Raw genomic sequence first — 70,806 nt, 5'->3', positions numbered from 1 at the left:
TATACCCGATTTATTTGGAGGTGAGTCCAATGGATTTCCATCCAAATAAAGTTTCTTGAGAGATAAAAGATGATTGAGAGAAGAAAATATATTGCGATCCAAGTTGTTATAGCTCAAACCAAGCACTTTCAAATCGTGAAGTTTTGACAGCTTATCAAAACCTGTTAACATATCATTAAATATCAATGAAATAACAATTTAACAGAATAGCTATAGATGAGTCTAATTAAGTATTTCCATTATTATGAAAGACTTACCTCCATTTTCAATTGCACCAGCCAAGTTATTTTCAGACAAGTATAAAGAGTTGAGGTGTTTGAAAGGAAGAAATACAGTGGCATTGATATACCAATTCCCAACTCTTTCATCCCTTACAGAATAGAGATCTAGCTCAACCACTCTTTTCATGATATTACTACATGTTACCCTTGACCATTTACAACAATCGCTTCTTTTATCATCAACCCATGAAACTAGAGAATTTCCATATGTGTTATTTGTTATGTGGGATTTTAGATGTAATAGTGCAATCCTCTCTTCCTCTAAACATCCTAAGGAACCCCAAGTATTCATTACCATCACCGAAACCACAACCCATAATATAAATTTCCCCATTAGATGAGTTAAAAGAAGTATACCTATAGAATCAATATTAGTACAGTGCCTGTGTTTTGAGTGAGCTACACGGGTTCTTCTATATATATAACCTTAGCTTTCTTAAATAAGCAGCAATTTAGTGCATATGAGATCTACTTTATGTTGTTATTAGTTAGATAAAGATACGATGCAATAATGCAAACGTCCATAATTACGAAAATGATATATTACTGCTCTAGTTTAGATTGTTCCACACGCTTATTGAGATCTACTTTATGTTGTTATTATTAGTTAGATAAAGATAAGATGCAATAATGCAAACGTCCATAATTACGAAAATGATATATTACTACTCTAGTTTAGATTGTTCCACACGTTTATTGATGGAAAAGTAATTAAAAAGGCAAAAAATTGTGTGAGACCGTCTCACAGGTCTTAATCCATGGGACGGTCGAATATTTAATTAATGAGGTTTAAGATCTAACTTATTAATCAATTATCTAACTAGTCTCACGAATTAGAATTTGCGAGACGGTCTCACACAGGTGTTACATATATATATATATATATATATAATGGGTACGTGGAAAATGAAGGTTGACTTGGAACAGAAAGTCCTTGCAATTGGTTAGAAGCCGTTATCCGGCCTGACCGCGTACGCGTTTATTGATGGAAGTATGGCCCGCAGCTCTTTCCGGGACTCCAAAGCGCAGCCATTTCAGACAAATTAAGAGGAAAGGAAATTTCCGAACCTCTCTTTAGAAAACGAATTGAATGCAGTGAGAAAACAAAGACCTCTGGTTCAAAAAGTCGAAAAAAAATAAATTGTTACTTATAATAAATATTGTACGGAGTAACGACCTTACTTGAACAGGACATGTTCTATAGGCTCGTACCTCTGTATCCTTGAGTTCTAAGGTGTCACGCCCCACTTCTAGGACATGACCCGGCCGTATCGTTACGTGAAAACCTGTAACAATACGAAGCCTAACCATACATACCTCTCGAAACCTTCATAACAACACTCGAATACATAATAATTCCACAATAAAGAACTAGCTCTTCCCAAACTCATCAATTCATCACTACTAAATATTTACAATCAAGAGTAATATGTCCAAAATGCATCACAAGCACCAAAACCAAGCACAATAGTTTACCATCAATACAAAGGGTCGAAGGGAATATCCAAATAACCAAAAGCTCGTGATATGCTCCAATACTAGGACTAAGTTTTCTCCTAGTTTCAAAAGTCACCTTCGAGATCCCACCACTTGTGCCTCGTACTATTCACATATCCTTAATTAACTACTCTGAAACATGAGGAAAATACAAATAATGAGCTAATGCCCAGTAAGTGATACTCTTCTCAACCCCGGATCAAGTAACCTTAAAAAAAGACAATAAGCTTTATAGTAATTAATAATAGGTGCAAATCACGATCTTCAAACTGTATCGAAGTCATATAATTCCATCATACCATACACAGGTTCTCCAAAATAGAAACTTTAACTTTAGCTACATGGGCATCAACATTATTTCATAACACAATACTTTCAAAGCTCAAATCATTCTTTAACCCATGACTCATTGGCAACCTACACCCACCATTATACCTTGTGGCATAGGCCATTATCGGTATAATGATCTAATAAGACTCGACGATTCGGAATGAGTCAGGCTCGACGATTCGGAATGAGCCGGATGGAACGTTCCAACAAATAATTCAAAAGTAAAGACTCGACGATTCGGAATGAGTCAAGCTCGACGATTCGGAATGAGCATTTAGGAACGTTCCAAGCCAAACAAAACAAATTGTAGGTTGCCTCATGAGTTTGGTCAAACATTCCAAATAATTCTTATAATCAAATAGCCCATTGTAGCAAAAATCGTTTCCTTAACATACACCACATAACAAAGTGCATATCCAAAAGTAATATGAAATCCGTATAGCTCATAACTTGGCAAAACAAATCTGACTTCATAAACTAATAATTACCAAATAACTTACTTGATCCTCTCTTATAGCAAAACCCCTTAGTACAAATCACACTTACAATTAAAGTCCAAAAGGTCATGTTCACCTATTCACAAAATACATACTTAGGCATGCCCAAAGATATCTATAATCAAGTTTAATAGTCCAAAAACATATCATAGCACTTCTTCAAACATATACTTGAAAATTAATAATAATAACTCATAAATCGCATAATAGTGAACTCGCACTTTAACAATCATAAATAGCTTGAGTCATACTATATCAAAAGCCCAACATATTGTTAACTCAAACTAACCCTAAAATGGGTATTCCAAGTAGTAGAGATTCCAAAATAGCTAGGCTATGGGTTTTGCAAAATAAGGAGAGAAGAGTTAACCACTTACCTAAAACATCCAAATCTTAGCTATTTAGCTCACCCAAATACTCCTTGTCAAAATCCCTAATATTTTCAAAACATCAATCTTAGGGCTCCAATGATAAATCCAACTCAAAAAGAGTGAAATATGGAGATCAAACTTACCTAGAATACTCCAACAACTTGAGACCTAAGTTGGAGATGATGGAGAGCAAAGCTTCAAGAATTTTCCTCCCCTTATCTCTCTAGTCAATCTCCTTATCTTTTTTTCATTCAAATGAGATATTATCCAAGATGAAGTGATTCCTTAGCCTTTAAGACTAAGGAAGGGTAATTTGGTAATTTTATCCTAGGTCAAATTTTAGAAGCTAGCTTTGACTTGTTGACTTCATTTAATAACTATAAGTATAATTATTTTTCTAAAAAATATGGGTATTACATAAGGAGACAGGAAATCAAGCCTGGTGGATGAACTATGGCCAAGAGGCTAGAGCGTGACTAACAGCAACCGTACCTTCGCCGGACGGCGCCGTAGATGATCGTTCCTTTAAAAAAAAAATATTGTACGGAGTAATATTTATATTTAAATTGGTGATACTATTTAGGGTTAAAATAATTGTTACTAATGATAATATTATATTCTGTAATATTTATAATTGAAATTTTGATACTTGCAAAGTGTAAATTTAATGTAAATATTATAATACTTATATGTTGAATGTTATTTATGAAAGAAATTGTAATACTTAGGAATCGTTTGGAAATCTGAAAAATGTTTTTTGAAAAACAATTTCTAGAAAATTACTTATACGCACAAATGTGATACTTATAAGTAAGTGAAAATGTGATACTTATACGCACAAATGTGATACTTATAGAAAATTACTTATACGCACAAATGTGATACTTATAAGTAAGTGAAAATGTGATACTTACGCACAAATGTCATACTTATATGCTCAAATATAATACTTAGTGGTTTTATGACTTTTGTGGGTGATCAAAGGCAGACCAACACTACCTGATAGAATAACGTGAATATAGGGAAAATATATGAAGAGAATATATGTATTGTATTGCTCAGAATTGTTTGTCCTTCTTCCAACCCATGGAGGGTCTATTTATACATATTTTGGGCCTAGAGCCCTACAACTAATAAGAACACATTTATCGTTCTACAGCCGGACGTGGCAAACTGCTATTCACCAAAATCCAAAAAAAACACATTTAACTCCAACCCAACGAAGCCTAAACCTACAACAAACACCCACCCGTCCTTCACTTACCTTCCGTCCAAAACTACCGAACTACCCGAGCACCAACTGGGACCGGTTCGAGTAATCTTCGGCAGCACGAAGCTTCACTCTGGGCTGCCGAATCGCAACATTTTGGTATCAGAGCCAAGTTTATCCAATTGGTACACGTAAGATCTTCATATCACCTAGAGACATTTAGAATTGGTTGTTTTCATCGACAACATGCATTGCTACGAACTTGCTGATACTTAAACAAACTTTGGCACTCTAGCATGTGGCTTAAGAAGTGATAGTAACTTGATTAATTGCTTCAAAACTCACCATGTGTTGCCATAGTTATTGTTTTGGTGTAGCTAGCATGTGAACTATGAGCTTTTATTTCATGTGTAAAGCTAGTTTTTGTCTTCCAGTATTCCTTGTGCTATGAGTCAAAGGAGATTTAAAATTAAAAAAAAAAAAAAAAAAGAGAAGCAGTAATCTTGTTTTTTTTTTTTTTTTTTTTTTGGATTTCTTGGTTTCATGTTACTTGGTTATGTTCATATATCTAGAATTATTATCTTCATTGAACTTGCCCAACTTATGTTATCCACCCAAACTACCTGGTGAGGGATTGAACAAAACCCAGAATATATTCACCTAGCCACTTGGTAGTAAAGTCTTGATTTTAGTTGTTAGAACTCGATTAGAACTCAGAGGAGAGAACTTTGATTTCTAATAAGAGGGTGTAATTTAGTTAGATTATTAGAGAGTTTTTGTTTTTATTATTATATACGAGTGGTAAAATAACGAGTGACCACCCCATTAAAGAGCGTGAGTGAGGGAGTGACGTGAGGTCCTATTTTATTGTAACTTTTGTGCAGGGTACATCATATCTGGTCCAAGTGAGACAGATGAGCAAGAATTGAGTCTTGACATGCGCCTCATGATGAGAGCCATGAAGGGACAATTCGTTAAGATTACTAATGTGATTGAGGGATTGAATGAACGAATTGAGAGAGTTGAGGAAGCTCAACGACAAAATCAAAATGGGGGGCAAAATGGGAGAAGTAATGTGAGAAGGGGTGAGGATGAAGAAGAGAGGGATGCGGAAAGTGAGAGTGAGCAAGATGGGGAAGAAGAGAATGATGGGAGAATAATAATCAGGGATAGAGAATATAGAAGGGGGCATAGAGATAGGAGGAGGTTAGATGATGACCTAGGGAATGTTAAGATGTCTATGCCGTCATTTTCGGGAAATAGTGACCCTGATGCTTACCTAGAATGGGAGAAGAAGGTAGAAAGAATGTTTGCTTGTCATAATTACTCTGAGAGGAAGAAAGTAAATTTAGCAGCTCTAGAATTCGCCGACTATGCAACACTATGGTGGGATAAGGTAGTTAGGTTCTTAGTAGAAGAAGGAGTGGGGATAGACCGATAGAAACTTGGAGGGAGATGAAAATAGTAATGAGGAAAAAGTTCGTGCCCAATTGGTACCACCGAGAATTACACCAACAACTACAAGATTTAATCCAAGGTAGAAAGACTGTAGCTGAATATGATCATGAGACTAAGAAGATTATAACTAAAATAGGGCTTGAGGAAGATCTTGAAACAACGATATCCCGGTTCATCAAGGGATTAAATTGGGATATTCAGCACGAGATTGAGATGTATGATTTCGTTGATTATGAGGAGCTAGTACAAAAGGCTATACAAATTGAAAAGAGGCTAAAAAAGAAGAAAAAACGTGTACATACTTCCAGCTGGAAAGTAGGAAAGGAGCAAAAGGAGGGAAAAAATGAGCGCAAGCTTAGAATTGAGACTAATAAAGTAAAGGAAATCGAGGAGGGTAATGACAAAGGGAAGGCTATAGCTCCTACAAGTAGACCAAGTGGCATTAAATGCTTTAAATGCATGGGAAGGGGACACATTGCAAGAGAATGTCCAAACAAAAAGACCATTATAATGCGTCCAAATGGGGAAATAGAAATAGACTCTGAACATGGCAATGAATAAGATGATGTTGCGACAAGTGATGATGAGAACATTATTGAGCATCCGGTGGAAGGAGAAACATTAATGGTAAGGAGATTACTTAATTTGCAAGCAACAGCCGACGAAGAACAAAGGGAAAACATTTTTCATACTCGATGCCATATTCATGGCAAGGTGTGTAAGGTGATAATTGACGGAGGGAGTTGTGCAAATGTTGCTAGTACTAAGCTAGTCACCAAATTGGGATTAACTATGAAGGAACACCCTACGCCCTATTGATTACAATGGCTCAACAATATAGGAGAAATCAAAGTGAATAAACAGGTTATGGTACCACTTTCTATAAGGAGATATATAGACGAAGTTTTATGCGACATAGTGCCGATGCAAGCTGCACATATACTTTTGGGAAGGCCTTGGCAATTTGACAAAAAAACTATTCATGAAAGACATAGTAATAGGTACTCTTTTTTACACGATGGGCAGAAAATCACTCTTGTGGCACCAATTCCCAACCGTCCTGCCTATAGATGCAGTCCTGATGAAACTAAAGAAATACAAAAACAGGTAGAGGAGTTATTGTCCAAAGGACATGTGAGAAAAAGTCTCAGTCCTTGTGCAGTACTGGTGTTACTTTTGCCAAAAAAAGATGGGTCATGGAGAATGTGTGTTGATTGCCGTGCAATCAACAAAATAAATGTTAAATACCGTTTTTCCATTCCCCGTTTAGATGATATGTTAGATGAATTGCATGGTGCATGTATGTTTTTTAAGATTGATTTAAGATCTGGTTATCACCAAATTAGAATACGTGAGGGGGATGAATGGAAAACACCATTCAAGACCAAACAAGGTCTATACGAATGGCTTGTTATGCCATTCGGACTCACTAATGCACCTAGCACATTCATGAGACTTATGAATCATGTGCTCCGAGACTTCATAGGGAAAAACGTAGTGGTATATTTTGATGATATACTAATCTACAGCAAATGACTTGAAGAACATATTAGGCACCTACGACAGGTGTATACAGTCTTGATGAAACATCAACTATATGTTAACCTTAAGAAGTGTGAATTTTGCACAAATTCCGTTCATTTTCTTGGCTATATTGTTAATGCCATTGGAATTGAAGTGGATAGTGCCAAAGTTAAGGCTATCCAAGAGTGGCCCACACCAAGAAATGTCAGTGAAGTACGAAGTTTTCACGGCTTAGCTAGTTTCTATCGCCGATTTGTGAAAGACTTTAGTACTATAGCTGCGCCACTAACTGAGGTGATTAAAAAAATGTGGGATTTCAATGGGGGGAAAGGCAAGAACGTGTGTTCCACCTTTTAAAAGGAAAATTAAGCATTGCACTCGTACTTGCTTTACCTAATTTTGAAGCAGCCTTTGAGTTAGATTGTGATGCTTCCGGGGTGGGTATAGGCGCTGTCCTCATGCAAGGAGGTAAGCTTGTTGCTTACTTCAGTGAAAAATTAAATGGGGCAAGCTTGAACTATCCAACCTATGATAAAGAGTTATATGCTCTTGTTAGGGTACTAGAACATTGGGAACACTACTTAAGGCCTATAGAATTTGTGATTCATACTGACCATGAATCCCTAAAATATTTACGGGGACAGGGAAAGTTCAATAAGCGCCATGCAAAATGGGTGGAATACATTGAATCATTTCCTTATGTGATATAATATAAGCAGGGTAAGGAGAATGTTGTAGCTGATGCATTGTCTCGTAGGTATACTTTGTTGTCTGCGTTGCATGCACGATTCCTGGGATTTGAGCACTTAAAAGGATTATATGTGCATGATAGTGATTTTAGTGGTGTTTTTGCTGCATGCAGAGGGGACCGCATGGGAAATATTACTTGCATGAGCGATTTTTGTACAAGGCTGAAAGACTTTGCATTCCGCACTGCTCATTGCGAGAAATGCTAGTCAAAGAGGCCCATGGAGGGGGTTTAATGGAACATTATGGGATACACAAGACTTACGAAGTTTTGTGTGAACATTTTTATTGGCCTAAAATGAAAAAGATGTTGGTGGAGTTTGTGAGCGCTACATTATTTGTAGGCAAGCTAAGCCCACAAGCATGTCTCATGGATTATTGTATCTTCCTTTACCCGTGGCAGAGCACCCTTGGCTTGACATCTCGATGGACTTTGTTCTGGGATTGCCTAGAACTAAACAAGGGCATGATTCTATATTTGTTGTAGTGGACCGTTTTTCTAAAATGGCACACTTCATCCCCTGCCATAAAACAGATGACACAAGTAATGTAGCAAACTTATTCTTTAAGGAGATAATAAGGTTGCATGGCATACCTAAGACCATTGTGTCTGATAGAGATGTTAAATTTTTGAGTTACGTACTTTTGGAAAACACTTTGGGGTAAGTTAGACACCAAACTTTTATTTTCAACTACTTGTCATCCTCAAACAGATGGACAGACGGAAGTGGTAAATCAAACTTTGGGCACATTGTTAAGAGTGTTAGTAAAAAAATTGTGAAAACATGGGAAGAATGCATTCCAATTGTCGAGTTTTCATACAATAGGCATGTACATAGTACTACGGGTTTTTCTCCTTTTGAAGTTGTATACGGTTTTAACCCTTTAACTCCCCTTGATTTGTTGCCATTCCCCGTGAAAGAGTATTTGAACACAAATGGCGCTAAGAAAGTTGAGATGGTAAAATCGATACAAGTGAAGGTTAGCCAACAAATTGCTAAAAGGAATGAGCAAGTGGCCAAACAAGTCAATAAGGGTCGAAAGCACGTGGTCTTCAAGCCCGGGGACTTAATTTGGGTGCACATGCGGAAAGAAAGATTTCCAACTCAGAGGAAATCCAAGTTGCTTCCTCGTGGGGATGGACCTTTTAAAGTGTTGGCCCGAATTAATGACAATGCCTATACGTTGGAGTTACCAAGTGAGTATAATATTAGTGCCACCTTTAATGTTGCTGATTTAACTCATTTTCTTGCAAATGAAGGTGATTCGTGGACGAATCCTGCTACGGAGGGGGAAGATGTTGAGGACAACGCAGGGCAAACAAATGGCATGCAAGATCCGTTGCAAGTCACGAAAGGTCCTATCACACGAGAACGGACCAGGAGGTTGCAAGAAGCTTTAAATGGACTCATACAGTCATACATAAGTTAAACAACAAGAAGACTGAGTTGAATCACTTGAAGTACTCCATCTAGACATTCCTAGGCTGAGATATTATCAAAATACCGAACTATCGCTGAAGTCCCCTTAAAATGGCATTGTTTTCCTATATTACACAAATGCAACCATAATCCTTATTCCAAAATTTATGCAAATGAAGCTATTCTAAGAATATAATAATAAGCTCAAAGGACTCCAATAATAGAACTTTTGGTCCTATAAGTGGTGCTCCAACAACAATAAAGTAATTGACTTTTGGTCTTAAGATCCTCATTATCGTCTTTAAGTTTTTTCGAGAGATTACTGGACATCTGTTAGCTAGTGTGATAAGTACATGATACTAATTCATATAAAACATGTCAAAAGCATTTTTCAAGATAGGCTAACTGATGTTCCTTCAAGGTTGAGTAATACTTCAAATTTTCAAGACTTTAATTTCAGACTCCGCCTTTAGACATCAACTAATATCATCAAGCTCTTTATTCATTTTAATCATCATATTTATACCATCAACATAAACTAAGATAATAAATAAATATATAACTCCATTAACAACTCTTTAATGAGCACATATAATTTGTATATTTTTTCTTCAAGAAAAAGAATACCTAGTCAATCATTAATCATTTCAAGTCATGTAAAGACAATTGTAATTTTCATCTCCTCTGAATTTGAGAACTTTAAATCCATCCGGTTCGGAAGAGGATGGCAGTAATCTTCAAAGACCGAAAGCGTTACTGCCTCCTCACATTATTAATAAACTTGGGAAGGAGTTTTATTATAAAATGACAATGATCTCAAGGATACAATTACATGGAATAAAAATGATATGGGCTTCTTAGCTTCTCTGAGAGCTCTGCGTATGATTTGGCTAAATCCCATGTTCAGGAACATATATGACAATATCAATCGGAGTCTTGCTTGGAAACTAATTTGGAAAGCCATCATCCCTCCCCCATCTTCAAAAGAGGTCTGCTCCTAATATTTTTGTGGTACGAGTCTAATTAATCATCATTACATGGTAAGATACATCATCTACATTAGTATACTAAAAATTCATTTTTAATATATTGAATGTTAATCTACTTAATATATGTTAAAAATAAACATTTATCAGTAATTCACATTATTATATGGAAAATTGGTTCACAGTATAATTTGCAAAATATTCTCAAGGAAAATACCATAGGAGAGCAAACAGAAGGGTATCCGATCCGTTTCTGCATGAATTAATACTGCACAAGAATCCAAATGGGTAGCAATTTTTAGTGACCTTGAGTTGGTCTGCCATGTACATAAATTATTGAATTCCCTTTTGGATAATATCAATTAAGACTTAAGAGAGGAGACAAATGTTGCATGGGGACGGAAAAAGGATGAAAAATTAACAAATATTTATTTTTAATATACTGATGTATATTATTTGGTAGTATATTAAATAATGCACTTTCAAAAAATAAACATTTAAAAAAAATAAAAATAAAAAAAGAAACAGGAAACTAATTACAAGATAATCATGGTCATAGTATAATGATTGAAATTGGAGATAAACTAATCACAACAGGAAATCAAAGGAATCAGATCAAATCAGAGAAATTAATTAGTTCCATGACCGGCCGTAACAATTTGTGTTTGTTCTCACTCACCGAGCCTTGGGAATCTTCTTTTACAAAGGAAATAATATATTGTCACATCCAATCAGAGCTATTATAATGGACCATTATATTACTTAACAGATTTAACTATATTGTTGTCATATGCTATATTTTCTGACCCTCAAAAACAAACAAGTTATACAATATACATTGGTTTTGGCAAAAACCAAGGTGTATTACAGGTCTTTTTAACCCCAAAAGAATTATAACCATTATATATAGCCCTTTTTTTTTTTTTTTTTAATTTTGAGTACTACTGGCTCTGTTACAATGTAGTATCTGTTCATAACCACCATTCATGTGGGAGTGTTAACCGGGACACCGGGTGCCACTAGACCATTATATATAGTCCTTATAAATCCATTACATGTGATCACATAAAATCATTGCTTCTTGTTATCAATTAACGTACCACTTTACCAAATTAAGCCATGATGAGAATCTCTATTTTCCCTCTTCTTTTTCACATCCTTTGTTTGCTTGCATTAAACACCGTACCCTTACATGCAAACAAAGAAGAAGCTGAAGCTCTCTTACAATGGAAGATCAATGGCCTATCATCTTCTTTATTGGATTCTTCCTGGTCTGTAAACAACCTCACAAACGTGTGCAATTGGGAGGGAATCATCTGTAACCTGGGTGGATCTGTCTCAGAGCTGAAACTACCTCATGGGAACATCAGAGGTACACTTGAACCACTCCGTTTTTCCTCACTTCCTAATCTTACTCGCATCGATCTCAATAACAATAGTTTGAGCGGAGTGATACCATCTGATATCACCAACCTCCTTAAGCTCACTTTTCTGAACTTGAGGGATAACAGCTTCACGGGGGCAATACCAGAAGAAATTGGCTCCATCACTAGCCTTGAGGTACTAATTCTTTTCAATAATTCATTTCAAGGGAAGATCCCACCTTCCATAGGAAACCTACAACATCTTTAGTATCTAGATCTTGGAATGAATCTATTGGATTCTGTAATTCCTCCTCAACTTTGGCTATCCACAAATCTTGTGAACTTGTATCTAGATGATAACTTTCTAATAGGGGAGTTGCCTCCCTACTTATCAAACCTTTCCAAACTACAAGTGTTAGATTTAGCTGATACTCAACTTTCAGGTTACATTCCCTCAAACATTGGGGATCTACAAAATTTGCATCATCTTTACCTTGAGGGTAACCACTTCTCTGGTCCAATTCCCCCCACACTTGGAAATTTGACACAGCTCTCACAGTTACAACTTTCAAGGAACAATCTTAGTGGATCAATACCATGGGAAATAGGATATTTAACATCTCTATCTTTGTTTTCCATAAATTCCAACTTGCTTCATGGACCCCAGACCTTATTAGTCATTTGCAATCTCACATCTGTTACAGAACTTTCTTTAGCAGATAACATATTGAATGGGCAAATTCCAAAATGCTTGGGGAACATCAGGAATCTAAGTGTAATTAGTCTTGGAGAAAATCAGTTTCACGGGGGCATTCCAGAATCACTGTGCAATGCAAGCCAACTTCAGTATCTTGGCTTGAGCATCAATTACTTGAATGGTGTAATTCCAAAGTGTATAGGAAATTTTAGCAAGGAACTCTCATCCATGACACTTGACCAAAATAATTTTAATGGTCCTATACATACGGAGTTTTGTAGTTCTACTACCCCTTTCAAAATCCTTGATCTATCTCATAACACTTTGAGCGGTGTAATTCCTCCATGTTTAGGAAATCTGAGCTCAACACTGTCACTGCTGGATTTAAGCATGAATCACTTTCATGGAACCATTCCAGCACAAGTTTCAAGGGGTAATGTTCTTAAAGCTCTCATCTTGGACCATAACCAATTTGAAGGACCTTTACCCCCTACTCTCCTCAACTGTACAGCTCTCCAAGTCCTTGATGTTGGAAACAACAAGTTAAATGACTCTTTCCCACACTGGTTAGATGCTCTTCCACACTTGGTAGTGCTCGTCCTAAGATCAAATCATTTTCATGGAGTGATTGGAAATTCTACAACCGAGCTTCCCTTCCCTAGGTTGCGAGTTTTTGATCTCTCCAACAATTATTTCACTGGACCTCTTCCTACATATTATTTGCTACATTTTACTGGGATTATAAATAATATTAGTTCCGACTTACGAGTAACAAACAAAAATAGCCTATTCTCTTACGGAGAAGATAGCTCTGCAGTGCTAGTGGTGAAAGGGTTAGAGCAGTCTGTTGTACGAATTCTAAACCTTTACACGAGCATCGACTTATCAAGTAACATGTTCCATGGAGAGATTCATGTTTCCATAGGAAACCTTTATACTCTTCAACTTCTTAATCTGTCTCACAACAGGCTGATTGGCCATATACCATCAGCATTGGGAAACCTAACTTTGCTGGAAGCCTTAGACATGTCTTGCAATCAACTGATTGGGAAGATTCCTTGGCAAGTGTCGAAGCTTGGATTTCTTGAAGTACTAAACCTCTCCTATAATCATTTATATGGAGAGATACCGCGCAGTAGACAACTTGATACATTTGGCAACGATTCCTATATGGGAAACACAGCATTGTGCGGTTTTCCAATGACGGTGGGATGTGAAGCTAAAAAACCACAAGTGCAATCACAAGAGGAGGAGGAGAATTCAGGTTTTTTTAATGGGTTTTCTTGGCAGAGCGTGATAACAGGATACTGTTGTGCATTTCCATTTGGAGTTTGTGTGGAATATTTTGCTCTGAAATATGGAAAATTGAACTGGTTGCTAAGGAAACTCACATGGAAGAGAGGAAAGGGTTCCAAGAGACATGCCAGAAGAACAAATTAAATTAAACTTGTAATAATCATAGATGCATTTAAATTAAAAATCTCCCTTTATTTCATAAAGTAGTCCAACTTCAAATTTTCAACTTCTTCAAACACATTTTCTATTTACATATTAAGAATGTAAAGTTGTGGCATTTCACAGGCCTTTGTGATTGCATATTAAAAGAGTGGGCGGTGTGCATGAAGAGTTATGGGAATGTTATGGCGTACTATACATTTCTCCCAGGCTTGTTGTTTATTGTGATGTTTGCTAGTACTTTTTAGTGTACACTGCAAACTCCAAGATATTTTCTAAATATTGAAGTATATACGGAGTATATCATTGTACCGTAACGTTTAATTTGTTTTAAGCTTTGTTTTAAAATGAGGTTTGGTAGCAAGAAAACTTCAAACCAATATAATGCAAAACCAAAGTGTGACATATAATTATTACTTTTAACTCAAATTTGTGCCTTGTATTAAGACTTGCCACGCTACCAACCTCCACCCCCACCTACCCACCAATCAGTCGCCGCCCACCGCCATCATCTTGTCATTGTTGTCCACGCTGCTGCTCCACTCCAAGCCAGGCAACGTGGGAATTGAATCATGTGCTCCATTCAACTAAAAGTCTAAGCTGATAGTTGAACTGCACATTTATGTTTATATATTATATTTATGCTCACAGTGGGAAGCACACTAGTTGCTGACTGTGGCTCAATTGGCTACGATGTGGGGGCATAGTGCCCAGCGCAGTGGGGTGACCTAGCCTAGCTGGTTAGATACTGGCACTAAATAACTCTACGAGACTACTTTCTTCTTCTCATCCTTTTTCTTTCTCTAGGTAGTATATAGCTACGTTTGTATCGTATATTTCCTCTTTTTTTTTTCTTTTTAAAAAGGAGTTTGTTATTTTTTTTTATTAGTGTTGGTTTTATGATTTTGGGTATTGAACTGTCAACTAACACTACAGTTAAAATAATGAGTATAAAAGAAATTAGGGCCTCTTTACTAACAGAAAAACTGTTTTCTGTTTTCTAATTTTTCAGTTTTCATTCTCTGTTTTCTGTTTAGAAAACTTGTTTACTAACACTTATTTTTTCAAATTTATTTTTTTATTTTAACGTTAAAAATGAACGATAAGTTTAATTTCAAGTGATTTTTAGACCTTATATTTAAAATATTTTAAAATATGTTTGGTTTAAATAGAATAAATATAACTTTTACTTTTAAATCTAATATATGTAAAAATTTTACATTTGATATCCCAACCAAATTTATATCTGTATATAACATAAATAAAAATATATCTGAATCAATAACCTAGTAAGTTCGTATAAAATTTAGTTTAGATAATATTAATATTTTTTGACCTAATATTTAAAATATGTTTGGATATATTCATTTGAATGACATGTATATAATATATAATTTTTATGTTGAATTCTAATATAGTATTATACGTGAAATTTTGATATCCGATATCTAGACCTAACTTGTATCCGATATAATATAATTAAATATTTAAATATATCCGAACTAATAATCAATTGAGTTCAACCAAAATATAAAACGTGGTATAGATTTCAATTTTTAATTTTGTCGCTAAACGAGCCCATCCAAAGCCCGCCCGTTGGTCTTTCCAAACTTCTTCATGTGTTCATGGTGACTTGGGGCTCGAGCACCCGATTCGACTGTCTCATGGAGAAATCGCCTTGAGATAGGCTCAGTGTCGGTAGACTGGATCCCAAATGGTCCTGAGTCGGGACTTGGGTGCCCAACCAGTCCAAGCGGGCATGGCCTGAGTTAGACATTCAATTCTACGCCCCAGCCCACTGGTGCCCCAACTCCAGATGTTATATCATGGACCATAGTCCACAGAGCTTTGTGGACCACGGTCCCAAAACGACACCATTTCTTTAAGTAAAGAAATAGTTGCCGTCAAGTTCTTCACGGGGGAGCTCCGTAAATGAAACTATAGTTCATCTCAAATGATGCTGCCTCACATTTGTTTTTATATTATCAAATGAAACTGTTGTTATATCCAAATGAAGCTGTAGTTGTGTTGAAAGGAAACTGCAGTGTATATAAAGTGAAACTGAATAACAGTTTCACATATTCACTACAAGAAAAATGCTCATAGACAACGGTTAAAAACCGTTGTCTATAAGGTAAAATTTCTGTTGTTGAAGCCGGTGTTGTTGTAAGTCCCGCGCAAAGACAACGGTTTTTAACCGTTGTCTTTTCTAGAAAAGACAACGGTTAAAAACCGTTGTCTATTGAGTGTTGTTGAAAGTCACGCACATAGACAACGGTTTTTAACCGTTGTCTATTGAGTGTTGTTGTAAGTCCCGTGCAAAGACAACGGGTTTTAACCGTTGTCTTTTCATGAAAAGACAATAGTTAAAAACCATTGCCTATTGATGAGTGTTGTTGAAACCGGTGTTGTTGTAAGTCCCGCACAACGACAACGCTTTTTAACCATTGTCTTTTCTTCAAATGACAACGATTAAAAATTATTGTTGAAACTAGTATTGTTAAAACACCAAATTAATTATTTGATAAATTTTTGCAACCACTACATTTAGCAACATTTGCATATGACATTTTTGAAAAAAAAAATATAATTTTTCCCAAAACACCTCTAATTAATAAAATTAATTTAAAAAACGTTGAAGGTGAGGGTCGAACCCTCAATGGGAGTTAGCAATCATTAGGGTTGTTAGCAAACAGAGCTTTCGACAAACTACTCGTGTTCGAGCTCGGTAAACGTTCGTTTATGTTCGTTTATTAAGGTAAACGAACATTAACAAACAAAATTTAGAGCTCAGTTAATAAACGAACAGAGTCTGAACAGTGGTAAGCTCGTTTGCTAAGTGTTCGCGAACAAGCTCGTTTGTGTTCGTTTAGTAGTGTTCGTGAGCAAGCTTGTTTGTGTTCGTTTAGTAGTGTTCGCGAACAAGCTCGTTTAGTGTTCGTTTAATAATATTCGCGAACATGTTTATATATATATATATATATATATATATATATATATATATATAATTGTTCGTGAAGATGTGAATGTAGATTATTTATTGTTCGCGAACAAATGTGTTCATGAACATGTGCAAGTGTTTGGTTATTAAGTGTTCACGAGCGTGTTCATGAATGTAAATGAACATGTTTGTGAACGTGTTTGCTAACGTTTGCAAACACGTTCGTGAACGTGCTCGTTAACGTTAACGAACACGTTCGTGAACATGTTCGCGAACGTTAACGAACACTAACGAACACTTAACAAACGAACACGAACATGATTTTCAAAAACCTTAACAAACGAACACGAACACCCCAAAATCCTTAACAAACGAACACGAACAGCCTCCGTTCGTTTATGTTCAGTTCGTTAATAGCCCTAGCAATCATAGAGCCTTGAGGCTCCTTAAATAGGAGCCTCAAGGCTCTATTCCCACTTTTCCCACCGATGTGGGACGGTGGGAAAAGTGGGAATTGCTGCTTCCTTGTTTCTTTTTCTTGTTTTTTTTTTTAATTTTGATTTTATGTAAATATTATTATTAAAGTTAATTCTATTTTTTGTCCTAGATTTATATGAGACAGTTCACTTTAGTCCCTTTTTTATGAAAACATTCACTTTTGGTCATAGTATTATATTATTATTGTGACATGACTATTTTTAGTCATCTATCAGTAAAAACAACTTAAATGTCGTTAAACATAAAGGTATTTAGGTCTTTAATTATAAATTTTTCAAAAAAAAATAAACATAAAAAATATTGTGGGTCAACCTATTACACGACGTTGTTTATTATTATTATTATTATTATTATTATTATTATTATTATTATTATACCCTTTTAGGTCATTTTACATGTTAATCGCTAACTTAAACAGCTAATTTTATCAAATATTTTTTTACAAAACGCTAATATATATTATCCGTTAGTCAAACTCGCTAATACAATTCGTTGGTTAAATAAAACCGTTGTATTTAAAAAAAATAAACACTCAAAGACAACACATGAATGACAATGGTTACATAAAACCGTTGTTTAATTAAAAAACCTGAATGCACATAGACAACGGTTTTAAAAAACTGTTGTCTTTGAAGTGTTGTGTATTAAAATGCGTTTAATAACAACACACCAACAACGGCTAAATAAAATCGTTGTCTTTACAAAAAAAATAAACGCCCAAAGACAACGGTTTTAAAATACCATTGTCTTTGTAGTGTTGTGTATTCAAATGTATTTAAAGACAACACACCAACTACAACAGTTAAATAAAATCGTTGTCTAAATAAAAAAAACGGGTGCAAAAAGACAACGGTTTTAATAAACCGTAGTCTTTGAAGTGTTGTCTATTCAAGTGTGCTTAAAGACAACACACAAACGACAACGGTTAAATAAAATTGTTGTCTTAAAAATAAAAATCGCAAAAAAACCGTTGTCTTTGTAGTGTTGTGTATTCAAGTGCACTTAAAGACAACACACCAACGACAACGGTTACATAAAACTGTTGTCTTTTTTTTTTTTTATAAATGCACATAGACAACGGTTTTTAAAAATCGTTGTCTTTGCGGTGTTGTCTTTTGACAAAATGCACAAAGACAACACACTAAAGACAACGGTTTGGTAAAAATCGTTGTCTTTGATAAAAGTGTTGCGTCAAAGACAATGATTTTGTCCAAAAGTGTTGTCTTTTACACAAAAGACAATACTTTTGTCAAAAACTGTTGTCTTTTTAGTGTTGTCTAAGAACAACCTCTTAAAGTGAGGGGATTTTTTATGCGTTGAGAGCCCTTGAGGTCGAGGATTCAACTTTTTAAGAGGAAAGAATATTAATTGGTACGTATACCATCCAAAAGTAGCGTAATAATTGTTAGAGAACATCAGACGACGATGACCAACCATTGTGGTTGTGAAGTATTATACTTAGAGCTCATGACTCTCTCTCCTTTTTTTTTTTTTTCATTACACAGCTCATGACTTTTTAAAGATATTAGTTTAGCTATTATTCTAACGTTGGAAAATTACTACCGACATTCACAAAATTTGTAAGCTAGCCACCCTTCTACAATACTTTATACTAGATTTATATAAATGGAATCAAGACGAATGGGCTAGAGTTGCCTAGTTAGTGTACCAGCTAACTTGATAACTACGTAAATAATTTCAAGTCTTTTTAATTTGAGTCGACCAACTATGATTTATCCACTAAAGTCTTTTTAGTTTAAGTCGACCAAGTATGATTTATTCACTAAGAACCTCTATCGAGGGAGGGGGTATGTAATTTGAGGGGCTTATCCCACTAAGAACCTCTATCGAAGTAAGTCGTCTGCAATATCGTAATCCAAATTAATGATTGTGTCGTGTTAGAATAGATATTATTAGGTGCAAGTTGTGCACCTTAAAAGCCACTCATAATATCAGTTGTTGAAGAATAAATGAACGAAGGAAAAATAATGCGTATTAAATGTCAGTGTTGATATTAACTAGCAGGCCTTCAACAAGAGTCATTGAAAAGTCTCCCAATACATGCATGCAGCAGGTATATATTCCCATTATTGGACTTGGTCTTGGATTATGACTTGGTCTTTTGTTTATATTAATTTTTTGTTTTATGATGAAATATACCCACTGCTATTAGCCTATTATATGAGGGTGTGTATGCATAAATTTGCATTGTGATCGTATTCAATAAAGGATAACAAAAAGCTAAACTAGTCTAAGTTATTTATAGTTGATCGAGTCAAAGCCTCAAACCAAGAGCTTGCAACATGGGTAAACTCTACCTTAGCTTGTGATCCTCAGTTCTTATATCGTGGACCGCGGTCCACAATGCATTGTGGACCGTGGTCCCAAAACGACGTTGTTTCAGTAAGTGGGAGACGGAGTCCACACTACAGTTTATCTCAAAAGATACTGCCTTACTTTTGTTTTGATATTATCGAATGAAACTGTAGTTATATCGAAATGTAACTGTAGTTGTGTTGAAATATAATTGCAGTGTATATGAACTGATACTGAATAACAGTTTCACATTTGTGTTTTATATTATCAAATGAAACTGTAGTTATATCGAAATGTAACTGTAGTTGTGTTGAAATGTAATAGCAATGTATATGAACTGATACTGAATAACAGTTTCACATTTGTGTCTTATATTATCGAATGAAACTGTAGTTATATCGAAATGTAACTGTAGTTGTGTTGAAATGTAACAGCAATGTATATGAACTGATACTGAATAATAGTTTCACATTTGTGTTTTTATATTATCGAATGAAACTGTAGTTATATCAAAATGTAACTGCAGTTGTGTTGAAATGTAACTGCATTGTATATGAACTGAAAGTGAGTGGCGTGAATTCATCCGTCTGTTTTCATTAATCAAAACGACGTCGTTTTGATGTGCAGTCCACAATGCATTGTGGACCACGGTCCACGATATAATTTGCGTGTGATCCTAATCAGTAAATGACCATAATGATAAACCAGTTTAAGATGCCTATAGGTTATAGTTGACCAACTCAAATAAAGATCAATATATTATTCTTATAAAGAGTCAAACATAGAATTTTATGATTATTAAGTCAATAGTCTGACTAAACTAATTAACTTAATTGAGTTTTTTTTGTTTATATTACTATTCACATAATAATAGGACCGCCGCCCCATCACTACATATATGGTATAGTAGGAGGAAACCAAGTTACACACATCCAACACAAACAAATAATCATTTGTTATCATTCCAAAATAATATGAGTTTCCTTGTACGTACTATTACGTACTACTTGTCTTGTTGGCGGTACTAGGTTATGCTCCCACCGCCACACCAAAAAGTAGTTTCTGCTATGGCCAGGTAAAAGGGCACTGGAGCATTGAACGGAAGTTCAGCCGGGGCTTCGCCTGAAGCCACCGGCCGGGAGGTAGAGGCAGAAGGGTTATCAGTAATTCCCGGTGCGAGGGCGAGAAAGAAGCCATTAGAAAACATGAAAATGAGATAAGAGAAAATGCCTACCTGAGGGTTTTCAAAACTGACGCCGGAAGAGGAAAAAGAAAGCAGTGACGGGAGAAAAGGGCGCAATGCGAAGAAGAAACGGTGAAAACAATGGCGAAAATGGTGAAAACGCTCTGACTGCAGTAGAAAGGGGTAAAAGGTGAAAGAGTGAAAGGGAAGGGTATTTATAGGGAAGGAAGAGAAAGGAGATGAGGACGCGTGGCTTCAATCGGACGGTTGGGCGAGAGACGCGACGGTTGATTGACGATTAGCAGACGTTAGGGTGTGAACACATTAAATGCTCGTACGGCGGCTTAGAAAGGTAATGATGAAAGCGGAAATTCTGAAGAAGATTGAGGATTTGGAAAGGCGAAGGTGGAAAGTTTTCGAAGTCAACGAAGGCCCAGTGATCAGTGCCCGACTTACAAAGTTAGACTTGGAAAATCAGCGAAACAAGACCTTCAGATCAAGAATCCCTTGAAAAAGGGGAAGACCGATCGGAGCCCGGCTAAGTCCTCAAACCAAAGGTCTGAGGGACGGGTAGGATGATAGACTCTAAGAGTCAACTGTCGTCCAAATTCGGACAAAGTAACCACTTTAAAAAGAGTTGGACCTCATGTCTAGGGCGTGCGAGTTAAGCCCCAAAGCTGAAGTTCGAGAGGCTAGACCCTGAACCCTTTAAGAAAGGGAAAGGTCGGTCTTAATCCCGTCGACCAAAGGTCTGAGGGACTAGCCCATCCTTGGGTTTAAGAGGGCAGAAGGTGACTCTAGTATGAGTCGACCTGCCTATCGAAGACACGTGAAGGAAAGAGAGGAGCACGAGCAAAAGATAGTACTTCATTCATAAGCCAGAAGATGCACATCATTTACAGACAAAAGAAGGGGCCGGACTAGCACTCTTACAGCAAAAAAAGGGGACTATCATAGACTAAGTCCCTATTCTACTTAGCAGATGGAAGAGCGAGTTCAGTAGAGACGGTCGGAGTTGTTGGAGCCGGAGCTGAGGCAAAGTCATGGTACTCCTCCCAAAAAAGGGCAATGACTGGAGGAGCACCGTACCCTCGGGAGTGCCGCAGTTGATCATGTCGCGGATTCCCTCGAAGAAGTATTGTCTATATCCAACAATATTTATGACTATATTTCTTTTAAGTGATTATTTTTTAAACTACATCTTTTACGTTTCACCCCCACTGGAAAATTTTTTTAGCCCCGCCACGGGTAATAGTGACATTAATGAAAATGAATATATAGAAACTTTGAAGATCTGAGCAGACGATCAAAATGACTGTCACCTTCATATTAACCTAGCATACCCTGCATTCCTCATCCACATAAATTACGGAGTAATTATTTTTCCATTTTTTTCTCATAATGATTCCCTGTATCCGCTATATATAGGATCACATAGAAGCATTGCATCTTATCATCCACTTTATTGAATTACTATTAACTAAACCATGATGAGAATATCCATTTTCACTCTTCTTTTTCACATCCTTTGTTTGCTGCTTGCACTAAACACCGCACCCTTACATGCAAATAAAGAAGAAGCTGAAGCTCTCTTACAATGGAAGATCAATGGCCTATCATCTTCATCATCTACTTCTTTACTAGATTCCTGGTCTGTCAACAACCTCACAAATGTGTGCAGTTGGGAGGGCATCATCTGCAACTCCGCTAGTTCTGTTTCAGAGCTGAATCTTCCTCATGGAAACATCAGAGGTACACTTGATTCACTTGCTTTTTCCTCACTTCCTAATCTTACTCGCATCAATCTCAACAACAATATTTTGAGCGGAGTGATATCATCTGCTATCTCCAGCCTCCTTAAGCTCACTTTTCTGGACTTGAGCAATAACAACTTCACGGGGGTAATACCTGTAGAGGTTGGGCAGTTGACACAGCTCAGGTACTTTAGTTGTTTCAGAAACTTTCTCGAGGATGTGATTCCTTTTGAAATTAGCAATCTTACAAACCTGAGGTACTTGGATCTGGGAGTGAATAATCTGAAAACTCCGGATTGGTCTAAATTCCATGCTATGCCTTTGTTGTCGCATCTCAACCTCCGTGCTAATGACTTCACTTTGGATTTTCCAGAAGACTTGATAACAAGTTGCCCAAACCTGTCTTACCTTGACTTGTCAAAAAACCATTTTACCGGCCAAATTCCAGTGTCTGTATTTTCCAAACTACAGAAGCTGGAGCATCTTGATCTTGGTAACAATTTCTTCCGAGGACTTTTTCCTATTAGTCTTACTAACTTGTCCAGTCTTAAATTTCTTCGCCTTTCATACAACAACATTTCTGGTACAATTCCACATGAAATTGGCTCCATCACCCGTCTTCAAGTACTGAAATTGTACAATAATTCATTTCTTGGGAATATTCCACCTTCCATCGGAAGCCTGAAACATCTTCAATACCTATTTCTAGGGTATAACTTTCTAACAGGGGAGTTGCCTCCTAGCTTGTCAAATATTTCCAAACTAGTTAAGTTAGATCTATCTTCCAATATGCTTTCAGGTGAGTTAGTACCACACCTCATTGCCAACTGGACACAATTAACTTTCTTGTATCTAGATAGCAATAATTTCTCTGGAAGAATCCCCTCTGAAATTAGTTTATTGACACAACTTCAATATCTTGTCCTGTCTTGGAACCAGCTTTCAGGTTGCATTCCCTCAAACATTGGGAATTTAAAAACGTTGTCTAAACTTCACCTTGAGAAAAACAACCTCTCTGGTCGAATTCCTTCAACCATTGGAAATTTGTCAGAGCTTGTTTTGCTACAGCTTTCAGATAACTTTCTTAGTGGATCAATACCACTAGAAGTTGGACATTTAACATCACTATCTGGTGTTTACATAAATTCCAACTTGCTTCATGAACCTGCAGATACCTTATCAATCTTTTGCAATGTCACGTCCCTTTTATACCTCTCTCTAGGTGTCAACAAAATGAATGGACTTATTCCAAAATGCTTCGGAAACACAAGTCTAAATTTTCTGGATCTTGCTGAGAATCAGTTTCATGGAGGTATTCCAGAATCACTGTGCAATGCATGCTACCTTCAATTTCTTGCCTTGTCAAGTAACAACATGAGTGGAGTAATTCCAAAGTGTGTGGGAAATTTTAGCAATCAACTCTTAGTCTTGTATCTTGACCAAAATAATTTTGATGGGCCAATGCATAGAGAGTTTTGTAGTAGTTCAACTCCTTTCACAATCCTAACCTTATCTGATAATTCTTTGAGTGGTGTTATTCCTCCATGTTTGGGAAATCTAAGCACAACTTTGTCAAAACTCGATTTAAGCATGAATAACTTTCATGGAAACATTCCAGCACAAGTGACAATTGGTGATGCTCTCCATGAACTCAACTTGGATCATAATGAATTTGAAGGGCCTTTACCTCGCACTCTCATCAACTGTACTCATCTCCAAGTTCTAGATGTTGGAAACAACAGGCTGAATGACTCATTCCCACACTGGTTAGATGCTCTTCCACATTTGGTAGTGCTTGTCTTAAGATCAAATCATTTTCACGGAGTGATACGCAATCCTACCACTAGGCATCCATTCCCTATGTTGCGGGTTTTTGATCTCTCCAACAATCACTTCACCGGACCTTTTCCTGGATATTATTTGCTGCATTTTACTGGTATTACAAGTAAAACTAGTTCTGATCTACAAGTAAACTACACCAACGGCGACTTGATATACATATATGAGGGCTCTGCATCTCTAGTGGTGAAAGGATCAGAAGCCTCCGTGAAAAGAATTCTAAAGCTCTACACTAGCATCGACTTATCAAGTAACATGTTTCATGGAGAGATTCCTGTTTCTATCGGAAACCACCTTTATGCTCTTCGGCTTCTTAATCTGTCTCACAACAGGCTCACTGGTCGTATACCTCCATCACTCGGAGATCTAACTCTGCTTGAGGCCCTAGACATCTCCAACAACCAACTCACTGGGGAGATTCCGTGGCAACTCTCAAACCTTGGATTCCTCGGTGTTCTAAACCTCTCCTATAATCACTTATCTGGAGCAATACCTCGCAGTAGACACCTTGATACATTTGGCAACGACTCCTATTTGGGGAACACAGCATTGTGCGGGTTTCCATTGACACTAGAATGTGGAGCTAAAAACCCACCCGTGCACTCAAAAGAAGAGGAGGAAGAGGATTCAGGTTTTTTCAATGGATTTTCTTGGCAGAGCGTGGCAATAGGATATTGCTGTTCATTTCCGTTTGGAGTTTGTGTGGGATATTTTGCACTGCGATGTGGAAAACTCAACTGGTTGCTAAGGAAACTCATATGGAAGAGAGGAAAGGGTTCCAAAACTACTGTTCCAAGAAGACATGCGAGAAGAAGAAGAAATTAAATTAAATTTGCAAAGGTAATTAAATTAAAACGTGTACTCCTTTTGTTTAATTAATTTTCCAAACTCTAACTACAAAATTCCAATTTCTTCAATGACATTTTCTATTACATATACTACAATGTAACAACGATATGTTGTTGCATTTCATAGGCTTTAGCTTGTGGTTGCAGGCATATTAAAAGGGCAGCGTGCACACAAGTTTACACCAGCTAGCTAGACTTCTGAATTGCTTCTACTGATTGGTCATGGGAACCTTACTTGATGCAGTACTACTTTTAATTTCTATAATGTCTTTTCCCTATTGTTTGTTGTGTTGTTTTACAGTAATTTTAGCATACTCTGCAGATTTAATTTGAAGTTATTTTAAAACTATTGTCACAGTGCTTTTTTTTTTCTCCTTTTTCTATAATAATCATTTTGAGACTTGTTCTAAATGTATTTTAAAAAAAAAAACAAAACAAAACAAAAAGCATGCAGAACCAATGTGTACAACATACATGATTATTTCTATTATCTTAAATATGTGCTTTAATTAATGATACTTATTGAGCGATATTTCATTCTAAAAACTATTCTTTGAAGCTAGCTAAAACTTGAAACCTGAAAAGCTAGCTAATCTATTATATAATATAAATATAATAAGCTAAGAGTTAATGGTAGTGAAGTTATAATATACTAATATAAATATAATTTATAAGAGTTAAGATTATAATGGGAATACAAATTATGTTGGTGTAACAACGTGCATCGATAATTTGTATATTTTGATTTATTTATTGTACAATGATATGATAACACATTCTCAAAGTTATCATCTTTCAATTTTTACTTTTTCATTTATGTACAAACTTTAATTAGTAACAAAATAATTCGTTGACTTTTTATTATTCTTAATTTACTCATTACAAAATATTTTCTAACTTTTTTTAATAATAACAACAACAATTAGGATCCGTTTGGAAAGCATGAAAATAACTTTTGAAAAATATTTTCTGGAAAATCAGTCATTTTTCAGAAAATATTTTTATTTCCCGTGTTTGGTTACACAGTAGAAAATTGTCTTTGTGTGTTTAGTTCATTTTTTGAAAAATGAGTAGAATTGTGTAATTAAACATCTTAAATATTTTATTTAGAATATAAAAATATTTATAATAATATGCAAAGGTTATTACAAATAATTTCAGTGTGAGTTACGTTGTATTATCATTTCTAGGCATATTAATAAGTGTTCTTGTACAGCAAACCATAAATCCACCGTACAATAATTCACTACTGGTTACTTCAATTATTTATATCGAGGGAGGAAAATTAAAAAATGCTGGTGAACCTATTGAGATAAAAAAAAAAAAAAATTGCTTACCATTCACTTTGGGCTTAACTGGACTAAATGCTGGTGAACCAATAGCTAATTCTAACAACGATTGAGGATTATTGAACAACATATTCAGTGAGAGCAACGGTGCTTGTCTATTATTCTAACTAAATTATTATTATTATTATTATTATTATTATTATTATTGTTATTAATTTTAATCTAGAATTGTATTACGAAGAGGAAAGTAAGAAAAAATATATTGTATTAGGAATTGTATTATTATATTTTAATGTGCAATTGTAGTAGAAATAGGAATTGTATTACCATATTTTACAATATTATGCAAACTTTAATAGTATAGGAGTGTTTTGGGTGGTAAGTTAAAATGAAAGATTTTGTTTTTATTAATAGTAAGTATAGATAAATTATTGTTGTTATTATTATGATTGAAGGTTGCGATTTCGATTCCGATTCCGATTCCCACGTGCGAACCAAACACACTCATAAGAATTTGAATGGATATTAAATACTTGGTAATGATAATGACTTAATGAGTCAAGTATTTTACATGTTTGGTAATATGGTGGATTGAAAATTATTATTAATAGTTGAGGAAACGGAAGAGGAAGGAAAATGAAACCTTTATTTTATTAGGGAGTGAATTTTGTAATTAATGAGATAATCAAAACTAATAATAATGTTCTAAAAACTTGTTAATTAAACAATAATAATTTTGATACTCGTTCAACCAAACGCTGATGAATTGGTTAGGGATGCAGCCGACTTAATGAAAAATCTTTTCATTTCTCACTTCGTAACTTGCGGAGAAAAAAAAAAAAGCGGGAAACGAAACATTACAAAATTAAAGTGCTCCCAAATTTTGTGTGTGTGTGTGAGAGCGAAGATGATGGAATTTGTTGAAGACGATGAATTTCTCTCACAAGTGGCCGCTGCCGAGGCCGCAGCGCTTTCTTCGTCCACCGCCGCCTCCAAGCGTCGCCGGATCTCCACCACCGTAACTCCTACCTCCATTTCCACCTCCGCCGCGAATTCATCGAAAATCACCTCTACCGCCCTACAAAACAGCAACAACACCACGGTCAATCTCAGAGAAGGGGCATACATCGCGGCTCTAAAAGGCAGTAAAAGCCTCGAATTCCAACAGCAAGCGAAAATCTTTTCATCTTCTTCTGTACCACGCCAAAACTATAATCCGAATAGCACAAGCTATCACAGTAATTCTTCATTTCCGACCTCGGATTCCGGCAATACATGCTTCAAGTGTGGCAAATCTGGGCACTGGGCCCGCGATTGCGATGCCGGTCCGATTAATGATGAATACGGTTCCGCGAGTTTCCCTGAGAAGAATTGTCCGTGTGGATTAGGAATTTGCATCATCCTCACCGCCAACACTGAGAAAAATCGCGGTCGGAAGTTCTACAAATGTCCTACTAGACAGGTCAATTTCATTTTTACGCTTTTTCTAATTTACACCTATGCCTAGAATTTATATCAATTTTGTTTTCTAGACTATAATGCCATTTTCACTCTTAGATATAGATGCTCTGATGCTCAATTTGACCAGATTTAGTTCTGGACTATTGTGATCTTATGTGCATATTGCTGATTATTATTACGGGGTATTATTATTTTGGTAATGATATTATGCTGTTGTTTAGTGTTCTAATATGGAGCCAAACTCTTGCTCAGGAAAATGGAGGTTGTGACTTCTTTGAGTGGTGTGACAAGCCTTCATTAACTTATAACACAGCCATCCAAAACAACTCTGCTACAAATTTTTCGATTGCTGAACTTTCATGTCCATGTGGTGCCGGTCCTTGCCGTGTTCTCACCGCAAAAACAGGGAACAATATTGGCCAGCAATTCTACCGCTGTCCAAGTCAGGTACAAAAAGTAGACATGAGACATGGTTTGACTACTTTATCTGCTCCTGTCATCTGTTGCATAATTGCATAGGCTTCACTGTTTTGAAATGTTTGAAGACTCTAGGAATCTGTATCTTGTCATTTAACCCATTTGTACTACTGGGAATGTCATTTGCAACTTATCAGATTGATTTGGGTGCAAAAGACCTTGAGGACAGGTTGGTGATGTCTCCTATCAGCAGTTGCATTCCTTGATCTTTGGAGATTAATTTCTGAATGGTGTTTAGGATAACATTATGCTCATAAACTTCCTAAAATGGTGGACTTTTAAATTTTAACCTATTAAAGATGTTCTTGATTGTAGAACTTCTTTCAATGCTTCTGAGTTGCAGAAATGAAAGGACTTTTAACAAAATTCAGAGTCAAAGAACATCATCCAGGGTTAAAATTATAGCAAGCATCATATAATTTGTGTGTAATTTGTTCGTTCGATCTCTTCAGCTTCCAAGATTTCTCTTGGCCTGCCCAATGTGTCCCCTAGTGTTTCATATCCTGATTAAGGATTTGTGTGGAACTGTGGACACAGCTGTATGCTTCTAGCATTTTAACTCAAGGATTGGGCTATTGAAGGTATACTTCTCTTCAATTGACTAATGCCCAGCTAAGTAGTTGCTCTTGTTATGTAGGAAAGCTGTGGTTTCTTCAAATGGTGTAATGAAGTCACAAATGCAGCTGGATCAACAGAGTCACGGAAAGCTCCTCAGTTTTATCAGAGTACGAATAATATGTCCAACAAAAGTCATAATTCAGCTACTTGTTTCAAATGTGGGAAAGAAGGGCACTGGGCTAAAGATTGTGTGCAGTCTCCTACTGATGGAGGTGGGAAATTGAACAGCATGTGCAACAAAAGCCATAACTCTGCAACCTGTTTCAAATGTGGAAAGGAAGGGCACTGGGCAAAAGATTGTACACACTCATTTTCGCTTTCCTCTCCTGCTGATGGAGGGGGGAAATCTACCACTGTGACTACATGCTTCAAGTGTGGCATGCCTGGGCATTGGGCAAAAGACTGCACTTCTGTTGTTGCCAAAAGACAGCCTAGAGGCTAGAGCTAAGTAAGTAGTCTTCCTTGCACTTCCAAATAACTGAGAATCTCGATTCCTTGAATCAGCTGATTCACATTTTGGTTGGAGGTTAAGCTGAAAAGTTGCAACACATTATGTGATGCAAAGTTTTCATCCCCTCCGCATGCTTATTAGTGTTTATACAGTATTCATTTAGTTTATGAGCTCTGCATTTCTTTCCTGAAGATGCAATCAGTGGGATTTATATTTTTGTCATTTTCCCTGTGAACATTGCTATCTGGAGCCAAATAATATTAGCTTGTATTTTGGGGCTTGATTATGCATAGGAAAGAGGTCAAAATCTTTTTCAACTTCCATCATTGTATTGCTCGAGATTAGACCGACTAGTCACAAACCGTAATATACATCAAACAACCAACTGCATTGACATAGGAAACCTTTGCCATATCTTTAATCTTATTATCTATCTTCGAGCATTGATCTGATGAGAGTTTAAAATGATTTGTCAATGGAGTTCTCACTGGTTTATACTTGCTCTGCAAACCCGTCTAAGACTTTCTCAACATAATTTTACTAAGTAAGCAACAACTTTCTAAAACTTTCATCCCAAGAATTTTCTTTGTAGCACCTAAGTCTTTCATGTCAAATTCCTAACTCAACAAAGTTTTGAATGTAATAATATCATTCATATTCTTAGCAGCTATCCACATATATTAATAGGTAAACAAAAGAACCATTATAATTAAAGGTTCTTAACATAGACAGAACAATCATGCTCATATTTTGTGCAGCCAATCTTGATCATGTAAGAATTAAAGTGCTTGCATCACTGCTTTGGAGCTTGTTTCAACTCATACAATGATCTCTCTTTAGTTTACAAATTAATTAGATGCTCACCTACAAGTTTAACAAACCCTTCTGGTTGCTTCATGTAAATATGCTCATCTAGATCATCATGCAAAAAAAGCGATTTTCACATCCATCTGCTCTAATTGCAATTCCAAGTAGCCACCAAAGCAAGTACTGTCTCGATTGAAGTATGTCTAAGGCCATCTACACTAACGCATATTGAAGGAGATAATGTCAGAAAAGTAGCCATGTTGGAAGAGAGGAGAGGAGAGAGGGAGTGGGTGCCTTCTGCAAAATAAAGGTTAATGCTACAATAAAAGAGATTCACTTTTTTTTTAAAAAAAACTTTGTTGCTGTGCGCGTTCACATCAGCCGCCCAGCGGGCGCGTGCACACGCACCTGCTGGGCGCGTTAGGTGCTGCGGCCCGCTTGACCCTTCAGTTTTTAAATTTTTTAATTTAATTTGTTTTATTTTTTTTCTCCACTTATTTTCTCTTTCCTAATCACACTTACAAAAATTCCTAAAAATCGCGAAAAAACTCCATTGATAAGGATGCTCTAACCACAAGAAAAAAAAATCATCATAAACTATATCCTTTTGCTGTTAAAACTCCTTTGCAACTAATTGAGCTTTGAACATTTTCCCTTTATCTGATATTGGTGGCTTCTTCTTGTATACCTACTTGCACACAATAGCTTTCTTGCCCTCATGAAACTGAATTGACTCCTATGTATGACTCTAGTGCTAAGACTCCATATCCTCAACCACAGCTACTATCCGTTTATCTTTCTCCTGACTAGAAATAACCTCTTGAAAGGAAATTGGAACATTAATGCTAATAAGAAGTGTAAAAGAGACTATTTTTTTGGGTGTAGCCCAAGGTTTCTACCGTCGGATACAGTGACTAATTCCCTCGCTGGATTATAGGCACTTCTATTGGGTGAGACAGTTGGGACAGTTGGCATGGAGATTTAAAACTGCTCCATACCCAAAGCCAAGGATCGAGTGTAAAATAGACTGTCCTCTAATAAATAATTAATAGGAAGCTTGACATTGGTGTGTTTCAGTCTGTCCTTGGCCAAACTGTAATCTTATAAGTCTACTCCATCACAACTTATAAACGTGGAGTATGAAACCTCAAGCCTCTCAAACATAGAGGAAGTCTCTACCCTCTTAAGTGGTGGATTCTCAACCATCTTAGTCAATAGAATCTGGTCTATAATCATCTCTACTGCAATTGGCCTAGAACCCTACATCCCTACTGATCAAACTTTCTTTGCTACGGAATCCCATAACTTATAACATTTGACACCTTTCTTGTAATCTAAAAAGATGCATTTCTTGTACTTTGGATCAAGTTTTGATTTCTCATCACCTAGTATATGCACATAAACAGGGCAACCAAAAGTACGTAAGTGATAAAAACTTATTGGATTACGTGTCCAAAATTCTTCTACAACTTTTCTACCCAAAGATATCCATGGTGACCTATTGATAAGATAGCATGACATATCCACTGCCCCTACGCAAAAGCTCTTAGGAAATCCTCCATTCAGTTTTAGACACCTTACTTGCTTAATAATAGTTATGTTCAACCTTTTTGCAGCATCATTCTAGTGTGGTGTCCTGCACACTGTAAAGTGCCTCTTAACATAATAACAACGAAATCCACTCATAAATACCTCTCCAATAGGTTCCCACACATCAAAATGCACATAACCAACTCTAATTTATTTCCCAAGCGCACAAAACTTATAAAAATTCAACTTGCAGCACTTAACACCTTTTAACAAATTCCTCTTATTTAGTTCATACATTTGTACCATTACCAACAGACTAAACAAAATGAACTCTAATTTACCTTTTTATAAAAGCAAATTCTTAATTTATTTTAAAGTAATACTCCGTACTAATCACATTACATGAAAATATATAACTAAATATTTTTGTATTTAGTTATAAATAATTCTTTTAACATGGAATGAGATCGACCAATTTACAATAATTAATTAATAAATAAATAAATAAAATAGTATTATCACGTCAAGAGATGAACATTAAAAAGTAAATTTTAAAAATATATATATATATTATTCTTTATTTTATTAAGCACAATTACCCTTACAAACCACACTTCCTAGGTATTACACAGGAGTAGCATTTTCCCATATCAACTTGCATATATTGACACATGTAAAAAAGTAGTAGTAAAAAACGCAAAGACAGGGCAGATGGCCAGATATATACAAGTTACCCCGTCAGTCGTCACTTCATGCCTCATGAAAGAACTGTGTATCTAATCTTTAGTATCCACACTGTACTCTAAAATAGTCTGATATTCATTCTTCATTAGCAACATCCACTGGTTGATCCTCCTCTGTATTTTCAGCTTCGTTGTGATCCACATCCTCCTCCTCCTCCTCTTTGTACGCTTGGGAGCTCACTATATCTCCCACCAAGTTTTTATGCTTTAAATTTCCTGCCATCACACACACTTCAATGATGAATTTGGACCTTTAGGACTAGAAAAATTCTACTTTTTCTTTCAACTTAAAATATTCTCCAAATTGTTCCAAAGACAAATAAACAGTATTTTCTAATGTTCACTCATGTTTTGTAAACAATGATCTGCACACATTTTTTTGTTCCCAATTTTCCATTAATAAACACACCTTGTAAGACCACCAAAGAATTTTACAATTTTTTTTAAAGCATAGGATCCTCAACAAAAAGCATCAACATTAGGACACCACTTGTAAAACATGGGATAAGTAGCATCTAAGTTTATTCTCACTCAACATGGTCTCTAAGAGTAGCATAGTTAGTATAGATCACAATTCTTAAATCAACTAAAAGAGCAACATTAAAGTTTAACTCACAGATATAATACAAACTTTTGAACTGCTTAGAGAACTTTAAATCAGATTAATGATCTTGAATTATGCAATAATATTACACAGAATATTGGGAACTAAGAATGCATACACTAAAAACAGTCTCATTGAATAGTATATACCCACTGTGAACGGAACTTACCCATCCAAAAAGTGCATCCGCTTGATGTAGAATGAAGGAGAGCCTTGACATGAAAGAGGAAGCGCTCCATAGATCTCTTTGTAGATGGAATTTTGCTGGTTATAGTAGTTTGCTTCAAGCCCTGCACCCAAACCAAGATTCTAGTATAAGCAGCAAAAGTTTTGAGAGACATCATAATTATTTATTGCCAGCATAAATATTTTCGATTTGGAGATGCAATGTGAACCTTTGCTTCAGAACATAGTGTCTGTATGGTTCTTGTTGCCTTCTGAAGTTCTAGAACCTAATAAGTTTTCGAAAAGCAACCAAATCAATTTCATCTACGAGTAAGCAATCCCATTTAATAGATTAATTAACAAATCTCACCAGTTGGACTATTTGCTCTCCATGCGATTGAAATTGAGCCTGCAAAAACCCAAAAACTTTGGGGAAGGGGGCATTTGAATTTCAGTTACCTGCTTTCATAATTAAGTTATAGAACTGCATAACAAGTACCTCTGAGGAAAGAATCAACAAACTTCCCGCCGAACTTGACAGCCATTGCACGAACAGCAACCTGTTTCACCACTACTAATCAGTTTACACCTGCATAAAAGCGTAAATGATTGGCTAGTGAAGGATAGTTACCTTATCATGAGTTTTGCACATGCTAACTAAAGATACCACAACGTTAACAGATTGTTGCAGTCTGTTAAGTAGGCAATCCACATTTTCCACATTGTCACGTGCTTTGGATTTCTCCAACTGACAAACTTCCTTAACCTAAACAGGTAAGGACGAAATTCAATTTCACTGATAAAGAATACTTACTCGATTTAATTGCTCCATAAAATAAATACTCCGTACAAATTTAGTACTCACTAATCTATTAAGCGTTGCAACATTCTGTTCATGCTGTAACATTAAAACACTTTGAGTCAATCTATCTGATACAACTGTATGGATACATAAGCATAAAACTAAGGCTTCTCACCATCACCCGATACCAAGCAATGAACGTTGAAGGACAGAGACTTGGAAAGCTACATTTATCTTCTACTTCACTTCCCTTTGGAGTCACCTAAGAAAAAAGAAAAATACCATGAACTAGAAGATTGTATCCAGGTAATCATAAATTTGACAGCACATCTAATAAAATAAAGTTCCAGTGCCTTCACAGTCATCAATCTAACTATTCAAAAAGTTATCATATATCGTAATGCCTAGTGCGAATTTTAAGACTTACGAGTTCAATAACAGCAAAAAGAAATTAAAAATTCAACTTATAAATATTTTATTAACCAATAACCAACAAGACTGCTTATAGTTTATGAACCTGGGGCAATATAGAGCAAGCAAGCTCATTCAAAGAATCAGAGGTGGACTGGCAATTTTCCAAGTAAATGCGAAGAATCTTTTGGACCAGTTCACGCTGCAAATCGCAAGGAAATAGTCACAGCCTGTCCCATGAAGTACAAATTGTCTCCTACAATTGCAAGCAAAAGATAGATAGACTTACTCTGATTTTCGAATCCTCTTCGACATTTTCACTATCATACTTTTGTGTCAATAGTGTTTTAGCAGAAGTTCCAAGCTTTTCACATAAAAAGGGAAATAGCTCCTTGATAAATCCTTTCTGAATAATATTTCCAGTTTCATCTGAATCTTTATCTACAATCTTTCGGATTGACAATATAACTGCTTCTAAAGTCAGCACTACCTCTGAAGATAGTGTAAAAGAAATTGTACTTGCTGCCAGAAAAATAGTCATGCAGTAAAATTCCATATATACTAAAAAGAAAATCAACAAAAATATGAAAGTAGAAAGGAGAGTAAGTCAGCTGCATACCTACACTAAATAATTCTTCAAGGTAATAATATGCACCCGAATATAAATAATCTATGTTCCCAGGAGAAGGAATATGGTGCATGCCTAGAAAGAAGGAATCTGGAATTTTGGTTGGCTGGAAAGCCTCTAGAAGATCGGTTAGGACTGCTGTTTCCATCTGAATCTCCGGAATGTTAACCATCTGCAGTACCCAAAGAAAATGGGATAAAGATTAAAGATTAACAAAGAGGAAAAATATATAAACTTCCACACTCAAAACATATATTCATTCCCTTTCCATCATACTTTGCACTCTTCTCCCTTCAATCCACCCAAACTGGGACAGACGAGGGAAAGTCTCAAGAAAAATTTACCTTCACAAAGCAAGTGTTACCGTGAAGAGTATCTAAAGCAGATTTTACCTTTGCAAAACAGCAGAGTGTCTCCTTTAAGACAGAGTAAGAAACTTTTGATGTGGAACAAAGAATGCCTGTTATATCTGGGTTCCCAGCTGCAGCAGATTGAACATTCCAATGATCTTGACATATTTCAGTATCTACAGAAAGTTGGTGTATGATGTTGGAAATTTCAAGATATCTCAAGGAAATAACACAGTTCATGATGCCATACCTTCTCTAAGAATGTAAAGCACATGATCAAGATTTTTTTTAAGAGAAGGAAACAGCAAGCGAACATGATTTAAGAAGTCCATTACATTCATACAACCAAGACTGGGTGGCAGACTTGCACGTTTGGCCAGTATTTGTTTCTGTTGTGGACTACAGTAATCCAGCTTTTGGCTAAGATCACGTAGGAGATAAAGATGAAGCGGTAGCTAGAGCCATCAAAGAAGACGAGTTAAATATATAAAAAGATATAATTCAAGTAGACATGTAAATACTGAAGTGTCCCGCCTACGGAGGCAGGTTCATCTATTGCCTCCTAAATACTCCCTAGCCCAGGGAAATGAAAGGCATTCAATTATATATGAACAGAACCAATATAAACAGAAAATACATATCACCTCAGCAGCTGGATCTGGGCAGCAAGAGACTTGATTCTGCATTTGAAAACCTTTGGTCAAAAACACTTCTATATTTGGTAATACGGTAGTCGCATAAAAAACATGGTAAAGAGGCACTGATATCCAGCTAAATGTTGTAGAGCTAATGTTCGATAAAATGGTATTTAGCCTCTGGTGTATTTTTCCACACAGACAAAAGATATGTTAAATACTTTAAGAGGTATACAAAAAAATTCAATGTCACACAAACTAGAGGAAACAGAATATCAAAGAAGCTTTATCTTCTGAAGTACTGATAATAAAAAAACATAACCAAGTCCAATAAGAGGAATGTTCTTTAGATACACTCTGAGAAGTGGTAGTTATACTCTGATGTGGTCACACTCCAAATCATGTTTGGTTTAGCAAAACGGGTATAAGCTAGAAGTAGATTAGTAGACAAATGAAGTTACCTTTGATAATGCAAATATGGGAAAACACTCCAGCAGAAGAGGTCTGAATTTGTGTCTCTGAGGTTCTAGAAGCTTTGCAGCAGAAGAAATTTCCACATTAAGCGGGGAAATGAGGTTATTTTGATGACTCCCTGATGACTCTGGTATGCTTCCCTTTGAACACGTTCCAGATAAATCCTCATTTAGCACTTCTGGGCTTGGTATAACACCTGCTTTTCTCAGAACATCTGTGATAGTTGGCTGCCTCAGCTTTCCATCCTCTTTTGAGCTTGCTGATAGTGCTGGGTTCTTATTCTTTTTCTTTCTAGTACTCTCTGATGAACTTATATCTCGTTTAGTAAGCTCATTGCTTCTCTCATGTTCCCTAGTTTGATTAACCAGGTTTTTTGATGGAGGCTCCAGAGGGCAGAGTTCCGGCAGAGATAAAGGGTATTGTCTGAGACAATTATTTAGCATGCTCTCCAAGAATCTGCAGTTTGAAAACTTATGAATCTTTAAGGAAACCTGTAGTCAGGGCTTAATAATTTATTTTGCTAATATAACATCATAAAAGAATACATATAATCAAGTAGATGATTTATAAAGATCACGCATTTGTTTGTAAATTTTAATGCACAAGCAATCTTTCTTGAAAAATGTTACAAATATAGAAACCCTGGAGGTTTACCCTATGCTTTTCCTTCCTCATACTTAAAATCTATCTCCAGTAAATAGTACAAAATTTTGGACCAGGGCAGTTAACTACCTACTAACACCCAAACTTAAAAACAAATTAATAGTAGCACACAGATGTTGTCCAATAATCTGTTGCTGAAAAGAGATGTTAAAACAGCAAGATTGTTTATTGTCCTTATCATGTGTCATCTATTTGAGATGGAAACTAATGAGACATGTACAATTGATTGTTGCTGTTATGTAAAGTTTGAGTGTCAATAGATAATTGATTGGGCTATTATTGTGAATTGAGGCAAGGTTTTAGGTAATAACCCTATAAAATATATTTATAAAATAAAAATAAAAATAATTATGTTTTGCTTTCATGAATAATTGGGCAATGAAATGAGAAGAAATGCAAACAGGAAAGCAGGAGCAAAGGGAAAATTGTTTGAACTAAGGACTAGACACAGAAGTTGAGCCATATTTATTAAACAGTAGTGTGGACCAAGTTTTATTCTCACAGGCCTCAAGGATCTTGGCAATATTATATTATTATCCACTTAAGTAAACATGCCTTTCTATAATTAGTAATGTAAAGATAGATATACTGCTGTGCAATATTGATGTTAGATTTTTCTTTTCAAACCGTTCACATTTGTCATTGATGGATTTTAAAGATGTAATTTGATATTATGCTCTGGACATATGAGTATTGAACATTGCTGAAGCTAATAAAACCTTTATCACTTACAGGAAGTAGATTCTAGATAGCCTATTATGTTAAATGCAGAAAATGAAAAGAAACTGAATAGAAGACTATATATACATCAATCCTTGAGAAAATTGTTAGGGTATATATACAATCAAGAATGCCTACTACTAAAATCTAAGCATCACCTACGGAGAGACAAAGTTAGCTGGGTATTCTTCACATGTTAATAACATTAACAAAAACATAACCTTGCACGAAACTATCTTGACATATCTATACTTGATAAAAGCTTGAAAGATGTGTTGGTCAAGATACAAATCAATATCTGAATAATGATGAAGAAAACCCCAGCTAATCATATAACATGAGATAGCATACTAAAAAATACATAGTAAATAAATAAATAACATTAGATAGGTAAGAGCTACAGGTTGCAATAACCAAACCTTTATTCCTCAAATTCCTAAAGACTAACTTGTCCAAAATAACAAATGATTTCAGATGCATCCAAAAAGAAAAATCCTAGAGAATGGGATCTATTTTGTATTGTTGTAGGTAACATTATGAGAGCTTACATGAGGTTCCTCAACCGCTTGAATAGTTTAAGAGCTATCTCCTCCTTCGTTCCTTGGCTTACATGGTCACATTTGTTGGTAACTTGAGAGCAGAAGGCATTGAGCTAGATGGCATTGAACAAAAGTCTAATTGTAACAAGGAATTTCAACACCTATCCATGAATTAAACTATAACTTGGAATACCTACCAGTTCACGGATCCAGTTAGCAGCATAATACAATGAAAGAATAATAATTTGCTTTTGGTTCCCGTTCAAAGATTGCCAAGCAGGTACAGAAAAGAGCTGAAAAAAATGTATATGACAAAGTCAGCTGACAGTTCTTTGTTTTGATGGGACAGTAGATAACAATAGTGAAAAGATTACAAGAGTGAGGAACCCCAGAGCCCCAAATCAGATAACTGGGGAAAACAAAAACAAAAACAAATAATAACAAGAACAGTAGTAGTAGTAGTAGTAGTAGTAGTAGTATGATAGAGAAATGACAAATTACAAAGGTTTTCAATCATGCCAAAACCACCATTCTCCGGTTTTCTGGTTAGAATCTAAGCATCAGATCAAGAGTTTCTGCCTTTGAAGAATCAGGATAATCTGCCAGATGTTAAATAATTTAAGTGGAATGAGTCCACTACCCATTTCTATCTCTAAAGTTTTCCTAAGGTTTTCAGCCAGCTCTGGTCAAAGGGAAACAAATGAACTAACAGTTAATGCTTAATAAACAGAACTAATACCTCTACCCACTAGAAAGCAAAGCAACATACATAACAGTTTCTGGCTTTGTTTTCATAATGGCCTCCCAATAGTTAACGCTTAATGAACTGGACCAATACCTCCAAACTAGACCTATCTTCTCCACACAGCCTAACTATTTAAAAAATAAAATGAGCTGTTTGGAATTTAGGGTGTGTTTGGTTCGCATATGGGAATCGAAATCGGAATGGGTATCAAATACTTGGTGATAGTAATGGGTTTTGGTGAAAGTATTTTGCATGTTTGGTAGTAGGGTGGAATGGGAATGACTATAATAGTTGGGGAAGCAATTGAGGAGGAAGGGATGAAACCCTTATTTTATTAGGGAATGGGTTTTGCAATTAATAGGGTAATCAAAACCCATAGTAGTTTTCTAAAAACCTGTCAACCAAACAATAACAATGACTTTGATACCCATTCCTGAGAACTAAACCTGTCAACCAAACACACCCTTAGTTCTTCCTCAAACGTCATTATCCAGTAACTTTAATTAAATAAAATTCTCTGATTAAACTATTATCTCTTCTTCAAACATCATTACCTTTTAAATATACATTAATAAATTAATCTGATAGCACCATTAGCTTTAGATAGAATTGAAAATCAGTGGCAATAAATTTACTGTCACAAAATTATTATTTTCATCAAGGTGAAAGTGTTCGAGAAAGATAAAATCAAAATAAAATGCTAAAGAATTAATTCACCTTTGAGGAAGGGAGGTGTAAAGGGCAGCCAAGAAGTGCATCAATGCCTAAGAGTGATCCTTGATTTGTCAATTTCTCAATCTGGGAAAAGAATTGAGAGCATAAGTAAGACATTAGTCCATAGGTTAAGGCATGTTATGTCCAAAGATCACATACTGTAGAAAGCAAACTGATTTTTGCAGGTAGTATTTCCAATGATGGAGCAGACCTGAAAGAACAAATGTATCATGAGCAGTCTGTAGAAACATGAATAAGAATTTTGAGATGCAACATGATATATCGAGCTTGAAAGCAATCAGAGGATAGTCTACAAAATTACCGCAATGAAGAGGAAACAAGTGGCAATAAGTTCACACATATAGGAGATATATCTCCATCGAGGTTCATCCACAATTGTCCTGCATTTTTAGGAGTAAAAACTTAGATCACATATTTTAATAAATTTGAACAAAAATATTGCGAATTAAAATAATATAAATACTCTAGTAGTGCTCACCTTCCAAACCACAATATACATCTTTAATTGGCAGCTGCCCACCATCAAGATCTGACAAATATTTTGATTCAAAGTCTCCTATATGTTTACTGATCCTGTAGATGACACAAGCTTAGCTTTACAGGCTACATTTTCACCTTTAAAGAGAGAGAGGAGAAAAATAAATAAATAAATAAATAAAAGGTCCTACCCACCATTCTGTGATGGATGGATGAAGACTCCGGTTTTTCAATGTCACGACCAATTCATCATAAAACATAATTAGTGGCAATGGAATTTGTTTGCAAGATTCCAAAGATGTTTTCAAAAGCTCCAAAGCCTCCTCAACATTTGACTTCTATAAGAAATTAAGAGGCCAGTAAAAAATGGTCCATTGAATCTTAAAATAATTAGCCATGATAATGTGAAAAGCAATGAACTCAATGCAGGTAAAAGGTGACATCTTACAAGAAAAAAGATAGGAATCTATGCTAAGGAAATATGAATTTCATTGCAAAACAAGATCCCTTTTCACCACATACAGATATTGCTTTATTAATCATTATAAGATCTGAGTTACAGAGATCATTCCCAGCAATCAAATATTGAAGACTAAAAATGATTAGAAGGAAAGCAAAATGATCTTTAACACTTGACAAAAGTTGCTCCTCTTACAAAATACCACCTGATTTAACTTACTCAAAAGACCTAGGTGATGAAAGGATACATATTTTGCGAAGTTTCACAGAAAATTAACTGAAAATGCATGCCTTCTTTAAGTTCTTTAAGTTCAGTAAATGTAATTGTAATATTGTATACATCAGGAAAGCCTGAAGTACACTAGAAGTCTCTTTCAATGCCAAAAAGAGGTTGAAACTAAAGCTACAATTAGGGTGGGGAAAAAAGTAGAACTGCAATATGATTGTGTATGAATATTAAACAAATTACCTGAGATGAAGACTGGGAGGAGTTAATCACTTCAGCTCCAAAGTAATAAACTATCTTAACTGTCCCAATTAGGCCCATCTTTTTATACTTAAGATCAGGATTACTCAACTGTCAAGATATTTGAAGCAGATAAGTCACAATGCAAGGAGGTGCATGAAAATGGAAGCCTGGGTTATACTTTCCACTCACCTGCTTCCTAACAATCATCAGAAGTTCATTAGAAATAGAAGATCTGGACCCTGCATTAGATCTTGCTGAAAGAGCAAGAAGGCTGAAAGCTTCATACACCTAAGCAAGAAAAGCATTACCATAATAACAATCCATATAAATTGGTTAGTTTACATGGCCAACAAAAACATAAAAATTAAAAATTGCAATAGCAACCTTGTGCAAGTTTTCAAAACTAAATCCTTCCAAATAATCCAAGATACCTGAAATAAAAATAAAAAAATAAAAAAAGAAAACCCTTAGCAATAAAGCATATTGAACACTTCAGAGGAAATATTGGATCTGTAAGCTTACCCATTATGTGAGACGAAAGAGGAATCAACTCATGGGAGTATTTGGAGGCAAGGAGTGCCATGGCTTGCAAACCAGATCTCACTTCATGACTAATCCCAGAGCCCACATGAGTGATTAATGCTCCTAAAAGCTTCATAGTAAATACAATTTAGTAGGGCTAGAAGTGCAGTGCACAAGATGTTCTTTTTCATTCATTTCGAGAACTAAGTGAAAAAATAATAATACACACACACATTAAATCTTTGTGGGTTTACAAGAACTTACTTCCTGTCTTGAAAAGCTATCAACAAACTCTTCAAATAAGCATTTATACATATGAATGCCAAACTCCTGTGCCTTTTGTTCTTTGCATGCCAATAAGTACCCAGAAATAGAGATAAATGTGGGAAGATAATCCTAATTTATCACAAGAATGAAATATGTATCACATAAAAGCAATACATATTTAATAAGCAATTGTTTTGACATGGAATTGAACTTTTCATTCAAACCTGTGCAATAGCCTTATTCCCATGTACACATTGATCAAATAATGCTTCATCAATATAACCTTCGACAATTTTCTTCTTCAGTAACTTCTCAATGCTCTTTTGCAAGGACTCACTATTCTTGTATATTAGTACAAGTAGCCATATATCAATAGTCTTATGATCCCGAGCTTTCTCAAGGCTTTTCAGTTCTTTTAGTACTTCCTCGCAAATTATCTGCTAATCGCATGCCATATACAAAAGATTGTAATTTGTAAAAATTAAATGTCCAAAGACTAATTAGCAGGATGAAAATGATTAAATCAGTACAGAAAACTGTGAACTGACTTTATTAAATTGAAGACTTGACCTCAAGGCATCAAGAACTGAAGCCTCCCCATCGTTTACAATTGACTTCCCTTTCATTTTACCCTGCTGTGTTGCATGATAACTAAATCCTCCAATTAATTTTAACTGTTCGCGGATATGTGATATTATCCGACGGGTATTTGATATTGTGGCAGAGAGCAATAAGAATCTGAGTAGGTATGGCATATGCTCCATATCAGCTGTTCGAATGCAAGATAATCCTATTGTAACAACCTTCATAAGATTTTGGAGGGAAAAAAAATTGGTAAAACAGCTAATATGACCACAAGTCTACAAATTAATGCAGAAACTGGTGCTTGTATGTTTATAAGAAAGAACCTGTTCTTTCAAAGTCTCGTCCAAATGGAGATTAGAGAAACAATCGAGCACAGGAATAATAACAGAGGGATCCTCTTCAAGCATGTGCTGGAGTGAATCTACCACAACTTTGTTGTTCTGATCCCCAATAATCTCAGGCAAAGATCCAATCATTTCCCTCTTCAAGTGAAGGGGGCAAATTGACAATACTTGTAACAACCGATCAATAAATGCCTCAGAATCCACAAGGAAGTCAAGCCACCGAAACTGGTTCAGTATTAGCCTGGCAATATCATCCTCAAATCGGGAAGAGGGCAATGGCCCACTAGGGTCCATATCAAAGTATTCTGGAAGCTTCTCAAGCAACATGTTTTGAATGTCTGACTGAATAGAAGGAACAAGTAACAGTACTCTAACCACGCTTTCACTTCTCACCGAAACCAAACCATCACGATTTGAATGTGATAGAATGCTGTTATTAAATTTTTGCATCAGTCCAAAACTTGGCCAGAGAATTTTCTCAAACCTTTATTTTACTTGTTTTTTTTTTTGTTAATAATAAAGCATAAACAAAAAAAGAAAAGCAAGTATCAAATGAAGGTATGAGGATAACATTCCTATGCTGAAATTTCAATTTTTACAGGACTACAGACTCTCTTGGGCATTGTAATCCATTCTGATTCATTTCTCTGTTAGCAAAAGAGAGAACTATTTCTATTACTCCATATTACACTTAAACTTGCAACATAAGCAGTGTCATTTAATATCTAAGAACATACCCATGAAAATGGCGGAAAGGAAGGTAAATTTGAAGTGATTTCCATAGCAATTTACAAGCTTCTGAAAGATTTTCCTATGATGGTGCTACATCCCAAAACGACTAACCTATTTCTACAGAATCTTCACCCAATAGGCTTAGAAGAATTGCCCAAAAAAAGATAAAAATAAATAAATAATAAAACAAAAGAGAATACAGAATGTATAAATTATTTTGACATTTAACCAACATGAGGTAATGTATCAATATACCTTAATGTAGTTTTAAACTTAATATTATGAAAAATTGTTTTAAACTTAATATTATGAAAAATTAAATTGTAAATAATTTCAGTCAAGCCTATTTTAACCCACACATGACACATAAAATGGAGGGAGTAGTAATTAACTTCAACTCTCTTTCTTTGGTCCTACGGATGATTTTTATTTCCTTTTATGTTGTTAATCGGAAGGATAAAAAACTGACCGGCGAAGGTTGTTGGGGGAGTTGATATAAGAACAGAGGCCATGAAGGAACTCAGAACGCAACGAGGAGTCGGATGAGAAGAGATGGTGGAGGCGGTGGCGGAGCTTGGGGAGGTCGGACGGGAGGCACGGAGGACCGGCAGGGTTGATCAGCGTGCAACCGGCATCAGCTAAAACTGCAACCATTTTATCGACAGGATTAGTGCTTTGAGATTGGTGCGGCGGCGCTGACTGCGAAACGGCGGCGGCTGCGGTGGTTTTGGGGATTTTGGGGGGATGAGCGAAGGGAGGAACGAAGGCATTGTTGGGTTTGGAGGGGCGTTTACGGGACGAGAGCTGATTGCTTTCACGGAGAACCATTTGTGGAAACGAGGGGGAATTGGGGAAAGGGTTTTTCAGCTTCTTCGTTTTTCTTCTAATCTTCTGGGCTGGGAACTGGGAAGAGAGAATGGAGAGGAGGCGCCAAATTTTGTTAAGTTTTGAAAATCGCGGAGGAGAGGGGATCATGGGTGTGCTTTTACATTTTTCAGCAGCATACTTTTTTGGAAAAATGTTCAAATACACCCTGAACAAATCAATTAAGCCCTCAAACTTTAAAAAGGTACAATTAAACACTTGAACTTCTCAAAATGAGTCAAATAAATCCAATTTACTGGTAACCAACAGGTTACCAGTAAATTATTGACTTGACCACCGTTCACCACCGCGGTCGTCTTCCCCTGGAGAAAACAATGTCTGATCGTCTTCTCTGGGAGAAGACTGAGTATTTCCGGCTGTGTTTTTTGTTCGGCGGTCGATTGGAGAGGACGACCGGACTGGTCGTCTCCTCCATTGGAGAGGACGACCAGATCTGGTCGTCCTCTCCATTGGAGAAGACGACGACCAGATCTAGTCGTCCTCTGGTCGTCTTCTCCAATGGTGACGATGACCAGAGGTCGTCCGCTCCAATGGAGAAGACGACTTCTTCTCCAATGGCGACCAAGGTCGCCGACAACGCCCTTTTTAAAAAAAATAATAAAAATCAAAATTTAGCGTCGCCGGAAAAAGCAATGCTTGTTTGGAATACAAATTTCTCCCCGGAATTTAAAATGACCGGTTATTGGGTTTAGATGCCTCAAAATGCCAAGTTCAAGTGTTTAATTGTACCTTTGTAAAGTTTGAGGGCCTAATTGCACTTTTGAGTAAAGTTCAGGGGTGTATTTGACCCTTTTCCCTACTTTTTTTTATTTTTAGTACTATTGACTTTATTACAATGTATTGCCTTCACTGAGACTCGAACACACTCCTTCCCATGTGGGATGCATCCGCATGTCACTAGACCACACGGTCTTTGGCAGGCCATACTTGATATTTCAATAGTTCGATTTAAAAAAAAAATAGTTCAATTTCTATTCAAATTTTTTACTCCCCCGTTTGGTTAGCGGAAAATATTTTCAATCTATCAATAAATCAATCTTTTCGTCTAACTACGAAGAATCCGAATCCACTTTAACTCGACCCAAATCGAAAGTAGACCCCACATATATTTGTACTACAATATAGCCTCTAAAATGCTATTTTATGCTATTTTTTCAACAGTTATTTGTCCAGAGAATATCAATGCTCTACGGTCAACCAACAATCACTCAATTGATTATCCCATTACTCCCAGGTGAATTTTTTTTCTAATACTAAATATCAAAATATAAGTGTACCTCAAGATCTTGCAATAACTAACGGACAAATAATTAAATTAATATATATAATGCAATGCAAATTATCTACATATTGCATTTATACACTTATTTTAGAACACTAAGTTTTTGTGATATTTGTTGCATGCAAAGAAGACTCATACTATAATTTATTTGTCAATTATTATATGTTATAAATCATAATATCATAAGAAACGGATACTTTGATTAAATATGAAGTATGAGTAGTCTGCCAATCAACGGTTATGGACATCGCATTTCAACAGTTTGGATGTGCATCATTCCAAAAGCCATACACTCCATTTGGTAATCTAAAGTGAAGTTTGGATTAGCAGTTTAGATATATGATTCATACATTCTGATATATTTTTGTTTGTTGCTTGATGCCAGTATGATAATTTGAATTTTGAGAGCATAGAAACAAGCTCGAAACATGCTTATATGCTTAAATGGTCTTATCTCAAAGTTACTACTCACTATCACACAATGCTTTATGTTGTATGTTAGACTTAAGGTTGCTAACTTCTCACAATAGTTAGTAACTTGCTTTATATGTATGAAATATTGACAACAAAATTAGGCTTTAGATGTGAGTTTTACTTATATATACCTGAAAATCTGAAACATTTTGAAATTTAGTGATTGGTTAAATCAATATGTTTTACAGTTTGACTATCAAAACTAATTTTATGGAAAAAATCACAGAATATATACATGCAGACTATAAAATTAAAATTTAAGTGTCAATATTGTTATGACTAAATGCTTTGATTACATTAAAAGCAATTTTTAAAATTTTCAAGCTCAATATACGGCACGCTTGATGAGTCGCAACTAGAAAGTCAGTGATCCGTTCGCCGACTTTAGATGTCGTTGATCAAATTAATCAGTACATGTGCGACTTGAATATTGCAAAAAGGACGAACATATTTAAGTTGAAACTCTTTGTATAAGGCAAAACTAGACGGTGAAAATTAATTTGATAGGAGTACACACTCCTACTTAAATAGTTTGATATTGTATGATTTTCTTAATCAGTCATTGACATTAATTAAATGTCGGTGCACCTATTATGTTATTGCAGAAGATAGACCAATCTCTTGGTCTTTATAACGGTACGCGATTCATCATCACAAGATTGATAGATCACATTGTTGAAGCAATAATAGTTAATGGGACACATAAAGGAACCAAAGTTCTTATCCCTCGAATGTCTCTCACTCTTTGTGATACAAGATTGCCCTTCAAGTTCCAGCATAAATAATTCTCATTGATGCTTGCATATGCCATGACTATCAACAAAAGCCAGTGTCGAACACTAACTCACGTTGGGTTATTGCTGAAAAAACCCAGTTTTTAATCACGGTCAATAATTGACTAATTGTACATGGCTTTCTCTCGAGTCACCCATCCTGATAGCCTGAAAGTGTTAATTAGTACTACCAATTTTGTTCACAAAGAGGTTTTTAATAATGTGTAAATACAACCGGTGATATTATGTTTTTTTCCAATATGAAAAAAATGTTATATATCTACACAAAAATATATCTTCCATACATATTAATTAGAATAACAATTAATTTCTATAACTGAGTTATTAGAGGACGATCATATTTGCCCAATTTATAAAAATCATAAATAATTATATATAAAATCTCTAAAGTTTCAGCACCGCATGCGTACATCTACACATTACTCAAAGCAACATAAACAGTTATCAGCTAACAACTAATTTACCAAACACTTTTCTACCATCAGCTAATATTATTAACTAAATAACTAATTATACCTTCTAACCCAATCAGCTAACAATATCAGCTAACAACCATTTACCAAACATGGTCATTATCTCTCGCACGGCAAAATAAGCCTGGAAATGGTTAGTTTACTAGTTCAACTCAACTCACAACGGATTTAAATTTGTAAGACCCACTCCTGACTCATCACCCACTATTATCCAAAAAAACATGATCTATATGAGGTGTATTTGAGTTAATATCCGCGCGAGGTGAATTAAAGTTGCATCCCTAGTTTCAATCTATCTTACCCGGCTGGCTTTTAGTCTTTGATTATACTCCTAAATTCATGCTCACATAAACTCAAGTTTATAATTGTATCCCTATTCACTCGTGATTTCCATTAACCCCCTAAAATACAAACTGAGGTTCAAACTATACTAACATACACAATCCATACTAAGCAATTAAGTACTCAAGTAGATTAATGCTAATAATTAACTTCACAAAGTTTCACAACAAACTTACAGAGCACAATTATTTATTTTTATTTTGTGCTATTGTGCCTAGAGAACATAGTTTAGGCGAGGGGTAACAAGCACCTCCAGTGGATTTGCTCTAGGCAGAGTAATGCCAAGGCCTTCTGTCATGTCCAATGCCGCATTTGAAAGCGTACTAAAATTGAAACCTTGAAGTAATCTAGCGAGCGTAAGATGCGTAACTCGCATGGCATATAACATTCCAGGACAGGATCGTCGCCCAGAACCAAACGGGATGAATTGAAATTGGCGATTTGCAGCCACGTCCGCCTCGGTTGAGCTTGCCAAGAATCTCTCTGGCAGGAACTTCTCGGGCTGGGACCAAATTTTGGGGTCTCGGTGCAGCCTCCATACGTTCACATACAATTGAGTACCCTTTGGAATATGATAACCGCCCACGGTACAATCCTCCATGGCTTCGTGTGGTACTAGGAAAGGCAATGGTGGATGCAACCGTAATGTTTCTTTGACCACAGCTTGTAGGTATACTAGATTCTCGATGTCGGAATCTTCGACAAGCCTGTCTGTTCCAACTTTGGTGTCTATCTCTTCTTGAGCTAGCTTCATAACATGTCTATTGTTCAACAGCTCAGATAACACCCATATCAAATGAACGGCGATGGTGTCAACACCATCCAGAAGCATAGTCTGCATGCAAAATCAAACAATCTAGTCACACCAACCCTTTACGGGGTGTTTGACAAATAGCTGATAGCAGACGTATAATTGGATTAGCTGTTAGCTAGTTTGACCATCTAATAGTATTAGTTGGATGTAAAAAGTGTTTGGTAAAATTACATGTTAACTGATTACATATAAAAATGACTATTGTGTTATTTTAACTGTTAGTTAATAACTGATTATTGGACCGGAACGCTAAAATAACTTAGCAGCTAACATTTTAATTTGACCGATAAGTCATTTACCAAACATACAGTATGTTCAATCCACTGAAATCAATTAAGAAACTCAATAAACTAACATACCCGGATTGTTGCCTTGATAATGGTGTCACGCGTAAAGCTAATGCCATCCATAAATTTGTCGTCAATCACAGAAATCATGACATCTATAATATCTTGAGCTTCATCGCCAGTCGATAATGATTGCAGGTTTCTCTTCTCAATCTTCATGTTGACATGTTCATTGACCCAACTCTCAAAAATGGCATCCTTTGCTTTAGCAACTCTCTTCATGGACTTAATATGGCCTTCAATATCCAACCATCTAAATAACCAGGAAGGAGACAGCGCATCTCCGGACACAATTTGGCCTGCAAGATACATGTTTTCTTGGAAAATTTGTTTCAAAGCTAGAGCCTCTTGGTCTTCAACCCCATCATCTCCCCTGTACCGGTATCTCCTCCCTGCAACTATCTTCACAATCATGTTTAAGGTCAATAGCCCGAACCATCGGCTCATGTCTACCTTAGCTGCTGTCGGAGAATCAACAACGTTGTTGGCAATCGAAGTGTACAATTCTTTGATGTTAGCCTGCAGCTCAGAGATCCAAATATGTTTCAGCTGGTCAACCCTTTTGCTAGACAGTAATTCCACCACCGACAACTTCCGCATTTTCCGCCAATATGAACCGTACGTTGCCCACGTAAACACTGCGCAGTTGTAAGCCATATATTTACCTGCACCAACAATTTAGATTAACAATAACAAAAAACAATAATAACAGTAAACAAGGGCAATGTTACTACAGGAGTTATAAATTAAGCTCTGGACAACACCAAATGGACAATTAAACCAAAATCACTCAATTGAGTTATAATCTGCATGGATCAAATTAAATCCAATCAATTAACCAGTCTAATTCTGTACCTGCACATAAATCTGGGCGGGCGGCGAAGATTTTGTCGTTGGTGGAGAAGCAATCCCTAACGGCTTCCCAACTACTAACCACCACAGCTCGAGGAGTCCCGAGGCGGACGGTGAATATGGGCCCATATTTATCCGCAAACGCGCCCCAAGTCCGAACCAGAGGAACCGGCGCCCGGAGCTGGTGGAGGTGGCCGATGAAGGGCCACCCACCAGCCGCCTCCGGAGGTAATGTTCCGCCGCCGCCGCCGCCGGTGGTAGTGTTCCTTCTTCGCCATGAAACAACATAGAGCAACGCTAAAAGTACAAGACCGACAGCCACTGAGAAAGGAGTGATAAGTTCCATGTCTTTTAGTGTATGAATAATAAGTCACTCAAGATTATCTATGTTGTATACGTTATATATAATGTTATCATGTGACACATTAAAGGACGGGTTCAAAGAATACAAGTTTTATGATAGATGACGTAATAGTTAGGATAGGATAGAGCCACGTATTTATGTTGTAGATTTTCTAAATTTAGGATAGGATAGAGCGAAATATTTATGTTGTAGATTTTTTTAAATTTCATCCAATTATGAAAGTAAAAATTAAATCTATCTATTTATATATAAAAGTAAAAATTCTTCTATTTCATTTTCCCGCCTGAACTTTTGTAATCAATTAATTAAATATTTTATTAGTTAAATAATTAATAAAGCTTATTTGGTAAGAAAATGTAAAATAGAAATTAACTAATATCTATTAAATTATAATATTGTTTCTATATTCACGTGTTAGCGTAATTACATAATATCGTATAGAAAAGACATATTAATTAGGTAATAACATAATAGTTTAATTGGTAATATTATAAATGGTATTCTATAATATATAATTGCCTGATTGGTAATATCAGGTATTCTATAATATAATTGCCTAATTGGTAATATTATTTTTTACAAATTCTGTGAATAATAATTGATTAATTATATTTATAAATACTAATATTTAATATAAAATAATAATAATTTTAGTATATAAGAATTGATATTCTTGTTAAATAAAACTAATTAATTTGCACAATGAAGAGTAAATAATACAAATAAAATGCATTTTTTAAAAAAAATGTAAAATATAATGAGATAGAGGGTGTAATAATAAGTACATTAAAATGACATATTTAGTGAAATTTTCATATTTATTTTATTGAGGTTTTGTATAGCTCATATAACGGGTACAAGCACACGAGCACAAGATTTATTTTATGAATAAGTATTGTAGTCAAATGTTTTGTGCACTCTAATCACAAATCTTTAATATAATTAATAATTAGTGGATCATTACTTAATGAATCATTAGTATCTAATGATTATTTTGTGTTATATCCATACTTGAATTGATCAATCATTACATCCAATAATTAATCATATAAATTATTTAGCTACTATAATTAATCAATCATCACATCCAATCATTACAATTATATGCATAATATTGTGTAACACGGCTCCTTGGGAGTGTTTTCATTTGCCTAACACGGCTCTTAGGAGCAGTGTTTCCCTTGTTCATCCGGTTCAAAAACTCTTTCTTGTTTTGAATCCATTTTAAAAATTGTTCTCTGGCGAAGTAATGGTTCTAAAAACTCTAATAGAATTTGATAGACTTGATGATACATTATTTCAAATTTAAAAGTGTAATAATCTTACCATGTAAGGCATAACATATGTCGTTACTTGGAAATTGCAATTGGATCGAAATTCATGTTCTTCCGGTGGATATTAGAGATAGTTTCGATATGGATAGAATATTGATGGCATCCCAAAAGGGTAGATCATAGTTGTTTCGGGGTCAACCTCCCCCCCCCCCCCCCCACCGGCCAAAAAAAAAGAGAAAAATGATTCCCCCACCCCCAATTATAGGTTTATAGCACTTTTCCCCCCGAGTTATTCATGTACTCACATTTGCCCTCTCAATTATTTTTATGACTTTCTCCCTTTGATGTTAAATGGACATTTTTACCCTTAAAATAATTATTTCATTTATTTTTTCTTTCTAACAAATTATTGCGTATATGTAGGGATGACTACGGTTAAATTTGAATCAAACCGGACACTATAACAACTAAACTAAAAAAAAGGGATTGTTCTTGTTACAATTCAACACCAGGAAAAATATAAAATAATTATTGAATTTAGATTATTTTAAAAATAGAAAATATAATATACAAAAATAAATAAATAAATTTTGAAACGGCCGTTTAAACCAAAACTAGAATCATAATAAATGCGAACCAGAATCGAAGAGATTTATAAACACGGTAAATGATAAATCTATTCGATTTCGGTTCACATTTATTCTAATTCCAGTTCCGATTTGAACTGCCGGTTCGAAATTAATTTATTTATTTTTGTAAATTCTATCTTCTATTTAAAAATAGTTTAAATTCAACAATTGTTATATTTTTTTCAGCTCTAAATCGTAACAATAACCATCCATGTTATTTCAGTTCAATAGCTATAGTGTCTGGTTCGGTTCAAATCGAACCATAGTAATCTCTACATATAAGTAATAATTTGTTAGAGAAAAAAATAAATGAAGTAATTATTTTAAGGGTAGAAATGTCGATTTAACCTCAAAGCGAGGAAAACTGACACTTTATAAATAATTGAGCGGCTAATATGAGTACATGAATAACTCAAAGGGAAAAAGTGTTATAAGCCTATAATTTAAGGGGGAAAGTGCCATTTTCTCAAAAAAAAAAAAAAAAAAGAGAGATTAAAATCATATTCCCCCTACAAATTAATATTTCAAATTTTATGGACGTACCATTATTTCTTTTTTCCATTTCTTTAAATTTCTCACATTTTCACTCATCCATGCTTATTGCGATAAGATGCAAGTGTACCCGCAACTCAATTAGTACTCAAGTGATAAGTTATGGATAAGCTTGAAAGGCTGATACCTAATACTTAATGAGCTTTTTACGAGTAGGAAGCACTTATCCTTCAACCTAAGATGCTAATGCTATATGTGTGAGCAGAGCAAACTATTGTACATTTGTTTTTTCACTTTACAGTTGTGTGAAGAATTAGGAAATTATTATTAAAAAGAAAAAAAACAAAGAAGAAAGTGACATCAGCTCTCAATAATTTTCACAGAAGACAATTCACAATTTCTATGATGCGGCATTTGTGCCAAATAAGACATCCCAGCTGAGTCATTGCATACTAACCCACCTTACCCGGTCTATGTCCAGTCGTTATATCGTGGACCACGGTCCACAATGCATTGTGGACCGTGGTCACTGATACTACAAGTCATCTCTTACATATTTTTTTATTCACATATTAACGTAATAATATAATACCGTGTGGAAGTGTAAACCAAAACACCGGGTGCCACTAGACCACAAGTATTATATTTTCCCTTATAAGTAAGGGGCACTTGTCAACATTACTTATTATGAAAAATGTAATACTTTTGATGGAAAATATAATACTTTTACATCAAAATTCAAAAATATTACATTTTTCCTCAAAAATATTACATTTTCTCTTATAAGTAACAAAACTTGTATTCCTAATTAGTATCACATTTGAATATATAATTAAGTATGACATTTGCCCATATAAGTAGGACATTTGCATATTGCCTCAACCCGACTTGACCAGTCTTAGAAATAAGGATCCGTGAGACAGTCTCACAGACCCTTCTGTTATTTCTCATATTTTTCCTTATTGTTTAGTAATGGAGTCCAGAGAATATGAGTCATTTCCATTTTTGGTCCTATTGTTATTAGGGCATTGCCAATTTTAGTCCACTTCATTAATTTTTGCCACATTGCGGCCAGTCTTATTTAGTCCTTGCCACTTTTAGTCCACCGTTAAAATTTTCGTCAAATGACCGTCCAAAACAGGGATATTTTTGATCTTTTCATTCTTTGGTCATCTCCTTGACCCTTTGCAGTGGTTTTCCTTACACATTTTCATCCAATGAAGAGGTCCGGCGAAAGCCATGTGAGCCACATTACAAAGCTACGGCTTTCGCCGGACCTCTTCATTAGATGAAAATGTGTAAGGAAAATCACTGCAAAGGGTAAAGGAGAAGATCAAAGCATGAAAAGACCAAAATACCCCTGTTTTGGACGATTATTTGACAAAAATTTTAACGGTGGACTAAAAGTGGCAAGGACTAAATAAGACTGGCCGCAATGTGGCAAAAATTAATGAAGTGGACTAAAATTGGCAATGCCCTAATAATAGTAGGACCAAAAATGGAAATGACTCAGAGAATATCAACGCTCTATGGTCAACCAACAAACACTCAAATGCTTATTCCATTACTTATAGGTGAATTTTTTTCCTAATATAGTTATATTTACTGAATATTCAAATATAAGTGTATCTCACGATATTGCACATGCCAAATATTCTTAATATATTATAACAAATCAATTCTGTGTATCGCACGAGTGAAAACACTAGTCATTAATTAAAGACAACTTAGATATAAACGAACATACATGTGTGTATATATGCATAATAATAATAATAATAATAATAATAATAATTATTATTATTATTATTATTATTATTATGATGATGATACGACGACGACGATTATTATTATTATTATTATTTTGTATAAGGGTATTTAAGTCTTTAAAACCTATTTCATTTCTATTAATTTAACCAACCAAACATGATAATACAATTCTTAAAGTCTATTCCTTCAACGAACCAAACAATAGAATACAATTCTTACTCTATTCCTTAACTATTCCATTCTATGTTGAATAATATTCCTATTCCCTCCAAATTCATGCCGTGAACCAAACGTCCTGTAATAGTATATGAGTGTTTTCGCGAGAACTCCAAGAAGTTAAAATGGAAGATTTTGATTTTATTAATAGTAAATTAATAAAGCAGGATTTGTATAATCCAACACAGGCACACGATAGAATTTTCCTATAATTTTAATTCACTTATTTTTACTAAAACCTATTATAATTAATAAAAAATATTTAATCCCGAAGATTCAAATCCTCAAATTTGAACCAAATTGCCACCAAAATATTTACAGCATGAGACTGCAGGTACTAGGTAACCCCACAAAATTGTGATTTTTGAGGCAATAATTCAAAATTTAAGGTGTATATGTAAGGTAACCATCCGACAATAACTGAATAACGGTTCCGAGATTGACACTAACCATGAAGAATAAAAAAAAGAACAAGAATAAAATGATGTAATAGACAAACAAGAAAAGAAAAGATGGCATAGGATAGGAGCCGTTGGACTTAGGAAGGGGCAGTAATAATTTCAACGTCAAACGCTGAAACTTGTTTGATTCTATGTTTATACCGAGAGAGGTTTGATCGCATTCTGGGACACAACGAAATCCCTTCTATCTTTTTGTGTAAATCAGCAACTGGCCTGGAAGCCTAAATCTTTGTAAGCTTTTTTATTTCCTCAATCTCTCCATGCTTCAATCTGCAACTTTAATTTGTCTTTTCAATCATTCCATTTCCCTTCCTCGAAAGCTAGCTTTAGCTCTGCCTCGATCGGCTCATTTGCTATGTTTTCTTATGCTTTTATCTTTCATTTTCCAAGAAATGTTGGCATGTGAAAATGGGGTTGAATATATAGGGATATAAGGATGGAGTTGCTTCCTATTAACAGTATTCTGAACATTTTAGGGTATTTGAGCCTGAAAAATCTGGCCTTTTTGGTCTTGAGAAACTGCAGTGTTTGGGTAAATGTGGTGGCAAAGGTTGGATAATACAAACATTCAACCTTTTCCTTTATCAGTTCATCATTTTTTTGTATTCAGAATTTTAAGGGTGAGGGTTCTTGCACTTAATTGCATGCATTTTGTTGGGGATAATTGGATCCAAAGATTGGACATTTTTGTTTTCTTGTTTGCTCTTTTCATTTTATCTTTCTGTTGGAAAGGTGTTTTTCGTTTCTTTGTTGCAATAATCACTGTTCATGTAGCTGTTGCATTAATTTACATATCTATTCATAAATTTTAAAATTGATGCTGGATATATCTAATAGATTGAGAAAATTAAAGGGGGTGTTTGGTAAATAGTTATTAGCTGATAGCGTTAATTGTAGAAAAGTGTTTGGTAAATTAGCTTTTAGCTGATAGCTGATTACATGCAAAATGACTTTCACAAAAAGATAATTGAAAAAACTACTTTGAATTTTAGCATTTTTGAGCACTAAGTTGTTGCAAAAAGTTAATTAATCAAACACTCATATTGATTGTTTAATCAAGTCAAACAACTAATAGTGTTAAAAATCTTTATCCCCCTTTTGTATTTGGCAGGATGAAAGGATTAGAGGCTTTAAGCAAATCCTATCTTTACATTGTTTGGAATTTTTGTTGTGAACCATTCAAGATGTTATTGCAACTTGTTAGAGTATGAGCAGAATTCTGTGTTAGAGTATTAAAATAAAACTATCTGCCTTAGGTGTTGGACTTTGCCTTTTACGGGCCTTCGGCCAAGATTTGCTCTGATTCCACTTGTTAGATCAAACGCTTATCACTACCTCAAAAATTATAGTTAGTAGCGAAGACGCAATTTTATTTTCCTTATACCGCCACTCCATTTTCGAAAGATAGGGTGCTGGACTTGGACCTTCCTGGCCTCCGCTCAACAGAGTGCTTATGGTCTTAGCTTGTTCTTCTTTGGTGCAGTGAGATGGGGAGGGATATAACTGGCATTCGAATTTCAAATAAACCTGCTGTGGCCAATTTCATACCAAATGGTGCAGATAATGTTTCCAACAACATTTCATCAGAGAGAGTTAAAACAAAGGACACCAAGGCAGAGGATGATGGCACAGCTGGGGGATGTGGCGAGAAGCAAGAGGTGTTATCTGTTAAGCGCATGAATAGCAATAATACAGACATGATGCACCAGGAGAAACCTGTGAAGGCTGAGACTCTAAAGTCAAGTGACAAAAATCCCATTATTTCAAAGCCTTCATCAGATCTTGGAACTGAGGATCATGCTACTGAGATTACTGATGCTGGCTCGAACCATTCAACGAATTCTAATGATCTCGAGTCCCCCATCCCCATGACTGCAAATAAACCACTGGTGTGATAATTCTGCTGCCCTCTTGTTTGTTGGTTTAGTCATCTTTTACCACCCCGAAAATTTGTGAAATGCCTTGCTATTTTCATGTGTTTTGTGTGTTTGAAAGACTGATTTTGGGTATTGTTTAATTCTGCTGTGGTTTCAATAAAATCACAGCATATGCAGCAGCTGGATGATCATGATGAAGAAGATAGTTGTTCCTTGGCGTCTTCGTATCCTTTTTGTAATGTAAATTTTTGTATGATTATAATATTACTGGGAATTGAATTGAAGGTTGTGTTTTTTCCCAGATCCTTAGCTTGCATAGATCAGCAGGATCTGTGAGAAGCACCAAATTCAAAGTTACTGTACCATTAGGACCAACATTTAGATCTGAAGAGCGGGCAGCAAAGCGTAAAGAGGTATTTTGTAAATATATGTTGAATGAATGAAGTTCATGTTCCAAACAAGTAAATGTCTTTCTTCTTCTTGTTATTTTCTTAGTTTCACATGAAGTTGGAGGAGAAACACAAGGCTTTGGAAGCTGAGAAACAGGAACAGGCTGCCAGAGCCAAGGTTTTACAATGTTTCTTAATATATATATATATATGTGTGTGTGTGTTCAGTATTTGTTTGTGTTTTGTGCAGCTTTCTTATGATTCCCTCTATAAATCCCAGGAAATGGAGGAAGCAGCTATAAAGCAGCTTAGGAAAAGCATGGTGTACAAAGCAAATCCAGTTCCTAGCTTTTACCATGAAGGACCTCCTCCAAAGGCTGAAGTTAAGAAGGTAAACAGCTCTCCCAGCAAATTATACCAGGGACCAGGTCCACCTTGCATTGTGAACCCTAGTTTAAAGTTGTTTAGACGATAGACAACTAATATACATTATTCCTTGTTGATGAATGATGTAGTCGCCTGTGACTCGTGCAAAATCGCCAAACCTTGCACGAAGAAAAAGCTGCAGCGATGTGTTCATTTTATATCCAGAGGAAAAGAAAGGCTGTGCAAAGGCCCGTCATAGCATTGGCGCTTACACTGAAGAAGGCAGCAGCAGTAACAGCCGCAGCAGCAGCAAAGAACGAGTGGGGAGTGGTGGACGGAGTGGCAACAATGGAATTACCAGAGTGAAAGGCAGACCCAAATCAGTTAAGGAGGACCCAAATCAGGCAAAGGAAATCACAGTGGAGGAGGAAGAGATGAAGAAGAAGGAATCATCTCCGATGAAAGAGATAAAGGAGGAAAATCCAGTGGAAGTGGAAGAAGAGATGATGAAGGAATCATCCCCGATGAAAGAGATAAAGGAGGAAAATCCAGTTGAAGTGGAAGAAGAAATGATGGAGGAATCATCCCCGGTGAAAGAGATGGAGCAAAATGTTAATCAAATCCTTAATGCGCTTGTAACTTGAATGTGGAAGCACAATTAACAATGAATTGCATGTAAATCAAATCAATCAACTAAACCATGTTCATGATCATTGTTTTTTTAATTAAAACAAAAATAAGGATAAAGACTTACTTGATTCTATTGGATATGTAATCTCTAGATCGAATAAATCAATAAATCAAGAATGCTTCACCTCTCTGATCTGTATGCCTTACCTCCGGATGATATGGACACTAGAAAACTCATAGACTAGAAACCTTATGATTAGAAAACCATGTGATCCCTAGCCAAACTCTTTCATCTTTCATTAGCCATAACACATGACAGCACCATCCTAGCTTGTATAATTTCGAGAAGTGGGTGGTTTAGGGAAGTTTAACATTCAATAACCGAACAATGGATTACTTGGATGGATGAGTATTATCCAGACAAACAACCATCAACAATATAATGCATTTAAATATTGAAATTCAAACTTTGAAACTTGTTGAAAACTTGTTCACAATTTAGTTTATTGAGTTTGTTAGCTATTTAACTATTTTCTAACGTTGCATTAGTTATTAGTGCATGAGACCTAACATTCTATCTCAATTCGTCTTCTCCTATGGCCATCATCGTCTAGAGTTGATGAAGAAGTCATGGGTAACTTCTTTGTCCAAATTTGGATGAAGTGCCGAACACTATGCCCATCTTAAAGTTGGGCAAAGAAGTCATATCCTAATCTGGATTTTTTTTTTCTTTTCTTTCAAGTTTGATAGCATAATTTTTATTTTGTGAATAGTTTGAGAGCATTTGTTTTAACCTTTATCTCTAAAGAGAATAAGTAAAGAAAGAATGATTAATTTGATGAATGAATTATAAACCTGACATGTAAAATGTGATAAATATTGAGTAATGCTAGAGCATGCTGTAGTGAAAACAATGATTGTAATGGCAAGTGGAATGGTGATAATGATGAACGTAGATTATCTCAGTTCTACAGTTACAGGTGTGAGAAAGAGTTCCTATATGAGAGTTAGCACAAAACTATATAATGATTATTAGATACCGTACATAATAAGGGTACTTGGGTAGCTAAAAGTGAACTGTGACGACAAATGCATTATGTGTAGCAATAAAACAGAATCCTGCTGGAACGTGACTATGCAAGAGCCTGCTTGAACCAGTTGAGAATTTAATTACCAACTGGAAATTTTGACCCTCTGATTACTGCTCAAAGGTACTATTTTGATGGGAGGAAAGCCACCTCTGGAGAGCAGTAAACTCTAAGGAACAATGCAGTGGAAGAGAAATGGTCCAAACCTCAGCGTGGCTTCCTGAAGTTGAACGTTGATGCTGCTATAGACAAACAAAGAGGCTACATGGGTCTCGGAAGGAATGATAGAGGTCAATTCGTAGCAGCTAGAGAAGTTCAATGGAAAGGTGTTTACTCTTCTAAGGAAGCAGAAGCTGTAGCAATTAGAGAGTCTCTCAGCTGTCTCAAATCTTTCTAACACCAATAAAGTGATTGTTGAGATTGACTCCCTCCAAGTGGTTAAAAGCATTAGTTCTAGCATACGTGACTCTTCTTTCCATTTAGTACTTTATGACATTAAAAACTTGTTGAGTATGTTTACTCATTGTAGTTTAGTGTTCACTAAGCGATTTGCAAATAAGATTGCTCATCTCTTAGCTAGGCAGTTCGTTTCTATGCATATTTGTTCGGAATGGTTTTCGAACCCTCCATCTATCATCTGTAATGCTTTGTCTTTGGACTTGAATTAATATAAGCCGATAGGTAAGGCAAAAACTTGTTGGTATTGGTGATAAAGTATATTCTTGTATATTTAGAAAAATTTGAAAAGTATTATTAACAAAGTGAGTTTTTTTTTTTTTTTTTTTTTTGAAAACTTAACAAAGTGAGTTTTAAATGAGAAATATTTAACTTTCTCATCTTAATTTTGGACCCAAAACATTTTAGTTTGTACTTATTGATAAGCAAAAAGAGACCCATGTCTCTAAGTTTTAGTTCCCCTAGTCTCAAAAGAATTATGCATCAAACAGCCCCTGCACATTCAAGACCAGACTTCAACTTTCACAGAGAGCTATGATCTTTGGACTATTATATAGTGGTCACTTCATAATTCATATGCCTAAACTTTTGGCAGTCAATTACTTGGCTCCCCCAGAGATGAGGCAGGGAAGGAGCTTAATGCACCACAGTTCCAAGCATTTGAAATCTGGCTCTCTGGTGACTTGTGACCTTAGTCTGAGACGAAAAAGAATTTGTATTCCTTCGGCGTTCACTTACTCGAGTTTATGAAAGAGCGGGGATTGGTCCTGGCAAAGGACTACAAGGAAGTAAACTAGCCTAAATTACCCATAGCTGACTGGCTCAAACGAAGGAGGCAAGGATTCGAACTCGTAAATCTCTTGCCATCTTTGCTGGGTTACCTCGATGAGTGCTATGTTGTCAATAGGCATAAAAGTCAGTAGTTGTCCAAACAGAGGGGCTTAGCAAATACTCTGTCCCACTCTAAAAAGATGTCTTGTGCTCAAACTCCCATCCATTAAAGAAAGTGCTACAACAAGGGCAGAGCTGCTGGGTTGGGTTGGTAAACTATCAGCTGTTATTGTCAATAATAGACAACAACCCAGCCAATCAATCAATTTAAATAATTCATACAACTTAAAAGCAGAATATTTTGGTTTGCCAATACATTCAGAAATCAGAACCATAGGAAACTTAATTAAGAAGGTGCATGGCTGGCTCCATGGTAGTTCAAAACAGCTAGTGTCCAACAATTCCCAACTTTATGGCCTACCAAGTTCCCTTCATTCAAAATCTTCAAATGAATGCTCAACATGGCATCAAGAGAATTATCCCCAACCAAAATTTAGCAAGAATCAAATTGATTTTCACTTGCAAACAGTTCTTATGAGCAATCGTTAGAGGCTTTACAATGATCAATCAAAAAGAATTGGTTGTGTTAGCCGACAGACAACAAAAAGTAGGAGCAACAGGAGTTAATTTAAAGCTCAAAACTACTATACAATTGTTCACTATTAGCACCAGTGTTTCATAAGCAATCCACTACAAAACCTATTGCAAAGGATATCCAGCAACAAGAACAAGGAAAAGGATTGAATAGAGGAATTCCCAAACATTTGGCGATCTCAGATGTGTCGATATCAACGTCGACTTGATCAAGAAACACCACACCCTTGAAAGCCAATAATATATACATAATATCTATCCATTAGCATCCAGTTTTGCTCACTGGATTCAACCAACTGCAGATAATCAAGACTCGCAAGTATCTTTTTTCTTTATTTATTTTTAATTTTTTTGGTCTCAAATCATCACAACTTGAAGTTTAAAGAGACCAGCAAGAAACCATACAATGCAATCAAAAAAACAAAAATAAAAAATAGACTTTTAACTGAATAAAAAGGCAGACTCTACAGCTAGTTCTTACTCACAATATCAAAAGAAAAACTAGTGGCAAACCCTAATTGAACACAACAAACATCAACCTAATTCTATAAGATCAAAATAACAAGAGGGAAAGAATTCACCTTCCCCCCCAATCAGGCAGGCATATGTTCTACACAATCTACTCTGTTTTAGAAATGCTGCTCCATTCATCCTTGAAAAAGCCTTCTTCACAATATATTCCCGGGAAGCAACACCAAACCACAAATATAGAGCCAAGTTGGGGGACAAGAGGTATCCAAAGAACAGTGAGAAATGAGTAATTGTATCCAAATCTTCGATCAAAATTTCAAAATTGGGATCTCCAAGCAATTCGATCGATTCAAATCTTGAACTCAAATTAAGAAAAAAAGCCAAAAATTTGCAAGAAATCCATCACCGCATTGTGGGAGAATTATGACCGGGCCTCATTTGTCCTTCACTCACTACCGAGACCAATCCCCCTTCAGAAGCCTCATTCTCATCCAAAAACAAATCCTCCGTGCCCCTAATCGCCGCGTGAAGGCCCGAAACCAGAACCCCAATGATCAGAGCCACCAGCACATTCACCCCAACGTGAGTAAACACCAAGGCCACAACAGTCACCAAACCCAATAAGATCGAAACCGGGCGATCACCAAAATTCTTTCCGAAAATCATTACCGGATCTTCCCGGTAGAAGTACAGGAAAAACCAGGCGATGAAGATGACGAGGAAGACGATCATGGAGATCGGGTGGTACACGAGGCTGATGAAGAGGATGACGAGAATAACCATGGCGTAGTTGACGCGGAAGTAGTTGAGGTTGCGGCGGACGCGGGTCATGGCCTCGGCGGAATCGTACGGGCGGGAGAAGGAGGTGTAGTCGAAGAACACGCGCCATGGGCGGCGCGTTGCGTAATCGGATCTAGCGCGTAAAATGGGCGTTGTTGGAGGCAGATGCGGTTTAAAAGCGCGCGGCGGTGGACGAGGGGGTTTTCCGGTGCAGATTGGGGTGGGGTGGGGTAGCGATCCATAATCGGAGAATGAATTCTGGTTTTGAGACATTATTGTTAGAAACGGACAGAGAAGAGAGAACTGGTAAGGTTTTCCTTATGCCAGTACAGTATGGGCAAAACCGCCAAACTACATTTTCTGTTTCCTTTTTTTTTTTTTTTTTTTTAAAAAAAAAAAATAAATTAAATTTCGCGTGAGATTATTGATTACACGACGACCAAATGTCCAAATCTTTCTCAAATGATGATTTTGGACATTTGGTTTGTCGTTAGTTTGTTACTAATTCATGTTGCGTGGTGCGGCCTTTTCATGGCGGGAGGGAAGAGAATAAATATGTTGATAAGTTGGCTAACAACGGTCAATTTAGTGTTTGGGAGTCGTTCATTCTTGAGGATCTTCCAGATTACCTGTTAGATCTCTTACGAGCTGATGTTGGGGGCGCGTTGATTCGGATAATTACTTAGCGGGTTCTACGATGTACCAAAAAAAATGTAGCCAATTTTAATTTGAGTAATGTTACAAGTCCGTCATATATCTCACTTACAAAATTTTTCTTTTGAAGCGTTATCATGTGAGGTAGTTAAATTTATTTATTAGTTAGTGGTGGGTTAGTTAATTCATTAACACCCAATGAATGGAAGTCACATCATGAGGAGAAAATTTGGAGGTAAAAATTAGAAGGGAAAATGCACATTTTCTTTTTAATATTTAGGTACACTTTGTGAGATTACGGGAATAGAAATGACAAAATTTAAACTTAAATATTATTTAAAGGGCAATTAAATTACACTACACACTTAAATTCATGTATCCAAATGAGAGTGAGTGGTAGAAGAAAAAATATATAAAATTTCTATTTAAGAAAATGGATGATAAACTTTTTTTTTTTTTTTTTTTTTTAGAGTTAAGGGTTGCTATTTGATGGGATCAGTTTTATTGTCGAGTGACCAAACTTGCTACCGGACTAACTAATTAAAAAATCAGGAACAATTATGTTGTCATAAGATGCTACTGGACTAACTAACTAAAAAATTAGGAACTATTATATTGGCATAACATGAAAGATCAAAACTACTGTTTATGTTTAATTATTTTTCTTAGTGCCATAGAAATATTTAGTAATTTTTAAAGTAGATATTTTAAAATCTCTATCATGTTTTCTGATCTGACAGTAATAATTTTGCATGCATATATTCTGAACGGAGTAGGGGACCAAGACAGTGACAGAGAGGTTTCCACCAAATCACATTCCGAAGATGTCGATTGTTGGCCGGTGCCGGCTTGGCACGGGCACGGACGGGTTAGACACTTAGACTGGTCCAACGGCAATGGGCCTTATGCCGGCAGTGGGTTTGGTCAGACTTATTTGTTGTTTTTAAAATCTAATCAAATTTTATTTGGTGTTAATTTTATTAAGGAGGACTTGACATTATTAACTCTAAAACAAAATATAAAATTGTCATATGAAAAATAAATAGACATAAGATACTTTTTACATGAAAACCATAAGTCTTTTTAGGTGAATGATGCGAAGCTAATTTCATTATATTTTAGAAGTGTTTACATGTACATTTTAGAGAGTTCAAGTTTGGAAAATATTTTAGAGAGTCTATAACAAGTAAAGAGTTTTTAAAGTAGTCTCATGAGGCTAACTAAGTTAATTCGACTGATCACCCTAATGCCTTATTTCAACAACAGTGTGGGGATGAAAACTCCTTGTGACAGGTAAGGAATAAGAACTTGGAGACCTCCTCAAGTGGCGCAAGAAAGGTGCCAGTGCCTTTTTCGTTGACCCTTTCTTCTTAGTCGCATTGCAGGAGTGCTGCCTACAAGGTCATTCATGACTCTTCATGGTGGAGTAATTAACTTTGTTAGAATAATGTGGAGTTAGTTAGACTATTGAGGTTTGATAGGGGCTCTAATGGGTTAGTGTTTGACTATCAAGCCTTCCTTGTACCTATATATTGTACAATCTCAAACTTCAGGAGATATCAGAAAAGACAGTGAGTTGAAGTAAGCTTCTCTTATAAACATTAACATGGTATCAAAGCCATCGAGAGTGAGATAGCGGGACGTGATCGGAACAACAGGGCGACGCCAAAGCAGGAATCATGTCGCTATCAGAGCCACCACGCACCGATGCTTCACCTCTGCTCCGACGCCATGCGTCGGCGCGTGTGGTGATTTTCAGCGACATCCCCGGCCGAGACTTGCACCAGTCGACTTGCCTCCGTGAGCGTGTTTCGTCAAGGTATGTTTTGAAGTGTTTTTGGTTTGTTGAGTTTTTGGGCTTTGAGAACCTGCGAGAATCTGCTTTGTTTTTCATTCGTTTCGTCCTAGGTTGAAGGGTTGAACATGGCAGAGGGGAGTAATAGGAATATTACTATTGTATCTACGCCATCCAAATTAATTGATGTTATATTAACAACTGATGGGTCTGATTTTGCTGAATGGAAATTTTTTATTAAAATTGATTTAGATGGAATGGGTAAAGGTGGCCATTTAGATAAAGATGGCCGCTCAGATAACACAGCTAAAAAGGAATAAGAAGTTGATGATAAAGCTTGTTATCACGGATAATTAATTATATTGATAGAAAAGTAATCTTATCAATGCAACACTGTACTACGTTGAAAGAGGTGTGGAAGTTAGTGTCTGAATGGTTTAGAGGGTCGAGTAATTAGAGGAAATTGTACCAGCTGTCTCAAGATGTCTATCGACCTAGTAAGAAAGGTCGAGACCTGAGAGAATACTATTATGATTTTAAAAGTTTAAGTGAAGCTTTATGTTCTGCAATGCCTATTACAATTGATGTGCAGAAAATGAAAGCTCAACGTGATCAATTAATTGCCTTTGGCGGATTTTCAGGCTTGACAAAGAATATGAGGTTCTTAGGTCACATTTGTTGGGACACAAGGAGTTAGGGTCATTGAATCAAGTATTCTCTCAGATACATAATGTTGTAGTAAATACTAAATACAGACAATAATGAACTTCCCGAAAAGTGTTTTTGTGTCACATGAAAACAATGGTGAAGGAAGTGCATTTGTGTCACAAGGGAATTATACCAACGATGGGTATAATAGTCGAGGAGGTGGAGGCGGTCGCTATCGAGGGCGTGGTAGTTCTAGAAGAGGTTGTGGAGGAGGTCGTGTAGGACCGAGGGTATGTTTCAACTGTGGAGAGCCAGTTCATTTCCGAAACCAATGTCCAAAGCCACTAAGGCAACAAAGATTTGCTAATACAACTTCTGGATCTGAAGGACATACGGTGGTTATGACAGATGAAGAATTTGCAATGTTCAGTCAACTAAAGGTGTCCTCTTCCCTGTAGTCTCCATTTCAGTTTCCATCCAATCAGCCTTCTTTTGCAACCTTTGTCCAAACAGGTAATCCTGTAGCGTGTGTGTCTTCTTCGTCTACATAATGGGTCATTGACTCAGGGGTTAGTAACCATATGACAGGTAATTCTAATGTTTTCTCCACATATTCTCCCCCCAAACCTGGGGTTGCGGTTACTCTAGCGAATGGGTCACTTGTTCCAATTTTAGGTAGGGGTAGTGATAGGTCAAGGGAGAGATTGTTGGTTCGATTTCAAAATATTGATTATTATTATCCTTTAGGATCTCAAAGGTCATGTAACATATTGGTTAATTTTTTTTTTGAGTACTATTGACTCTGTTACAATGTACTGATGTAGTATTTGTTCATAACTACTTTCTCAACCTACTGAAGCACAAAGAGACAGCAGCGCCTCCACTGAAACTCGAACTCACCCCCTTCCACATGGGGTGAACCGGGTGCCACTAGATTTTGACATTATTGTTTGTAACATAGGGGTGTTAAGATAGGGAACTAACATTTACATTGAATTGAGCAATTAACAACATATTGAATATGGGTATTGTGGCTAGTCAATTACATTTTTTTTTAGTACTATTGACTCTATTACATTGTAGTATGACTAGTATCTGTTCATCTATACTTTCTCAACCTATTGAAGCACAAAGAGTCATACTACCTCCACTGAGGCTCGACCTCATGACTTCCCATATGGAAGAGTCACTACATGTCATTTGAGCACAAGGTGTGCTTGACACATATGATAGGGTATAAATGATCCTTCTCATGCCACTTTGTTTCTTGGGAACAAGCTAGAAGTAAGAAAGTTTTGATAGAATGAGAGAATCCATTGGTTTTACAACTGAGGCTGCTAAGAACTTGTCTAGCCGAAAGAAACAAGTCAATCACTTATAAAAAAGTTTTCATCAATCACCACGCCGATTAAACAAGCTAAAGGATGTCTTAACATTAAATAGTTTTTTTATATTAGATATTATTTTAGCATAATATCGCAAAGGTTATAATCCTTATGGGCAATAAGTTTGGCCAGACTTATTTATTGTTATTAAAATCTTATCAAAGTTTATTTGGTGTTAATTTTATTTATTTTTATTCAAAGGAAGGGGAACACCCGAAAAAACTAGGTCACTCTAGCCACTTGACACCAAGCCGGAACACCAAAAACATCATCCTTGAGACGATCTCATCAGGTGATCTCATCTCCACCTGATCAACCACATGCATGCCCCGCAAAAGGCTCCCGGACATCCCAGCTAACATGTCTACCGCTCTATTCTGCTCACGGACCACATGAATGACTTGCGACCCATAAGCCTCCTTAACTCACGTTTGCAAACATAAAGAACTAAAGAAGGTTGTGTGCACTCTGCTACATTGTTAATCCTCACATTAGACTTGATGCCCTCAACTATGTCCTTAGAATCGCCCTCAAAAATGACACGTTGGCAACCCATGTATTGCCCAAACTGAATACCTTTAAGAAGCACCCAAGTCTCCGCCACACTTGCAGAACAAACTCCAATGCCATGAATAAATCCTACTTTCATTAAACCATCTTCATTTATCCTGTGATGGCTTGAGTGGTGAAGGTGAAGCTCTTTAGGCTCGCTGGAGACATCATTGCATTTGCCTTCTTCCACGCCTATGCCGGAAAATGCTATATTGGTGGCAGCTTTGCTGACCTCCTGAGTCCTGGTACATAATATGCTGTTTTTTTTGGAAGTCATACAAGAGCGCTGTATGTAATACAGGAAAAGGCAATAGCAGGGGGTAGAGAGGAACCAAGGGTGGATCAGAAATCGGTTCCAAAATGCAGAATAGTTCTACATAATAACAAATCATATTCTGTTGCAATTTGTTTTTGTAAAAACATACATGTCAAATTCCTCCTCTAGCAATATATTGTGGCCGGTCCTGCACTTTTGAGACTAGACTATAAAGGAAAGGAATTACTTTCGCTTCTTTGATTTTACAGGAGGCTTCTCGGTAGCTTCACCTTCATCTTCATCTTCGTCTTCAGAAGAAATCTCTTCTGGGTCATCGGGTACATCATTTGGAACATTATGCTTCGTGATGTAGTCCTTCAGTATACTCATGCTTTGCTCCTTCATCGAGACCAATTGCTCAGATACAATTCCCTTGTTCACCTCAACCGAATATGTTTCTGACCCAAGGTGAAGGGTTGCTTTAACTTGCGGACAAAAGGTGTCTTGCATTTGAGCATCCATGTGAAACAGATGATGCCTGCACCATTCAACTTGTAAGCTTTACAATGCCTAATATCACAAGTCATTTTTCTCCATTCCATTATTTTATGGCATAGACTCAAATTATACTTTAGGGGCTTAGCCAAAAACGGATGTAGATGAATTCAGTACAAATTTTTCTACATATACTAATGGGGAGAACAGGCAGAAAGAACATTGCAACTTAAAACTCTCCATACGATCAAGATAAAGAAAAATAACTCAAGTGGTTAAGTTTCGGCAAGCAGAGGCAAGTGCAGTGAAACTATACTAGAAGAAAGTTTTTAAGACTTACGAGTTATGAGCAGAGTTTCCCGCACAAAGAAATAACCAAATATTTACTGAAGTGTACAATTGAGCTCCTTGAGTTACAGAGTAAAAGAATGCTAAACTTTGCACATATACAAGCTACTAAAATGTCAAATCATTCTTTTCTTGCTAAAAGCAGCCATCCACAGAAATAGGTCCAATATGCATTCATCCTTTTACTTGTGGAATAGATTATACTTATAGATTCCATTGTACGCATTACACTATCTAGTTTTGACTTCTCTCATCTTTTATCAGTCAAACCTTACTGTTTCCAGTAATTCGAATACAACCTCAGCCGCTCAGCGGCAAGTTCCACCAAACTAAACCTGTGTCCTCAGTCCTATTTTCTTGTCCAAAGTAAATTTTAATATCAGCATGATTGTTGTCCTACACAAGTTTCAGAGATAATACATTTCACCTACAATTGGTTAAGGCCATATCCAATGTTCTAGAAGACGCTAGGCGCTAGTCGGGCACCTAGTCGCTAAGTTGCCGACTAAGCAGCCGGGTAATTATATACATATATAAAGGCAGTGGGCAGCGAGGCAGTGAGCACTACTTTAGACTGTTATAATCCGCCAAACTGGTCAACTACATATGTTAGATTGTTTTTTAATTCTTTTGGTTTTAACCATTTAGGCATTCACTATTTTTAAATTCACAATTAAAAGAAAAAAAACACTCAGTTGACTCGCCCAAGTTGGGCGCCTAGTTGCCCGGCTGACTAAAAGCCGCATAGGGCTAAAATCCCCCTCGGCCTAGGGGCGCCTAGGCCGATTTTTACAGCACTGGCCACTTCAACCCAAATTGGACTCAACTCTTAGCCCTTTACCATTCTAAGTTCACACCCCTCAATAGCCATTAAATTCCACAAAAAGGAGAAGTACTCCTTATCCGTAAACTACTCGCATGAGCAAGCATCAACATTTTCATGTAACAGTGTCTCTAAAACTGAGGAAAATGAATGGCTGGCAGGATTTGGAGGAAGTGTGCTCATGGCAAGTGGTTATTGATAACCAAACAATCTTTTTCCCAAAGCTTGGAGAAATGCTTACCTGGACACATCTTTAGACCGTTTTCAGAACTAATTGTGAACAAGAAAGAAGCAAAGCCCATTTGGCTCAAAGGATAAATATTTTTGTTGGCACCTTAAGATTAGAATATGCTTTCAAACATTAAATTAAGCAGTTTAAAGTTTGAACCCAATTTTTCTGTAGTAAAGGACATCCTACATCGGTTTAAAACCACAAAAGTAGTGCAGCATTCAAAATATAGGTTCAGTTCAAATATGAAATCCCAAGAAAAAAAAAATAAAAATTGAAAATAAATAAATAAATAAATAAAGGAACGGGAAAAGCTGGAATAATTTGAAGTACATCAACGCATAAAAAAATTAAAAAAAAATTACCTGACTCAGAGAGGCGATCAAATGAATTTTTTTGGAGAGCTGCAGGCGCCAGGCGGCAGAAGAACAGTGCCAGAGGACTAGGTTTCTTAGGGCGAATTGAATGACAAAATGAACAAGATGAAGAAAGATTTGGGATTATTTTCATTCTAGACCCTGCCAATACTTATTTGCAAATTTCAGCCCCTTTTCTTATTAAAATTACTTTATTGTTATTATTACGTATTATTTTTTGTTTAGAACACGAGTAGTCTTGAATAGACCCTAACTATAAGAAACACATTTAAGTCCATCATACTCATACTAATTCCCCTTAAGTGCAAAGTGTTTACTATATTAGTTTTTTCATACGAGATGAGATTTCAACTCTCGACCTCTTTTAAGGGATG

The 70,806-nt window shown here is 36.0% G+C and overlaps 8 protein-coding genes across 12 annotated transcripts in view; 4 read left to right on the top strand and 4 right to left on the bottom strand.

Moving 5' to 3' along the window:
* The window catches only part of LOC116000472 (receptor-like protein 13), a 6,213-nt gene extending 5,503 nt beyond the window's left edge, over nucleotides 1-710 (bottom strand). The window contains exons 1-2 of one of the 2 annotated variants that reach the window (XM_031240562.1): nucleotides 258-710; nucleotides 6-161 (exon numbers count right to left, since the gene is read on the bottom strand). In XM_031240562.1, coding sequence (XP_031096422.1) covers nucleotides 6-161; nucleotides 258-615 — 514 coding nt within the window. In that variant the 5' untranslated portion in view covers nucleotides 616-710. The remainder of the gene's footprint in view (nucleotides 1-5; nucleotides 162-257) is intronic. The other variant, XM_031240563.1, reaches the window with a different exon arrangement.
* Nucleotides 711-11,969: 11,259 nt separating this feature from the next.
* On the top strand, nucleotides 11,970-13,823 carry LOC115999281 (receptor-like protein 43). Its single transcript, XM_031239137.1, has one exon. The coding sequence runs from the start codon at nucleotides 11,970-11,972 to the stop codon at nucleotides 13,821-13,823; it is 1,854 nt and encodes a 617-aa protein (XP_031094997.1).
* An 8,440-nt stretch (nucleotides 13,824-22,263) lies between these two features.
* LOC115999280 (probable leucine-rich repeat receptor-like protein kinase At1g35710) lies at nucleotides 22,264-24,580 on the top strand. Its single transcript, XM_031239136.1, has 2 exons — nucleotides 22,264-24,498; nucleotides 24,563-24,580. Exons 1-2 carry the CDS (start codon nucleotides 22,264-22,266, stop codon nucleotides 24,578-24,580), a joined length of 2,253 nt encoding a protein of 750 aa, XP_031094996.1.
* Nucleotides 24,581-27,325: 2,745 nt separating this feature from the next.
* Nucleotides 27,326-29,830, top strand: LOC116000006 (cold shock domain-containing protein 3-like). The gene is made up of 3 exons (XM_031239995.1): nucleotides 27,326-27,968; nucleotides 28,220-28,414; nucleotides 29,082-29,830. Exons 1-3 carry the CDS (start codon nucleotides 27,414-27,416, stop codon nucleotides 29,502-29,504), a joined length of 1,173 nt encoding a protein of 390 aa, XP_031095855.1. The 5' UTR covers nucleotides 27,326-27,413; the 3' UTR covers nucleotides 29,505-29,830.
* Nucleotides 29,831-32,387: 2,557 nt separating this feature from the next.
* LOC115999705 (Fanconi anemia group D2 protein homolog) lies at nucleotides 32,388-45,421 on the bottom strand. 3 transcript variants are annotated; one of them, XM_031239592.1, is made up of 31 exons: nucleotides 44,389-45,419; nucleotides 43,167-43,617; nucleotides 42,807-43,061; nucleotides 42,483-42,698; nucleotides 42,256-42,387; nucleotides 41,992-42,121; nucleotides 41,854-41,900; nucleotides 41,659-41,757; nucleotides 41,470-41,577; nucleotides 40,737-40,879; nucleotides 40,543-40,637; nucleotides 40,366-40,444; nucleotides 40,203-40,254; nucleotides 40,047-40,127; nucleotides 38,782-38,877; nucleotides 38,594-38,697; nucleotides 36,650-37,118; nucleotides 36,198-36,233; nucleotides 35,804-36,008; nucleotides 35,596-35,729; nucleotides 35,195-35,375; nucleotides 34,865-35,097; nucleotides 34,682-34,777; nucleotides 34,340-34,426; nucleotides 34,228-34,260; nucleotides 33,994-34,128; nucleotides 33,862-33,922; nucleotides 33,733-33,788; nucleotides 33,593-33,649; nucleotides 33,367-33,487; nucleotides 32,388-32,809 (listed from the first exon to the last, which is right to left on the bottom strand). In XM_031239592.1, exons 1-31 carry the CDS (start codon nucleotides 44,892-44,894, stop codon nucleotides 32,670-32,672), a joined length of 4,638 nt encoding a protein of 1,545 aa, XP_031095452.1. In that variant the 5' UTR covers nucleotides 44,895-45,419; the 3' UTR covers nucleotides 32,388-32,669. The 3 variants fall into 3 exon arrangements, 2 of the variants coding, with proteins under 2 accessions (XP_031095452.1, XP_031095453.1); XM_031239593.1 differs by having other exon boundaries at nucleotides 42,483-42,695; nucleotides 44,389-45,418; XR_004094023.1 differs by lacking the exons at nucleotides 32,388-32,809; nucleotides 33,367-33,487; nucleotides 33,593-33,649; nucleotides 33,994-34,128 and having other exon boundaries at nucleotides 33,764-33,788; nucleotides 33,862-33,951; nucleotides 34,177-34,260; nucleotides 44,389-45,421.
* Nucleotides 45,422-48,192: 2,771 nt separating this feature from the next.
* Nucleotides 48,193-50,562, bottom strand: LOC115999894 (cytochrome P450 CYP82D47-like). Its single transcript, XM_031239838.1, has 3 exons — nucleotides 50,186-50,562; nucleotides 49,343-49,995; nucleotides 48,193-49,004 (listed from the first exon to the last, which is right to left on the bottom strand). The coding sequence occupies exons 1-3, from the start codon at nucleotides 50,526-50,528 to the stop codon at nucleotides 48,384-48,386; spliced, it is 1,617 nt and encodes a 538-aa protein (XP_031095698.1). The 5' UTR covers nucleotides 50,529-50,562; the 3' UTR covers nucleotides 48,193-48,383.
* Nucleotides 50,563-55,440: 4,878 nt separating this feature from the next.
* LOC116000093 (protein WVD2-like 2) lies at nucleotides 55,441-58,838 on the top strand. 2 transcript variants are annotated; one of them, XM_031240116.1, is made up of 7 exons: nucleotides 55,441-55,619; nucleotides 56,949-57,277; nucleotides 57,434-57,489; nucleotides 57,585-57,678; nucleotides 57,761-57,832; nucleotides 57,935-58,045; nucleotides 58,170-58,838. In XM_031240116.1, exons 2-7 carry the CDS (start codon nucleotides 57,065-57,067, stop codon nucleotides 58,662-58,664), a joined length of 1,041 nt encoding a protein of 346 aa, XP_031095976.1. In that variant the 5' UTR covers nucleotides 55,441-55,619; nucleotides 56,949-57,064; the 3' UTR covers nucleotides 58,665-58,838. The 2 variants fall into 2 exon arrangements, with proteins under 2 accessions (XP_031095976.1, XP_031095975.1); XM_031240115.1 differs by having other exon boundaries at nucleotides 56,872-57,277.
* A 3,084-nt stretch (nucleotides 58,839-61,922) lies between these two features.
* Nucleotides 61,923-63,226, bottom strand: LOC115998405 (PRA1 family protein F3-like). Its single transcript, XM_031237980.1, has one exon. The coding sequence runs from the start codon at nucleotides 63,141-63,143 to the stop codon at nucleotides 62,493-62,495; it is 651 nt and encodes a 216-aa protein (XP_031093840.1). The 5' UTR covers nucleotides 63,144-63,226; the 3' UTR covers nucleotides 61,923-62,492.
* Between the last annotated feature and the right edge of the window lie 7,580 nt (nucleotides 63,227-70,806).

The sequence above is a fragment of the Ipomoea triloba genome, chromosome 12 (assembly GCF_003576645.1).
Source record: "Ipomoea triloba cultivar NCNSP0323 chromosome 12, ASM357664v1".
In the NCBI taxonomy this organism is placed as follows: Eukaryota; Viridiplantae; Streptophyta; class Magnoliopsida; order Solanales; family Convolvulaceae; genus Ipomoea; species Ipomoea triloba.
The sequence above is the reverse complement of the archived record's forward strand: the minus strand, read 5'-3'. Positions and strand labels throughout refer to the sequence as shown.

Excerpts from the sequence above, each read along its gene's own strand:
- LOC116000006 (XM_031239995.1), top strand. The coding sequence starts at position 27,414 with ATGATGGAATTTGTTGAAGACGATGAATTTCTCTCACAAGTGGCCGCT. Across the intron at positions 27,969-28,219 it reads ACAAATGTCCTACTAGACAG|GAAAATGGAGGTTGTGACTT; the intron begins GTCAATTTCATT and ends ACTCTTGCTCAG. Across the intron at positions 28,415-29,081 it reads TCTACCGCTGTCCAAGTCAG|GAAAGCTGTGGTTTCTTCAA; the intron begins GTACAAAAAGTA and ends CTTGTTATGTAG.
- LOC115999894 (XM_031239838.1), bottom strand. The coding sequence starts at position 50,528 with ATGGAACTTATCACTCCTTTCTCAGTGGCTGTCGGTCTTGTACTTTTA. Across the intron at positions 49,996-50,185 it reads CCGCCCAGATTTATGTGCAG|GTAAATATATGGCTTACAAC; the intron begins GTACAGAATTAG and ends TTGTTGGTGCAG. Across the intron at positions 49,005-49,342 it reads TTATCAAGGCAACAATCCGG|ACTATGCTTCTGGATGGTGT; the intron begins GTATGTTAGTTT and ends TTTTGCATGCAG.
- LOC115999281 (XM_031239137.1), top strand. The coding sequence starts at position 11,970 with ATGAATCTATTGGATTCTGTAATTCCTCCTCAACTTTGGCTATCCACA.
- LOC115999280 (XM_031239136.1), top strand. The coding sequence starts at position 22,264 with ATGATGAGAATATCCATTTTCACTCTTCTTTTTCACATCCTTTGTTTG.
- LOC116000093 (XM_031240115.1), top strand. The coding sequence starts at position 56,876 with ATGGGGAGGGATATAACTGGCATTCGAATTTCAAATAAACCTGCTGTG. Across the intron at positions 57,278-57,433 it reads TGACTGCAAATAAACCACTG|CATATGCAGCAGCTGGATGA; the intron begins GTGTGATAATTC and ends ATAAAATCACAG. Across the intron at positions 57,833-57,934 it reads AACAGGCTGCCAGAGCCAAG|GAAATGGAGGAAGCAGCTAT; the intron begins GTTTTACAATGT and ends TATAAATCCCAG.
- LOC115999705 (XM_031239592.1), bottom strand. The coding sequence starts at position 44,894 with ATGATCCCCTCTCCTCCGCGATTTTCAAAACTTAACAAAATTTGGCGC. Across the intron at positions 43,618-44,388 it reads TCCCCCAACAACCTTCGCCG|CATTCTATCACATTCAAATC; the intron begins GTCAGTTTTTTA and ends ATTTAATAACAG. Across the intron at positions 38,698-38,781 it reads CTAACTGGATCCGTGAACTG|CTCAATGCCTTCTGCTCTCA; the intron begins GTAGGTATTCCA and ends AATGCCATCTAG.
- LOC115998405 (XM_031237980.1), bottom strand. The coding sequence starts at position 63,143 with ATGTCTCAAAACCAGAATTCATTCTCCGATTATGGATCGCTACCCCAC.